The 72,089-nt window shown below is 43.4% G+C and overlaps 1 protein-coding gene across 1 annotated transcript; it reads right to left on the bottom strand.

Annotated features, from left to right (window-relative positions):
* Positions 1–31,318: 31,318 nt before the first annotated feature.
* LOC124012050 (CMP-N-acetylneuraminate-beta-galactosamide-alpha-2,3-sialyltransferase 1-like) lies at positions 31,319–50,594 on the bottom strand. Its single transcript, XM_046325420.1, has 6 exons — positions 50,298–50,594; positions 45,558–45,751; positions 44,839–45,021; positions 44,676–44,721; positions 43,801–43,920; positions 31,319–31,477 (listed from the first exon to the last, which is right to left on the bottom strand). The coding sequence occupies exons 1-6, from the start codon at positions 50,592–50,594 to the stop codon at positions 31,319–31,321; spliced, it is 999 nt and encodes a 332-aa protein (XP_046181376.1).
* Between the last annotated feature and the right edge of the window lie 21,495 nt (positions 50,595–72,089).

Here is a 72,089-nt window from a genome sequence, read left to right as displayed (position 1 = left end):
ATTAGGCACATTTAGGAGGTCGTGATACAAAATTTTGAACAGAAATTCAATGGTTCATTGGACAGGTCTGAAACTTTGCACATACACTGATGCCATCTAGTGGCCAAAATCTAAATTGCACCTGGGCTGGAATAATACATTATGGCCTTTCTCTTGCATTTCAAAGATGATGGTACAAAAAATACAAAAGAACAGTTGTTTTTTTCATTGTATTATTTTTTACCAGATCTATTGTGTCATATTCTACTACATCCCTTTCACATGTCCATAAACTGCAAAGGGTTTCCTTTCCAAGAATATGCATACCCTTGCTTTAGGGCCTGAGATACAGGCAGTTAGATTTGGGTATGTCATTTTAGGCGCAGTTTGGCGGGTCATGTTTCGGAGGACTCGACTTTTGCCTCCCGATCCTGTTGGGGAGGTGCAACGATGAGACAGGATCGAAATTGGGGAGATACGGGGAGTAAAACACAAAAAAATTAAAAATACTTTCCAAACTCTGATGCTTCAGATACAATATATATTTATTCAGGCATAAAGTGAACATTCAGGATCATGTCACTATATTTGGAATGTGTTGAATGGATTTTGCATGTTGTTCCTGCCAGACTGGCTTGTTGAATTCATTGTATTTGCCATAACATGTCCACTGCCCTTTCATTCACCAGTATGTCAGTGAGAGGTAGTTTCCTGTGTGCTTCTCCCTGAGCACGAGCTAAAGGTTTCCTTGTGTACATTCCAAATGGCACCCTATTCCCTTAACTACCAGGGCTCTGGTCAAAGGTAGTGCAGTATATAGAAAATATGAGGCCATTTGGGATTCAGCACATGTCAACCTAAGAGGATGAATTCCATTGGAAGCCAGAGAGCTACTTCTTCTCCAAGTGATAAATGTCTCAATGTCAATTAACTGTCAATGAAGGTCTTAGACTTTTTTCATGGACCAGGGCCCACACTATATAATACCCTTGTTCTCTACAACTTTGGAGTAGGGGTGTGAGAAGACATGGCTCCAGTGTTGCCCGGACGGCACATCCCATTCGTCTCCACTGTGTTTGCTCTGCAGGGGCTCGTTGGTGGTGTGCAGCTTGACTCGAGTTCTGGAGAACACGGAGCACTCTGAAATGGAGGCAGGGGGCTTCCTCCACCCTGGTAGTCAGCCTCCCTCTCCCCCCAGCCCAGACTCTCCCCCTATTCCCCCAGCCTCCCTCTCCCCCAGCCCCTCTCCCTCTTCCCCCATCCCAGTCTCGCTCTTCCCATCGCTCTTCCCAAAGCACAGATTTTCTCCCTCTCTCCCCAGCCCAGCTTCTCTCTTTCTCCCCCTGCCCCCTCTCCCCCAGCCCAGCTTCTCTCTTTCTCCCCCTGCCCCCTCTCCCCCAGCCCAGCTTCTCTCTTTCTCCCCCTGCCCCCTCTCCCCCAGCCCAGCTTCTCTCCCTCTTCCCCCAGCTCAGCCTCCCTCTCCATCCAGCCCAGCCTCTTCCTCTGCCCTAGTCCATCTTGGTGGGCATCAATCCCCCAGCAGCGAGTCGACACCGTGTCCCAGGGAAGGGTAAGAGGATCCACCTTGTTGCCTCCGACTATCACTCTGCCCCTGTAGGGACAGGTCGTGGTAAATGAATAGAGTGTTTGCAGACACTGGATATTGTTAATGTATTTGCTATTGATGGAGTGAGAAAACATGAGTAGCTTCAGCCTTACTTAACACAAAACAAATTCTCAAGGGCCATTGGTTTATGAATAGGACACAGTATAGGTGGCAGGGGAGGCTGGATGGGGAAGGATGGGTCATGATGGGGTAGGATGGGGAAGGTGAGGTAGGGTGGGGTAGTATGGGATAGGATGGGGTAGGGGGCAGGGTACGTAGGATGGGGCAACCTGGGACAGGATGTAGCTGTAAGTGGTCGGGTGGGACAGGATGGCGTAATATGGGACAGGTTGAGGTAAGATTGGGACACGGTGGGGTAATTTGGGGCAGGATGGGGATATTTGGGACAGGATGGGGTAATATGTGACATAATGGAGCAGGACAGGGTAGTGGGGTTGTTTCAGGCTTTTGGGGCACATGTTTCCTGAAGGTAGCTACCATATCAACCACAGTGAACTTTGATTTAAGATCGAAACCACTAAAAGACAAAAACACCACACATACAATAGTTTTAAATCATATCTGCCACTCTAACACCTGTCATCTTCGTAGCTTCTTCTATCTGTGTGAAATTCCCCTCATCATTGTCATCCAGAATAATGAGGCTGTAGATGATGGTATAACATTTCCTATTTGACAGATTCATACTGCAATAATTACTCCCAGCGGGCCGACTGACGCCTAATGACAATGGCTTCACACATCAAGCATGCACACACGCACACACAACAGCTACGCTTATTGACGATGACGCCTCAGAGTACCACTCAAGGACTAATGATTTACAGTACATCCAGGGTTGGGGAGTAACGGATTACATGTAAGGGATTACAAAAAACGGTAACTGTCATCCGTTATGTTACCAGCAAAAACATTGTAATCAGATTAAAGATACTTTTGAAAAACTTTTTTTTTTTTTTAACAGAAAGGATGCTTGCGAAAAATTTGGACACTTCTCTGTTTCCTCAATGACATTCAAATCAGCATTGAAAACAAGGTACACATTTAAGTTTGTTCCCCTTGAGCGAGTCTGACCACAAATCAGATACCACTATGAAGCCACACCAAATGTGTTTGATGTATCGCGGGAAAAGTGCAGGAATGGGCTTTTGTAGGCTACAGTCCAAGCTGTCTTTCAATGGTGCGACTGCTGACGGCATCCAAAGATTATCCAATTTGAATAAAAGCTTGGAGATAAGGATGACAGCAGTGGTGTAGTCTACCGCGATACGGATATCACTTATTATTGATATCTATTTAACGCTTTGACGTGAATCACACCATTGCTCTCTCATTTAGCTGTTTGCGCCTTACGGATTGTGGTTGTTGTGGATGGCTGTTCACAAATCTAAATGTGTATTGGAATCCAATAATTGTTGAATTCAAGAAGTTTAAGCTGCCTATCAATCATTGTTTTGAAACCAGCGGACAGCCAGTGTAAAATATGCTCTTGCAACTGCATAGTGTGGATCCCAGCCTATGGAATAAAAGTGGGTTTTTTATTGCTCAATCCAATTCATGCTGATAAAATATAGGCCTAATGGAAACATGCTCAAACTCGCACACTTTTGATAGACTTAAAAGGGGAAATCTCTAGTCGCTACATACATTTTTGGACTTATAAATGATATATACAGTACCAGTCAAACGTTTGGACACACATACTCATTCCAGGCTTTTTCTTAATTTTTACAACATGCTCTTCTTCCAACTCACTGTCAGACAGATATTTGGAAAATTATTGTTGAAGACGTTCCTTCCACGCTAGCCTCTCCCTCTGACAAAAAAAGCCCTCTGAGCAGATTTATTTTTGCCATACTGCAAAGCTATTTATTTGTTGTATCTCTCCCCCAATTCGCACCTGGCTGGGATAGAGTGTCGGAAAATAGTGCTTTTTTTTTTTAACAATGTATCGAAATAAGGTTTAGAAATAATGTATTGTAATAACATTGTGCAGGGTCCCGCAAGACATTGTGTATTTTCACACACTACAACGGGTAAAGAGTGTGAGAAAAGCAGAAGACAGGCAGACAGGCATTGAGACAGACAGGTTCTTGGTGCTATGTTGAAACAGCAGGCCCAGGGAGGAGGAAGACACACAGGCAGGGAGACAGACAGGTTCTTGGTGCTATGTTGAAACAGCAGGCCCAGGGAGGAGGAAGACAGACAGGCAGGGAGACAGACAGGTTCTTGGTGCGAAGTTGAAAAAGCAGGCCCAGGGAGGAGGAAGACAGACAGGCAGGGTGACAGACAGGTTCTTGGTGCTAAGTTGAAACAGCAGGCCCAGGGAGGAGGAAGACAGACAGGCAGGGAGACAGACAGGTTCTTGGGGATGTTATTCGAAAACATAATGTAAACTTTCACTGCTATGCGGATGACACACATCTGTACATTTCAATGAAACATGGTGAAGCACCAAAATTGCCCTCGCTAGAAGCATGTGTTTCAGACATAAGGAAGTGGATGGCTGCAAACTTTCTACTATTAAACTCGGACAAAACAGAGATGCTTGTTCTAGGTCCCAAGAAACAAAGAGATCTTCTGTTGAATCTGACAATTAATCTTAATGGTTGTACAGTCGTCTCAAATAAAACTGTGAAGGACCTCGGCGTTACTCTGGACCCTGATCTCTCTTTTGAAGAACATATCAAGACCATTTCGAGGACAGCTTTTTTCCATCTACGTAACATTGCAAAAATCAGAAACTTTCTGTCCAAAAATGATGCAGAAAAATTAATCCATGCTTTTGTCACTTCTAGGTTAGACTACTGCAATGCTCTATTTTCCTGCTACCCAGATAAAGCACTAAATAAACTTCAGTTAGTGCTAAATACGGCTGCTAGAATCCTGACTAGAACCAAAAAATTTGATCATATTACTCCATTGCTAGCCTCTCTACACTGGCTTCCTGTCAAAGCAAGGGCTGATTTCAAGGTTTTACTGCTAACCTACAAAGCATTACATGGGCTTGCTCCTACCTACCTCTCTGATTTGGTCCTGCCGTACATACCTACACGTACGCTACGGTCACAAGACGCAGGCCTCCTAATTGTCCCTAGAATTTCTAAGCAAACAGCTGGAGGCAGGGCTTTCTCCTATAGAGCTCCATTTTTATGGAACGGTCTGCCTACCCATGTCAGAGACGCAAACTCGGTCTCAACCTTTAAGTCTTTACTGAAGACTCATCTCTTCAGTGGGTCATATGATTGAGTGTAGTTTGGCCCAGGAGTGGGAAGGTGAACGGAAAGGCTCTGGAGCAACGAACCGCCCTTGCTGTCTCTGCCTGGCCGGTTCCCCTTTTCCACTGGGATTCTCTGCCTCTAACCCTGTTACGGGGTCTGAGTCACTGGCTTGCTGGGGCTCTCTCGTGCCGTCCCTGGGGGGTGCGTCACCTGGGTGGGTTGATTCACTGTTGTGGTCGGCCTGTCTGGGTTTCCCCCCCCTTGGGTTGTACCGTGTCAGAGATCTTTGTGGGCTATACTCGGCCTTGTCTCAGGATGGTAAGTTGGTGGTTGAAGATTTCCCTCTAGTGGTGTGGGGGCTGTGCTTTGGCAAAGTGGGTGGGGTTATATCCTTCCTGTTTGGCCCTGTCCGGGGGTGTCCTCGGATGGGGCCACAGTGTCTCCTGACCCCTCCTGTCTCAGCCTCCAGTATTTATGCTGCAGTAGTTTATGTGTCGGGGGGCTAGGGTCAGTTTGTTTATCTGGAGTACTTCTCCTGTCCTATTCGGTGTCCTGTGTAAATCTAAGTGTGCGTTCTCTAATTCTCTCCTTCTCTCTTTCTTTCTCTCTCTCGGAGGACCTGAGCCCTAGGACCATGCCCCAGGACTACCTGACATGATGACTCCTTGCTGTCCCCAGTCCACCTGGCCATGCTGCTGCTCCAGTTTCAACTGGCCTGGGCCCTAGGACCATGTCCCAGGACTACCTGACATGAGGACTCCTTGCTGTCCCCAGTCCACCTGGCCATGCTCCTGCTCCAGTTTCAACTGTTCTGCCTTATTATTATTTGACCATGCTGGTTATTTATGAACATTTGAACATCTTGGTCATGTTCTGTTATAATCTCTACCCGGCACAGCCAGAAGAGGACTGGCCACCCCACATAGCCCGGTTCCTCTCTAGGTTTCTTCCTAGGTTTTGGCCTTTCTAGGGAGTTTTTCCTAGCCACCGTGCTTTTACACCTGCATTGTTTGCTGTTTGGGGTTTTAGGCTGGGTTTCTGTACAGCACTTTGAGATATCAGCTGATGTACGAAGGGCTATATAAATAAATTTGATTTGATTTGATTTGATTTGCTAAGTTGAAACAGCAGGCCTAGGGAGGAGGAAGGCAGACAGGCAGGGAGACAGACAGGTTCTTGGTGCTATGTTGAAACAGCAGGCCCAGGGAGGAGGAAGACAGAGTGAAGGCACACAGCAAAACTTTTTTGTTTGATTTTTACTTGTTTTCACCTACACACACACTTTTACACACTTTTATTACCCTCGGTTCCGGTGGAACACCGCATATGTAATATAAATGTGTAGGGGGGTGCACAGTGCTCCCTCAATACAAATGTGTTATTTTACATGTTCTTCACAGAAAATGAGCTGAGGCCAATGAGTCTCAGGTTGAAAAAAACATTTTTATTTTAGTTAACACTGAAAATTGGACCCACAGACCTGAACACCAAACAAGGATAAATGCATTTTTAGCCAATCAGTTGTGATGTGACAAGGTAGGGGTGATAAAAAGAAGATTTAAAAAAAATGTAACTAGGCAAGTCAGTCAAGAAAAAAAATATTATTTACAATGACAGCCTACCGGGGAAAAGGGGGTTAATAGCCTTGTTTAGGGGCAGAACGACAGATTTTTACATTCTCAGCTTGGTAACCTTTCAGTTACAAGGCTACCTGCCGCCTCAAGATAGTCCATATTATGGTAAGAACAGCTCAAATAAGCAAAGAGAAGCAACAGTCCATCATTACTTTAGGACTTGAAGGTCAGTCAATACGGAACATTTCAAGAACTTTCAAACGTTTCTTCAAGTGCAGTTACAAAAACCACCAAGCGCTATGATGAAACTGACTCTCATGAGGACCATCACAAGTGTCATGCCTTGGTCTTAGTATTGTGTGTTTTCGTTATTTATTTGGTCAGGCCAGGGTGTGACATGGGTTTATTTTGTTGTGTTTTCGTATTGGGGTTTTAGTAGGCATTGGGATTGCGGCTGAGTAGGGGTGCCTGAGGCGGTTCTCAATCAGTCAGGTGATTCTCGTTGTCTCTGATTGGGAACCATATAAGTAACAGACACATCACATCAAAGGTTCAGAGAAGACCTGCTTGAATCAGGCCTTCATGGTCGAATTGCTGCAAAGAAACCGCTACTAAAGGACACCAATAAGAAAGAAGAGACTTGCTTGGGCCAATAAACACCAGCAAAGGACATTAGACTGGTGGAAGTCTGTCCTTTAGGTCTGATGAGTCTAAATTCTAGATTTTTGGTTCCAACGTCCATGTCTTTATGAGACGCAGAGTAGGTGAACACAGAGGAGGAGGTATGATGGTGTGATGGTGACACTGTCAGTGATTTATTTAGAATTCAAGGAACACTTAACCAGCATGGCCACCACAGCATTCTCTAGCGATGAGCCATCCTATCTGGTTTGTGCTTTGTGGGATCTTTTTTATCAACAGGTCAATGACCCAACACACCTCCAGGCTGTGTAAGGGCTATTTGACCAAGAAGGGGAGCGATGGAGTGCTGCATCAGATGACCTGGCCTCCACAATCACCTGACCTCAAACTAATTGAGATGGTTTGGGATGAGTTGGACAACCGTGTGATGTAAAGGCAGCCAAAAGGCAGCCATATGCTCAGCATATTTGGGAACTCATTCAAGACTGTTGGAAAAGCATTCCAGGTGAAGATGGTTGAGAGAATGCCAAGAGTGTGCAAAGCTGTCATCAAAGCAAAGGGTGCCTACTTTGAAGAATCTAAAATATAAACATATTTAGATTTGTTAAACACTTTTTTGGTTACTACATGATTCCATATGTGTTACTTCACTATTATTCTACAATGTCGAAAGAAGTTGTAATTCTTTTTTTATTTAATTGTAATAAGTAGGTGTGGCCAAACGTTTGACTGATACTCTAGATATATCCATTGATTATTGAAGAATGTAACTTATAAATGCCTCATGAGCTTAGTTCAACTGTCACACTCCATGACAACCCAAAATATAAGCTAGTTTTTCTCAGTGTTGAACACTGAGCTGTAGTCAATGAATAGCATTCTTGTCTAGGTGTTCCTTTTGTCCAGGTGGGAAAGGGCAGTGTGGAGTGCAATAGAGATTGCATCATCTGTTGATCTGTTGGGGAGGTATGCATATTCAAGTGGGTCTAGGGTTTCTGGGAGACTGGTGTTTATGTGAGCCATGACCAGTCTTTCAAAGCACTTCATGGCTAAATACTTGAGTGCTACGGGTCGATAGTCATTTAGGCAGGTTACCTTGGTGTTCTTGGGCACAGGGACTATGGTGGTCTGCTTGAAATATGTTGGTATTACAAAATCCAATCAAATCAAAAGTATTTATATAGCCCGTCTTACAGCGGCTGATATCTCAAAGTGCTGTACAGAAACCCAGCCTAAAACCCCAAACAGCAAGAAATGCAGGTGTAGAAGCACGGTGGCTAGGAAAAACTCCCTAGGAAGGCCAAAACCTAGGAAGAAACCTAGAGAGGAACCAGGCTATGAGGGGGGCCAGTCCTCTTCTGGCTGTGCCTGGTGGAGATTATAACAGAACATGACCAAGATGTTCAAATGTTCATAAATGACCAGCATGGTCAAATAATAATAATCACAGTAGTTGTCGTGGGTGCAACAAGTCAGAACCTCAGGAGTAAATGTCAGTTGGCTTTTCATAGCCGATCATTCAGAGTATCTCTACCGCTCTTGCTGTCTCTAGAGAGTTGAAGCAGGTCTGGGACAGGTAGCACGTCCAGTGAAGAAGTCAGGGTTCCATAGCTGCAGGCAGAACAGTTGAAACTGGAGCAGCAGCATGGCCAGGTGGACTGGGGACAGCAAGGAGTCATCCGGCCAGTTAGTCCTGAGGCATGGTCCTAGGGCTCAGGTCCTCCGAGAGAGAGAACAAAAGAATGAGAGAAAGAGAGAATTAGAGAGAGCATACCTTAAATTCACACAGGACACCGGATAAGACAGGAGAAGTACTCCAGATATAACAGACTGACCCTAGCCCCCCGACACACATCTGTCCAATTTCTGTGTTCTTTTGCCGATCTTAATATTTTATTTTAATTGGCCAGTCTGAGATATGGCTTTTTCTTTGCAACTCTGACTAGAAGTTCATCATCCCGGAGTCGCCTCTTCACTGTTGATGTTGAGACTGGTGTTTTGCGGGGTACTATTTAATGAAGCTGCCAGTTGAAGACTTGTGAGGCGTCTGTTTCTCAATCTAGACACTCTAATGTACTTGTCCTCTTGCTCAGTTGTGCACTGGGGCCTCCTACTCCTCTTTCTATTCTGGTTATAGCCAGTTTGCGCTGTTCTGTGAAGTGAGTAGTAATTGTTTCATCTGTGGATTTGCCCTTTAAACAATTGCATATTATCAAGATATCAAAGTGTCACCAACAAAAAGGTAAACAATAGGCCTACCGCAAATGCCGCATATGGCATTCATTTTTCACATGTAAATATAACTGTTCAGTAGTACTCAAAGCATGCCATTCCATGAGCAGAGCATTTATTTTTCAGCTCGAATCAATGTGCCCAATCCGTCCTCCATGACAACAAAATCATAAACAACAGAGTAAAGCTGGCTAATAAGTCCTTCATTTTGGGGTTATGTTTAAGTACAAAAATGGTATCTATATTTCCAAGTCCTATTCTTTTTACGATCAAAGGGGATAACATTTATTGGAATGACTGGAATTCTGATAGACTGGTTTTTAATGTAAAGATATAATTTAATCGTATTATTATTTGTAGTAGAAAGCGATGGGTTAGAAGAAGCCTACATAACCAACCCATAATGTAAAATTGAACATCCATATATGGCCAGCTATGTAAACTTTAAAATGTATTTCTCCTGCAATAGGTCTCGTTCAATTGTTTACATACAGTTTTGTTTTCTTCTAATCCATCTCAATTGGAAAGTAATCTAAAATGTATGTAATCAGATTACGTTACTGAGTTTGGGTAATCCAAAAGTTACATTACTGATTACAATTTTGGACAGGTAACTAGTAACTGTAACAGATGCCATTTAGAAAGTAACCTACCCAACCCTGAGTACAGTACATCCCCCTCTCCTTCTCATCCCCCTCTGCTCCTCATTCCTCTCTCCTGTCATTCTCATCCCATCTGTTCTCCTTTTCAGACAAACAATTGAATCAACTCAAGACTGATGGATTTAACGACCGATACATTTTTCCTCTCCTCCTTTATAGTCAAGGAGAACTGACAACATGCAGGAGGCAACCATGGTCTCCAAACGGAGGAGTAGGTGTTGTTATTGTCAAACAAACTGTAAAAAGTCACATTTATTTTGTTTATGTCCATTTTCATTAAGTTTAATGAGAAGGAAATTACACTGACAAATCACTGTAAACTTGAAATAAATTAAGGACATTAGTGTGTTGGGGCATAGTTCTCCCATTAATCTGACAGGGCTGTGAGCCGGGTTCTACATGGTGACAAATGGATAGGGTACAGGACAGAAAAAAACACTTGAGAACCAAATAGACTATGGAATGGCTGTGTCTGTGAGTTATGTCTTCAGGGCATCCCATACCAGGAAGTCCTGAATTGATGCAATTGAAAAAGGGGCTCAGTTGGGGGATTGCTTCTATGCTTGGTTTAGGGCTGTTAGCTATTGACTCTCAGGAATAACGGTGACTGATGTTTGTTCCACAACACAGCCTTGTTAGTAGAATCTTTCAGCGCCAGTTAAAGGCCATGACAACAAAGCCCTGGTTCCACCTTGCATTAACATGGGGTTTACATCATCCAATCATGATGACCCAATAGCCCCGTTTACACTCTTCCGTCTAAACTCACTCCACAGCGACCCCAGCTGTTGAGCTGACTACAACTGCGGATCCGAGTCTAACGTCACCACTGTAACATGCATCACACTGCTTTCTTTAACAGTACCTCTCCCCCCCCTCACCAGCTCACACCAAGACTGGATCTCGGGACCTCTGTCTTGCAAACACACGACTGCCCTCTTGACAAATTCTTAGGCAGCCGCACCACCGAAAAGCTAGCAATTTGAAGTCATTTCAAGCAGAGGAGTGAGGTTACCAACTCAGGCATCATGATAGCCATGGTGTTATGATAGACAGACTCATCGTGTTACACTGGGAGAGGACAGATGGGTTATATTATACTATCGTAAACATACTGTAAGTGAAGAGACACTAAGATCCTCTGGCCTCATACTGGTTCCTCTTCAATAATGCAGATACCACCACTGGAGAAATCCTCAAATTGCGTTCTGCAGACATCAGGTCATGACATGGAACTCTTTTTCCGATATGGTCCTCAAAACTGATGTCACATTGATTTTTGAGGGTTTCTGGGTGACGTTGTATTGGAACGCAGCGCTTCCTGGATGAGAGCCTTTTTATTCCCATTGATTGAGGGCCATGGGGGGACGCTTGATACAATGGAGGACCTCTACCAAAGTCAACAACATCGCTAGTTGTTTCATTATCATCCCGTGTACAGTAGATGTGTTTTATTTTTTATTTTTTGGGGGGGGTGGGTTGTCACTTGTTACACTATTTGAGCGATGAATTCCATTGTCAGTTTCTGTGTTCATCTTGTTGGTGGAATTTGGTGGTGAAACGCAGCATGATTGCCAGAAATAGTGGAGTTGCATATGTTGCCTGAAAACCAAGTAACAATAAAACACTTGCACAAGTCCTCTTTTTGTAGCACATTAATGTGTTCAATTTTGATCTCTCGATTTTTTTATACATGAAAGGCAGTTGAGGCAGAGCAGACCCGTCTCAGGTGAATAAGTAGCTACAGAATGCCTGGCATACACTGAAACATTCATCTATAGTCTCATATCAATTCATATAATAGGCATTTTACCATTCAATATAAACTAGCACTGTTGCCAAGCAACATGAGAATCCAATATCTACCAGGAGTGACTTTCTGAGGAAAATCATTTCCATATGTGTAGTTTAGTTTGTCATGTGTGTCTTTATATAGATTTCAGAAATGACTTTGTCTGTAACTGACGGTCAAAGAGAAACTGGGAAGTGATACGATCATTTTATAGCAGAGTGATTTTGATTCCCGGGAAGTTTCCAAAGGGATCTGCCAATTAAGCAAAGCCTTTCCTTCCTCAAAGAGTGTAATAAGGGAGTTATTAAAGAGGAACAGAACCCCCAAAATATGTATCTGGTTGAAAACAGCCTATGTGGCCTCGTTAGCGGTCATAAACATCAATTCAGGCACAAAATGTACTAAAATATTTTGTGAGAAGTAGGGAATTTAAGACGTATCCGATGTGCTTGGATATTTTAGGGTTGGGTTTGGATTTCAATCATGCCCACTCTCCCACTAACATGGGACAGCTAGCAGCACCCATCTAAATGACACACAAGGATAACTGTCATGCAATAAAGTTGAAAGGTGAAACAGCTGCCAGCTGCCCACCCATTTCTATGCAAACAGCAGAACTACCCAATTGAGTCATCACACTCAGCGCCTCGGCCTTGTTTTAGTGACATGAGACAATGACACATGCAAGAAACATAACATTGCCAATGTTATGTTGAAACATCGAGACTTGATCTTTATTAACTAGGCAAGTCATTTAAAGGCTTGGCTTATTTCCAACTCAAACATTCTCACATTCATGAGCATAGGTTAGCATCACAAGCACAACTGTCATTCCTTTAGCCAAAGTACCAAAGTATCTTTGGTTCTGTTGCTGTTAGGGATATCTCAACTACGGTGAGTGAAGAGGAATAAACAACAACACTGTCAGGGTAGGCTATAGCAAGCATAACACACCCACATTAAATCACACCCCCAAGACATGAATTTCATCTCCGCAGTCAAATGTCTTAATATGATGGAAAACTGAGACGAAATCAGTGAGTTCAGCCCCCCTTTAATGGTAGGGTAAAAAAAAGTTACAACTTCCCTTGTCATTGAATGATGCTCCCTAATGCTGGAATGGGGGCCTGAGTGAAAAGGTTTGGGAGCCCCTTTAGCAGACCCTCTTACACAAGGCACATCCCAACCATCAGACATGGCCATTATGTGTCTGGGTGCAGAGAGCAGGTGACACACCAGATCTAGAACCTTACTGAATAAAAGACAGACAATAATTTTATCATACGGGCAGATCTGAAATCAGATCTACATGGATGCTTCTCCTCTTCTGGTTTGCCTGGTTGATTTCCGTCACCTGCCAACTGGAGTGCACTCTATTATCTCAGTCACACAGTGAAGTGGCTCTTGGCAAGGCTTGTGAGATGAAAAGGTGATCCTGTTGTTTCAAATTACACTTAACTGTCCGTCATGCACCCGGTCCAATCACTTGACTTTCATAGTAGCTAATATATTGTAGGCCTATTGAAAGCATTCGTAAAGTACTTGTCTCAAAACAAATTGCCTCAGTAAATGTATCACATTCTCTTAACATTTTAATGATTCAAATATTAGTAATGCTATCTAAGTGTTTCCACTTTTCCTGTGCTTACAAGTCCTTGAAGAAAAAGGAGAGGAGACAAGGAGAGTAAGCCACATTAGATTATTGGTATGCTCCCCCTGGATATTTCTAGTGCAGAGACAGAGTAGACAGAGTTGAGGGTGAAAGTTGGAGTTGGACTCGAAAGACAAACAATGGCACTAAGTACAAACCTTCGTCTCCTGAATACAAGACAACTCAATTTAATCATAAATCTACTTGCTCTCTTGCGGAGCTTGGACCCCATCATTCTGCTAGCTCACTTGAGAATATCAAGATGGAGTCGGTCGACAGTAACGATTCCTATGAAATTGAGCCTGACCAGGATGAAGCACCTGCAGCGACAGGTGTGGAAGATACATCTAGCCTTTATGCTGATAATCATATCAGAGACGATTTTGGACCGGTAGGTGTGAATTTCTTTTAGAAAGTGCATCCCTGGGTAACGAACAATCTGAGAACTGTTACATCTGTCAAAGTTTTGAGAAGTGGAATTATTTGGATTCTCTGTGTATCCTCCGCCCAGAGGCAACGGGCTCTCCGTGTCACACATCTCAACCTACTTTGCTATCAGGAGTAGGGTGCTGCTCAAAGGAGTGATCAATGGGGTGGCATTAAGTGTAGAGGTGGATCAGATGCCCACCGTTTGGTGAGACGTAGACCCGGTGGCAATGGTGAGACTGAGGATACACAGTGAGCACAGTCCGATGCCGACGTCTATGGACATCTAAAAGATGTCATTTTGCTCATTGCCCAGTGCATGGACCTCTAAAAAACGTTCAACTTTGATACAGAGTTCATACCTGACAAGGTCAGTTTAGGTTGTCAGCTATTCCGTGAGAGCTTTTGTTCCAAACCCGCATCGGTGCTTTAGGTGCCAAGGATTTGGACATGTTGCAGCAGTGTGTAGAAGGGAGATCCGACAACATGACAAGTGTGGAGGAGGCCATAGTCAGAGAGAGTGTATAGTTGGGGTAGAGAAAGCCCTGTGTGTTAACTGTGAGGGCACTCAAGCAGCTGGGGATTCCAAGTGCCCTGTGCAAGAGACAGGTTGAGCCAGTGTTTGTGGGGCAGAAGGTTTTCTATGCTGAGGCAGTGAAGAGAGTAGAGGACAACCTAAGGCTGAGTGATTCTGGCTGGTTGCCCCCCAGTGAATAGGACTGAAGAGAGATCGAGAGAGGATGAGTTTGAGTAAGGTTGGATTACTTGCGTTTATTACCATGGTTATTAACTGTACTGCACTGATGGAGTGGAAATCCCAGCCTGGTCTCATAGACTGTGCAACGCTGTCATTAAGGCAAAGGGTGGCTACGTTGAAGAATCTCAAATATAACATTTATTTTGATTTGCTTAACACTTTTTTGGTTAGGACATGATTCCATATGTGTTATTTCATAGTTTTGAGGGTCTTCACTATTATTCTACAATGTAGAAAATAGTCCAAATAAAGAAAAACCCTGGAATGAGTAGGTGTTCTAAAACTTTTATTATCATAAGGAGACGAAGGAATGGAATACGGAGGAGGAATGGTGGGGAAAAGAGCACCAAAGGAGGTCTAAGAGAGAGTGGGAGGAAGAGAGTGAAATTGAGTCGGTTAAAAATGGCAGAAAAAAAGGGAGATGGTTTGTTAAAGTGTAATTAGAGTGAGATGAATACAATGAATGGAAGTGAATGAGAGTATCAGAGGTGCTAGGTGTGGTGAAGTTCTCGGAGCCTGAGACTTGCACCGAGGGTCAGGATAAAGATGAGTCTGTGACAGTAGGAGTGAAGTTTTTTGAAAAGTGGATCCTTGCCTTTTAGCTGATCCATTTGTGGTTTCAGGGTGGGTGAAAACAGAGTTGGGTGCTGTGGAATCGCTGAGGACAACCATAAGTGGTCTTCTGATCTCGGTTTGTGTTTCTGCTGGTCAGAGGGAGAAGGCGCTCCGCGTTAAATTAATAGGGGCAAGAAATGTGAATTGTTTTCCTCTCAAGAAAACGGTGCCATTCAAAGGAGTGATTACTTGGGTAGCAGTAAATGTAAAAGTTGACCAACTGAAGGGGAAGATGCCTGGTGTTTGTGATGCTCGTTGTTTGGTGGGATGCAGACAGGGTGGCGTGAGTGGTGAAACAGAAGAGTCATTGTTATATTTATTTTATTTTATTTTGATGTTGAGTCTTTGACCGACAAAGTGATGTTAGGATATATAAGTTATTGTAATGAACTTCGTCTGCTGTTAGAAGAGAGGCAGACCGAAATGCAGCGTGTAGGTTACTCATGACCTTTAATAAAGATACAGCGGTACATGAAATAATAGAAAATACAAAACAACAAACAAGTGAAACAAATTACAGCCTATCTGGTGACTAACACAAAGACAGGTACAATCACCCACGAAATACAACGCGCACTCAGGCTACCTAAATACGGTTCCCAATCCGAGACAACTAGAATCAGCTGACTCCAATTAGGAATCGCCTCAGGCAGCCAAGCCTAACTAGACACACCCCTAATAATACACACTCCCAATTAATACAAACCCTAATACGAAATACAACATATAAACCCATGTCACACCCTGGCCTACCCAAACATATAACAAAAACACAAGATACAATGACCAAGGCGTGACCCCCCCCCCCCTAAGGTGCGGACTCCGGGACGCACCTCAAGAGCATAGGGAGGGTCCGGGTGGGCGTCTGTCCATGGTGGCGGTTCTGGCTCGGGACGTGTACCCCACTCCATAAATGTCCTAGTTCCTCCCCTTCGCGTCCTAGGATAATCCACCTTCTCCGCCGACCATGGCCTAATAGTCCTCACCCTGATCCCCACATAACTGAGGGGCAGCTCGGGACAGAGGGGCAGCTTGGGACAGAGGGGCAGCTCGGGACAGAGGGGCAGCTCGGGACAGAGGGGCAGCTCGGGACAGAGGGGCAACTCGGGACAGAGGGGCAACTCAGGATAGAGGGGCAACTCAGGATAGAGGGGCAACTCAGGATAGAGGGGCAACTCAGGATAGAGGGGCAACTCAGGATAGAGGGGCAACTCGGGACAGCGGGGCAGCCCGGGACAGAGGGGCAGCCCGGGACCGAAGCAGCCCGGTACTGAGGGGAAGCCCGGTACTGAGGGGAAGCCCGGTACTGAGGGGAAGCCCGGTACTGAGGGGAAGCCCGGTACTGAGAGGAAGCTCGGTACTGAGAGGGAGCCCGGTACTGAGAGGAAGCTCGGTACTGAGAGGGAGCCCAGTACAGAGAGGGAGCCCAGTACAGAGAGGGAGCCTAGTACTGAGAGGAAGCTCAGTACTGAGAGGAAGCTCAGGCAGGTAGTAGGCTCCGGTAAATCCTGGCTGGCTGGTGGACCTGGATGATTAAGGTTGTCTGGTCGATCTAGAAGATCTTGGTAGACTGGCACTTCTGGCAGATCCTGGCAGACTGGCACTTCTGGCGGATCCTGGCAGACTGGCACTTCTGGCGGATCCTGGCAGACTGGTGACGCTGGGCCGACTGGCGGCGCTGGGCAGACAGGAGACTCCGGCAGCGCAGGAGAGGAGAAAGGCTCTGGCTGCGCTGAACAGGCGAGGCGCACTGGACGCGCTGGGCCGACTGGGAGCACTGGTGGCGCTGGACAGACAGGAGACTCCGGCAGCGCAGGAGAGGAGAACAGCACTGGTTGCGCTAAACACGCGGGAGACTCCGGCAGCGCAGGAGGGGAGAAAAGCACTGGCTGTGCTGAACAGGCAATGCGCACTGGACGCGCTGGGCCGACTGGGAGCACTGGTGGCGCTGGACAGACAGGAGACTCCGGCAGCGCAGGAGAGGAGAAAAGCTCTGGCTGCGCTAAACAGGCGAGGCGCACTGGAGGCCTGGTGCGTGGTGCTGGAACTGGTGGTACTGGCGCGAGGACACGCACAGGAAGCCTGGTGCGGGGAGCTGCTACCGGAGGACTGGTATGTAGAGGTGGCTCTGGATAGACCGGACCGCGCAGGCGCACTGGAGCTCTAGAGCACCGAGCCTGCCCAAGCTTACCTGGCTCGATGCCCAAGGGCTGGTATGTGTCGCAGCTGGCTCTGCACCCGCACTGGAAACACCGTGCGCTCCATAGCATAACACGGTGCCTGCCCGGTCTCTCTAGCCCAACGGGGAGCACAGGGAGTATGCGCAGGTTTCCTACCTGGCATAACTATTCTCCCTTTTAGCCCCCCCCAATAAATTTTTTGGGGTGACTTTCCGGTTTCCAACCGCGTCGCAGTGCTGCCTCCTCATACTCACGCCTCTCCGCTTTAGCTACTTCTATTTCCTCCTTGGGACGGCGATATTCTCCCGGCTGCACCCAGGGTCCTTTTCCGTCTAATATCATCTCCCAAGACCAGAAGTCCTCATATTGCTGCTCCTCACAATTAACAGGGAGAGTAGGCTCAGGTCTGACTCCTGACTCTGCCACTCTGTCTCTGCGCTTTCCCCGTTACCTACGGTTTTCGCTCTGTATAGCCGTGCTCTCCTTTTCGATTCCATCCATGTATAGCCCTCTTCGCATTGCTGTAGGGAATCCCAGGCGGGCTCCTGCACTCGCTCTGGGTCGGACGCCCACCTGTGGATTTCTTCCCACATCGTATAATCCCTGCTTCTGCCGTCCATATCGTCCTCCTTTAGCTCCTGCCAGTTCACACGCTGCTCGGTCTGCTGTGAATCGAGGTGGGTGATTCTGTAATGAACTTCGTCTGCTGTTAGAAGAGAGGCAGACCGAAATGCAGCGTGTAGGTTACTCATGACCTTTAATAAAGATAAAGCGGTACATGAAATAATAGAAAATACAAAACAACAAACAAGTGAAACAAATTACAGCCTATCTGGTGACTAACACAAAGACAGGTACAATCACCCACGAAATACAACGCGCACTCAGGCTACCTAAATACGGTTCCCAATCCGAGACAACTAGAATCAGCTGACTCCAATTAGGAATCGCCTCAGGCAGCCATGCCTAACTAGACACACCCCTAATAATACACACTCCCAATTAATACAAACCCTAATACGAAATACAACATATAAACCCATGTCACACCCTGGCCTACCCAAACATATAACAAAAACACAAGATACAATGACCAAAGCGTGACAGTTATCCTGTATGAACTTTTGTGCCAAATACATTACGTTGTTACAGGTGTCAAGCTTAAGGGCATGTGGCAGCAGTGTGTAGGTGTGAGAAGTGTGCAGAAGGGCATGAGACAAAGGAATGTGTAGCATTGGGGAAATTAGTGGTATGTGTTAATTTTATGCGTGCCCATGGGGCTGGGGATCAGAAATGTCCATTTGAGAGAGGCAGGTTGAGGTTTCCAGGGTTAGAGTTTGCAGAACTTGTCATATTGCCTAGTTAAATAAAGGTTCAAAAATATATATTTTTAAATCAAATAAATAAATATGCTGAGGCCATGCAGAAAGTAGAGGAAGATAGGTCAAAGGGGAGGGATCCTGAGAGGAGTAGGGTGAGTAGTAGATCTGGACCCGTACGGAGTTCATATACATTTCAGTAAGATGGGATTTTTAGCATTTATAGCAATGGTTATCAGCTGTATTTTATTTAGATATTTTTTTACTAGGCAAGTCAGTTAAGAACAAACTCTTATTTACAATGACGGCCTACCCAAACTCTAACCCGGATGGCCCTGGGCCTATTGTGCACCGCCCCATATGGGACTCCCCAATCACAGCCTGGAATCGAACCAGGTTCTGTAGTGACACCTCTAGCACAGAGAGGCAGTGCCTTAGACCGCTGCGCCACTTGGGAGCCCCTGTACTGCAGGGATGCAGAAAATAGAGGTTGTGGAGGCAGCCGAAGAGAGGTGTGCAAGTCTTGACATCAGAAGAGTTACAGGGTGTGTTAAGTGGTGGTGTCCCATCCGTTCCCATCCGTTCAGGCTGTTGAGGTAGGACTAAATAGATTGAAATAGTGGAGTAGGGTGGTGTTTTTTTTAAATTTATTATTATATAGTCATTTTTTTGTGAGTGTTTTGTTAAATGGTAGGATATTTGTTAATATTTTTTTTGAGCAAAGTATAAGAGAAGCCCCTGACCGCAGTGTGCAGTTCGGGGCCAGGCTCAATGTGGGCTGAGTCAAACGTGTTTAACCCGAACCCTTCCGGTCTCCTTCAAGGTCACACAAGTTGAGGTTCACGTCGAAGGTATCAATGTCAACGAGAGCTAATCTTAATCGAACCTAACCTACATGGATAAAAATATAAACCATGGAAGTAAGTGAGACTGTCATTATGCATAATGTACTTTGTAAAATTAATGTTAAAGTAGTGCAGTGGTATATTTTTATATAACCAACTACCGCACCGATGTTAGCATAGCGTTAATTTGCACCCGCATTTGCACGTGAGCTAGCTAATTGCTTACAAAGAGGGAATCTTATTTGAACAAATTTGCCTACTTGAGCAGCAAGCCTAGGTTTACATGTACAGTTATGTAATCAATTTGATCGTTGATTTTCTGTGTTTCCTCAATGTATGCCTTGTTGTGTTTGGCTGGCTCTAAACGTATATCGCTGATGCGGACGGCCATTCCCTAAGTTACACATAACGAGTCTACACAGCCTACACATAGTGTATATACAGTGATGAAATAATATGCCTATTGCTTAATTTATGATCTTGTAATTATCATGACTTTTATGTCTATGCTTATTTTCTTTGATGTATAGAGACACGTTAGTGTGTTATTGGAGTGTGAGAGTCCCCAAATAAAAAAACCCAGCAGCAGTCAACTTCATCACTGCCCGTTCTGCACATATAAGGATGAACAATATATGGTCAACAACCACATCAAAGGTCAACACCCACATCAAAGGTCAACAACCACATCAAAGGTCAACAACCACATCAAAGGTCAACAACCACATCAAAGGTCAACAACCACATCAAAGGTCAACACCCACATCAAAGGTCAACAACCACATCAAAGGTCAACAACCACATCAAAGGTCAACAACCACATCAAAGGTCAACAACCACATCAAAGGTCATGCTTCAGTGAGACACAGAGGTACTTTTTATTTCTTTATTGAATATATTTGACATTCACTTTTTTTTTTTTTTGCCCTATTTTTTCAGTTACCTCAGTGTATTTAATTGAATTGTATAACTTGTTACTTTACTGTCATCCTTCTCTTTCAGAGTTCACAATCATAAAGTGTGGCTTCAGTTGTAGAAATGCGACACACTTTCATTGTTGCTGTTGCACGGCAACGATAATCAACAGAGCACAGTTTCTAAAGCACCTGACATACCATCAGAATACCAGTGACCCCTCAAGAGCACCCAGAGGCCCTTAAACAGTCTCCAGAGGCCCCTCAATAACGTCGCCCCTCAAGATCTTGTCCCCTGGACCTTGGAGGACTTTCGGTGTGGATGATGTGCAGGTTAGATATTTCTTTCAATTATTCCAATGAACTGTGCCATTTGATCGTCAATTAAAAATTGTACCTTGTTCACACCACAGGGTCTACCAAAGCAAGGTTTCTCAAACAACTGTGGGGTGTTTGTTTTGATGGTAAGATGCTGGCTATTCAGTATATGATATTAGTCGTATTTTCTGTTGTTATAACATATGAAAAGTGATTATTATTTCTGTGCTGGCAGCCTGCAAAACACACTATTGTTTTTGCTCGTACCTTTTCTTGTTTATTATTCTTGACACTTTTTGGTACCTATTTCCTACAGTTTTTACATACACAATTCATACATCAAACTCCTGCAGAGCTGGACGCTGATGTGACATGCCGTAACGTCTTGGGGGAGGATGTTTTCTACATCCTGAAATATATTCCTGGGGGAGGTATTATTATTTGTTATTATCATTATTATTGTTGTTATCATAAGTATCAAACTTAACAACCTACTCTTTCTTAACCTACAGTATGCTCTGTATATTGCAATGGAAGCACAGTGTGATTTCACTGAGGTATGTATAAATTATGAAATTCTCATCACTAGTGGATATACGTTTTCTTTTGGGGATACCCATCCGATTGTGTGATTTTCTTTTTCAAAGGAAAACATGCAGCAAATTAGGCGATGGTGGTGCCTAGTGCTCCTGCAGAACGTTCCCATTCCGTAAGCCTTGAACATTATAAAGACCTTTCATTTGCATCCTTTAAATCACTTGTTTCACTGTAGCCAGACTGACCTGAATATATTTTCTTATTGAATGTATGTCATTCACTCACTAAGGTCTGAAGAAGAGAGACAAAACACACTACGGGTAGAAGGTGTCATATGATGAGTGGTATAGTCTTAATCCAATGTTTAAAGACTTACCTACCCCCCTAAAGTAAGGTGCATTCTTGTACACACATTCCTAGAGCTTGTTGTACATTACTTAATGACCACAATCTGTTTTCTTTCTAGACGATACTGGGAAAAAAATGCACGGCGAACTCAGAGCTGTGAACTGGGTATGTAGTCTACTGTGTGTAATGCGGAAGGCTTGATGATTGGCAAGATATAATGGTGACTTGTTGAGTAGTTTAGTAATAGTGGCTTTTGTTTGCATGATGGTATTGTGTAAGTGGGGTGTAAATTTGACTTGTTCATCCAATGAGGCACTACTCTTAATATCTATTATTATTTTTCTTCGAGGAAGCAGATGTTCTTCTAAGGGACACCCCAGAGGCAGCAAGGTGGTGCGAACGCCAAAACATTTAAAGGCAGCGTTTCCCTCCCTAGTGTAATTGGGATGGACGGGGAAGACCGCATTACAACCCTTCAAGAACTACGGTTGCATGATGGCCTGGACAAAGAGGAAAATATTCTCCTCAAGGAAACATTCATGTTCTCGTTCCAGTTACAGAGAGATTGTGAGATGTTCTATGTGGAGGCAGTTTACAAGGAAATGACTGTCTTTGCCTCTTACGAGGAGCAGGAGTGAAGCCATTTTTGAGGAGTGGCCAAACCTTGTTTTAGTCTGCTGTGTAAATTGTTCCAATTGTTAATTGTGTTAGATCTCTGTACTGGAGCTGGTATAACTCAATGTACAAAGCACATTCAGCTTGTCAGTATGTCTATATGGTGTAGTCTGTCTCCATTCTCATGAAGAAAGTAAATAGCTTTATACATCACGATAGGTAGTAACTGTATATACAGCGGCTTGCGAAAGTATTCACCCCCCTTGGCATTTTTCCTATTTCTTACAACCTGGAATTAAAAACAATTAAAAAATTGGGTATCATTTGATTTACACAACATGCCTACCACTTTGAAGATGCAAAATATATATTTTTGTGAAACAAACAAGAAATAACAAAAAAAAACAGAACTTGAGCGAGCAAAACTATTCACCCGCTCAGTGTCAATACTTTTTAGAGCCACCTTTTGCCGCAATTACAGCTACAAGTCTCTTGGGGTATGTCTCTATAAGCTTGGCACATCTAGCCACTGGGATTTTTGCCCATTCTACAAGGCAAAACTGCTCCACCTCCTTCAAGTTGGATGGGTTCCACTGGTGTACAGCAATCTTTAAGTCATACAACAGATTCTCAAATGGATTGAGGTCTGGGCTTTGACTATGCCATTCCAAGACATTTAAATGTTTCCCTTTAAACCACTCGAGTGTTGCTTTAGCAGTATGCTTAGGGTCATGGTCCTGCTGGAAGGTGAACCTCCATCCAAGTCTCAAATCGCTGAAAGACTGAAACAAGTTTTCCTCAAGAATGTCCCTGTACTTAGCGCAATCCATCATTCCAGTTTCCCAGTCCCTGCGGATGACAAACATCCCCACAACATGATGCTGCCACCACCATGCTTCATTGTGGGGATGATGTCCTCGGGGTGATGAGAGGTGTTGGGTTTGTGCCAGATAGCGTTTTTCTTGATGGCCAAAAAGCTCAATTTTAGTCTCATTTTACCAGAGTACCACCTTCTTCCATATGTTTGCGGAGTTTCCCACCTGCCTTTTGGTGAACACCAAACGCATTTGCTTATTTTTTTCTTTAAGCAATGGCTTTTTTTCTGGCCACTCTTCCGTAAAGCCCAACTCTGTGGAATGTACAGCTTAAAGTGGTCCTATGGACAGATACTCCAATCTCCACTGTGGAGCTTTGCAACTCCTTCAGGATTACCTTTGGTCTTTTTGTTGCCTCTCTGTTTGCCTTCCTTGCCTGGTCCGTGAGTTTTGGTGAGTGGCCCTCTCTTGGCAGGTTTGTTGTGGTGCCATATTCTTTCAATTTTTTAATAATGGATTTTTTTGGTGCTCCGTGGGATGTTCAAAGTTACGGATATTTTATAACCCAACCCTGATCTGTACTTCTCCACAACTTTGTCCCTGACCTGTTTTGAGAGCTCCTTGGTCTTCATTGCTTGGTGGTGCCCCTTGCTTAGAGGTGTTGCAGACTCTGGGGCCTTTCAGAACAGGTGTCAAGGGGGATGAATGCCAAGGGGGATGAATACCTTTGCAAGGCACTGTATATGCCCAATGAAATAATTGATCAACACAATTTGAAATGTACATGATATACATGACAAGTCTGTTGTTCACTGCAACAATATCAGTAGCTTGTCTCAAAAAACGTATGAAGCATGAAGCAAAAAGTGTTACTGCTGGTACCATTTTATATAATATTTCTTATGATCTTCAAATAGGAAATATGTTTGTATTCAACGTGTGTATTTTTTATTTTTTTTATTTTATTTCACCTTTATTTAACCAGGTTGGCTAGTTGAGAACAAGTTCTCATTTACAACTGCGACCTGGCCAAGATAAAGCATAGCAGTGTGAACAGACAACAACACAGAGTTACACATGGAGTAAACAATAAACAAGTCAATAACACAGTAGGGGAAAAAAAGAAAAAAAGAGTCTATATACATTGTGTGCAAAAGGCATGAGGAGGTAGGCAAATAATTACAATTTAGCAGATTAACACTGGAGTGATAAATGATCAGATGGTCATGTGCAGGTAGAGATACTGGTGTGCAAAGAGCAGAAAAGTAAATAAATAAAAACAGTATGGGGATGAGGTAGGTAAATTGGATGGGCTATTTACCGATGGAATATGTACAGCTGCAACGTTTGGTTAGCTGCTCAGACAGCAGATGTTAAAAGTTGGTGAGGGAGATAAAAGTCTCTAACTTCAACGATTTTTGCAATTCGTTCCAGTCACAGGCAGCAGAGAACTGGAAGGAAAGGCGGCCAAATGAGGTGTTGGCTTTAGGGATGATCAGTGAGATACACCTGCTGGAGCGCGTGCTACGGGTGGGTGTTGCCATCGTGACCAGTGAACTGAGATAAGGCAGAGCTTTACCTAGCATGGACTTGTAGATGACCAGGAACCAGTGGGTCTGGCGACGAATATGTAGCGAGGGCCATCCGACTAGAGCATACAGGTCGCAGTGGTGGGTGGTATAAGGTGCTTTAGTAACAAAACGGATGGCACTGTGATAAACTGCATCCAGTTTGCTGAGTAGAGTATTGGAAGCTATTTTGTAGTCGAGGATTGGTAGGGTAGTCAGTTTTACTAGGGTAAGTTTGGCGGCGTGAGTGAAGGAGGCTTTGTTGCGAAATAGAAAGCCGACTCTAGATTTGATTTTAGATTGGAGATGTTTGATATGAGTCTGGAAGGAGAGTTTACAGTCTAGCCAGACATCTAGGTACTTATAGATGTCCACATATTCAAGGTCGGAACCATCCAGGGTGGTGATGCTAGTCAGGTCCTTCTGTAGCTCAGTTGGTAGAGCATGGCGCTTGTAACGCCAGGGTAGTGGGTTCGATCCCCGGGACCACCCATACGTAGAATGTATGCACATATGACTGTAAGTCGCTTTGGATAAAAGCGTCTGCTAAATGGCATATATTATTTATATATATTAGGTGCCCAGGTGCAGGCAGCGAACGGTTGAAAAGCATGCATTTAGTTTTACTAGCGTTTAAGAGCAGTTGGAGGCCACGGAAGGAGTGTTGTATGGCATTGAAGCTCGTTTGGAGGTTAGATAGCACAGTGTCCAAGGAAGGGCCAGAAGTATACAGAATGGTGTCGTCTGTGTAGAGGTGGATCACGGAATCACCCTCAGCAAGAGCAACATCATTGATATATACAGAGAAAAGAGTCAGCCGAGAATTGAACCCTGTGGCACCCCCATAGAAACTGCCAGAGGACCGGACAACATGCCCTCGGATTTGACACACTGAACTCTGTCTGCAAAGTAGTTGGTGAACCAGGCAAGGCAGTCATTAGAAAAACCGAGTCTATTGAGTCTGCCGATAAGAATATGGTGTTTGACAGAGTCAAAAGCCTTGGCCAGGTCGATGAAGACTGCTGCACAGCACTGTCTTTTATCCATGGCGGTTATGGTATTGTTTAGTACCTTGAGCGTGGCTGAGGTGCACCCGTGACCGGTTCGGAAACCAGATTGCACAGTGGAGAAGGTACGGTGGGATTTGAGATGGTCAGTGATCTGTTTGTTGACATGGCTTTCGAAGACCTTAGATAGGCAGGGCAGGATGGATATAGGTCTGTAACAGTTTGGGTCCAGGGTGTCTCCCCCTTTGAAGAGGGAGATGACCGCGGCAGCTTTCCAATCCTTGGGGATCTCAGATGATATGAAAGAGAGGTTGAACAGGCTGGTAAGAAATGCTTGTTGAAGTTTTCGATTATCATGGATTTATCGGAGGTGACCGTGTTACCTAGCCTCAGTGCAGTGGGCAGCTGGGAGGAGGTGCTCTTGTTCTCCATGGACTTTACAGTGTCCCAGAACTTTTTGGAGTTAGAGCTACAGGATGCAAATGTCTGCCTTTGCTTTCCTGACTGACTGTGTGTATTGGTTCCTGACTTCCCTGAACAGTTGCATATCGCGGGGACTATTCTATGCTATTGCTGTCCACCACAGGATGTTTTTGTGCTGGTCGGGGGCAGTCAGGTCTGGAGTGAACCAAGGGCTATATCTGTTCTTAGTTCTACATTTTTTGAGCGGAGCATGCTTATCTAAGATGGTGAGGAAGTTACTTTTAAAGAATGACCAGGCCTTGCACAAACGTGTGTGTTTGTATTCAACGTGTGACTGTCAAACCTCAGATGGAAGGGAAAAAAAACGGTGGGCATGGTCAAACGTGGGCTGAGTAAAACGTTTGACTCCGCCCACATTGAGCCGGGGTGAACTGCAGTCAAGGGTACTTGGGGAATAAGGGAGTTGTACTCCAGTCTAGTAGGTGGCGGTAATGCAACATGGATGCCAACCGCCGTTAAACCTCATCGAAGAAGAAGAAGTAGGCGGAGCTCTGTTTCCATGACAATGACGTCAATATCAGTGTCGGGTAACCAAAGGTCAAAATAAATAGAAGTGAGTGAAACGGAAGCAAACCGGAGAAAGGAGTTTTAAACTGTTGAAGAAGCAAAAGTAACATTTAGTGAAGTGGTTTGTTGTGAAGGATACCGCCTTTTAATTGTCTGGGAATAGGCGGAGAAGCTGGTGGTAAGGAGTTGTCAAGTCAGTTGAAACCCGTTAGCTAGCTAATGTTAGCTAGCCAGCAAAGTTAGCTAGCTAATCCTCAAAGGCTGACTTTACAGCCACTGTGATATACACAGCTAACTACTCTGTTGGCTGGTGTTTTTACATACAGCTGAAGGAAGACTGGTAGCAAGAGAGAATAGCTAATTTACACCTCATTCACTGAATAGCTTAGCTAGCTAACATTTGCCATTTTAGCTAGCTAACGTAGGCTAGAAAAGTAGATAACTGGCACAAAGTAGACCACTTGCTGTTCAAGAACCTTGTCAAACAACAACAAAAGAAAAGTATGTTCTTGCTCATTTTGAGCTTGTCAGCCACCTTTAGGTAACAACGGGCATCGGCAGGCATAGAACGCATGTGTACCTGTGCCGTCTGACTCCTTACTTGTTTATGGAAGGACACCTAATTCTTGGCTATTGTAGCTGTGTCAGCTGTACGTTGATGTCTATTAGTTAGTTAGTGCAAATTAGTATCAGTGATAGCGTTCCTTTATCTCAAAGATGTATGCACTTTTCTGTTTCTAGAATTATGAGGATTGTCTCGTGATGTTAGCAGTGTAAACACTCCAAGTTCAAACCCTCCAATGTCAAACAATGCATGTAATTTGGAATATCTTTATTACATTTGTTTCATGTCCTCAATTATGCCATTGTATTAATTCAATGTATTGTATATTGATGTTTATGTGCTCTTAGTCATGTGTATATCAACATAAAATGTAAAAAGGGAGAACTAGTAATTGGCTTGGGAGATGAAGGGAGGATGTTCCTCAAGTGATTAAGAATGGACCCCTGGTCAAAAGTAGTACACTATATAGGGAATAGGGTGCCATTTGGCTATCACCTGAGCAACATCCTCCCTCCAGCCATCCTCCTTAGCCTCATGTCAGTGTTTTCCAGCATTGTTTCTCACCTGTCCAGAATGTGTTAGATTTGGTTGGGAGAACAAGGGGTCAGGAGTTGATTCTTGGTGGTGCACAATGTCACTGCTGTCCTGACCCAGGCCCATTGTTGGGTCAACCAGTGGCCTGGGCCTCTTTGCTGGGAATCATTTCTACCCCATCTGCTCTGGGGTAGTGGTGTGCATTCCAAAGGGGCACCATATTCCCTATATAGTGAACTACTTTTGACCAAAGTAATGCACTATATAGGGAATAAGGTGCCATTTCGGATTCAACCCTGGGAGCTGGGAAGGAATGGCTTTGGAGACCCCTCTGACCCTAAACATATCCACAATGCCTCTCCCCAAACACACCCATTTCTGAACAAAGCTTTTTGATAAATGTGATCGAGCTCTGTCATGTGTGGATAGCTATGCCCAATTGTAGGCTATACTTTATAATATATTGCGTTGTGAGCCGTGTAACTGTTCATTGGGATTTTTTTTACATTTGAGTAATTTAGCAGACGCTCTTGTCCAGAGCAACTTAAAGTATTGAGTGCATACTTTTTAAAATTTGTACTTTTTTGAAGATGCAAGTGAACTGCATTTTTTTTGTTGATTGTGCAAGCTGTCAAATAAGATGCATGAATGTTATCCAGTGGTGTAAAAATACTTTAAAGTATTACTTAAATAGTATTATGGGGTATCTGATCCAGTACTTTACTATTTATATTTTCGACTACTTTTACTTCACTACATTCCTAAAGAAAATGATGTACTTTTTACTCCATACATTTTCCCTGACACTCAAAAGTACTCGTTACATTTTGAATGCTTAGCAGAACAGAAAATTGTCTATTTCACCACCGTATCAAGAAAACATCCTGGTCATCCCTACTGCCTCTGATCTGGCAGACTCACTGAACACATGCTCCATTTGTAAATTACGTCTAAGTGTTGGAGGTGCCCCTGGCTATCCTAAAGTATACAAGAAAGGTTGCTGTCTGGTTTGCTTAAGTATGAATCATTTCAAATTTCTTATATTAAGTATTAAAAGTAAATGTAATTGTTAAAATATACTTAAGTATATTTAAAACCAAATACTTTAAAACTTATACTGAAGTAGGATTTTACTGGGTGACTTACTTGTCATTATCTATTAAGTTATCTTTACATTTACTAAAGTATGACAATTGGGTACTTTTTCCACCACTGATGTTATCCCACCTGGTTTGTGCCAAACGAGGGCTGTTTGGGGCTGTAAACATCCCCGACTGGAATCTGTTCTCTATCATCAGAGCTTTCAGTCAGGTGTTTGCTGCTGCTGGCTGCCTCCATCTCCTACTGGGAAGCAGATCAGTGCCATGTGTTGCTTGACCTGCTAAAGACACTTACTACCACAGTCTGCATCCTTACCAATGCTGAAGTTCAGTGTCCTTCAATTCTGGTCAAGGGGACCCACAAGATGTGGACGCTTTTGTGCCACTCCAGCACGACTAATAAACCGGATGCGGGATGGCTAATGGACAAGCCCACCGTGCTCAGCTCTGTGGGTCTCCATTGAATAACATTTCTCTCCTGATTTCAATGGAATGCTTCAATTAATTTTATGATGACTGTTCTACATAAACTCTTAATCTGTGTATCTCAGTTGTAATATCCACTCCTTAACTCTAACATACTCTGGAGGACACCATACAGACAGTCTATACCGTACTAAGACTACAGTTAATGTAAACATCCTACACTCAGCTGTGAGTTGGCAGCAGAGGCTGGGAGAAGGCTGTTTACTTTAACTGGCTTGGATAGACGACCAACCAAGCAGGAAGACAGACAGCAGGTCCATGCTAGGGATGGAGGATTGTCGTCTACCTGGTGCAGCCCGGTATGGCCAGCACCGAGCTACCTCAACTCTGGGTCCTTCTGTAGCTCAGTTGGTAGAGCATGGCGCTTGTAACGCCAGGGTAGTGGGTTCGATCCCCGGGACCACCCATACGTAGAATGTATGCACACATGACTGTAAGTCGCTTTGGATAAAAGCGTCTGCTAAATGGCATATATTATTATTATTATATTATTATATATATTATAACAGGGTGATATCTCAGGAAACAAGGATAGAAAAAGACCAGGATTTTAATTAAGTTTAATCCATAGACTGGTCCTTTGGAAGAAAGATTGTTGATATATATTTTACGTTTGTATTTTAAAGCATAATTGAGAAAACATTTATTGAAGTTGAAATGTTTGACATTTTGGCCTTACGCAGGCCTTTAAAACACTTGCTCTGTCGTGAGTTGTATTTTTTATTTTTTTGTCTCATTCATTTATTAACTTTTTTATTTTGGGCAAATTTTCAATTGTTGAACATAATACACTCTACAACGTGGCTATCTAACCCAGTTCCTGGAGAGCAACTGTCCTGTAGGTTTTTACTCCAACCCTAATCTAGTGCACCTGATTCTAATAATTAGGTGGTTGAGTGAAACCTACACGTGGGTAGTGCTACATGAACAGGGTTGGAGAGCCCTGCTCTGCAGGCATATCAAAGTTCCAGAGTAGGATGTCTGCTACCTTTTTAAAATTATTTTTTTTAGAGTTGTGATCCAATTTGTAAGCATTACCTACAGAGTGAGTAATTAAAAGAAAATTTAAAAATCATGGCCGCCATCTGTTGGTGGATGTGCAATGATACAAGTAAAGGAGAGCTGTGATAGGTTACATTGCCTACTATGCCAATTTCTCTGTATAAAATTGTCCGTAACTTTAAAACTAGCAGGGATCCAACCTGAGACGTTGATATGTCTGTAGAGTATATTATATTCAACAATGTATGAAGTTTTGTGTTTCTTGGTATGTGACTTGTCCTGTTGTTGCTGTTTGACATTATTTGTTATGATTAACTGACAAGCTGGCCATAAGCTCCTTGCCACTTCTCATTCACTCAGTCGTGTTTTATGAGGATGATAAAACATTTAAATGTATAAATGAATATGTAAGTGATCATTTTGAATAAAGTCATCTTTCATAGCAATGAGATGTCACGTCTAACAATGTAACACGTTATACCACTGTTTGGCCTCTAGATGTCAGTGTTGTACTTATGGTCATACATCGATGTGATAAATCCATACAGACCGAAGGGCATGAAAGCCTAACTGATGCAGGTGGTGTATATTATTTTAATCAGTAATCCGTAATCAGTAATAGTAGCATTTACAGTAACAGTCCTTTCATTCAGGTAAGTAACCAAATGAGTTTCAGAAAGTATAAAACTAGTTGTCCATGGCATCAAAAACAACCACCCTCACTCATGTACAACTCTAAATATCTTACTACAAGGGAGTCATTTGATTTAATGGCTAATAACTGCTGATTAATTTAAGTTAAAACGGAAACAATCGGTTCAAGTTCATGCAAAACCAAAATTGGTAGTGTAGATAAAAGGTTAAACTGTTAAAATAAGATGTAAATGCTGTGCAATGTAGACAATAAGCTAACACCTATTTGATGATGACTTTGTTCAAAAGATTATTGCAGCATACAGCTGTGAATTAAATAATCTTGATGAATCATCAAAATCACTTAATATATCTGTAGTTTGAATTTTTCTGAGAGCTTCATGACAACGCTGTACTCATAGTTTCCATCATGTATTCCAGTTTTGAGCCATTTATTGGTTAGTGCTTCCCAGTAGTGGTGCCAGTGGCCATCTTTGTCTTTACCAAATCCATACACATTCACCTGCATTGGAATTAAATGTTTAGAGTTAGTTTAATAATAAGGTTTATGAAAGGTTGTATTTATGGCAATGTGATATTTTGTTTATGCAACCTATAGGTAGGGTTGAGCAATTCATTAGTTTGTTTTAGCACCAAATGCATGTATCACACAAATCAAGTGGTATTTTTAAATCTAATTTATGTCCGCTTCTTCTCATGTATTTTTGGTCTCTTCTCCTTCTGCTGAGACTGTGCACTTTAACATTTACACAAACACACAGCTCCTCGCCCTCCTACCATTCACAACAAAGATCAAATGTCACTTCTTCCTCTCTGACAAGTGGGTTTTAACAGGCAATTTGCATTTTTTGTTTGGTCCAACAAAATGGATCATATGGGCACCGAAATACATTGAGACATTATTTGACTGTAATAGAGGAGAATTTAACCTTTCAAATGATGCTCTTTTTATGTATCAACTCCTCAAATTGCGCAAAGAGCAGAAAATACTCAAATGAAAGTAGCCTGTCAATGAACATTCATTCTGTCATGCACGGGTACTGCTAGCAGCATTTTAGCCACAGACTGTTATACTTGCTGTCTAGTCTGCGTTTTATAAATGTGCAATGAGCATTGAAACTAAGTAATTGGCCACTCGTTCTCATTCTGAGAAATAAGGTGGCCACTTGATTTCAACATCTGAACAAAGTGGACAGACTAGCATGCTGTTCAAACAGTTGGAGATGGAAAGAAGTGTGTGTTTATAACAATTCAACTGTTCTACACTAAACAAAAATATAAATGCAACAATTTCAAAGATTCTACTGAGTTACAGTTCATATAAGGAAATCAGTCACTTGAAATAAATAAATTAGGCTCTAATCTATGGGTTTCACATGACTGGGAATACAGAAAAAAAGTGTATGTACGTGGATCAGAAAACCAGTCAGTATCTGGTGTGACCACCATTTGCCTTATGCTCGACACATCTCCTTCACATTGAGTTGTGCATGCTGTTGATTGTGGCCTGTGGAATGTTGTCAGTCCAGGGCTGTCCCCGAAAATAAAAATAATCTTTGTCCACCTACAGTTGTCTATTCTTTCGACCAATCAATTGGTCAAAATGTTTTAACTTGTACTTTTCCCCATATAGACACACCCTATGTGTTTTAATAAAATCAACTACATGTAGGCTACTGAGCTTGTCTGATGCTTTAAGCACAGTTATCACACTCTTCGCTGGTCTGGACCTCTGGCAGTCTCTGTGGGGGTACCACATGGTTCAATTCTCAGGCCGGCCCTTTTCTCTGTATATATCAATGATGTCGCTCTTGCTGCGGGTGATTCCTTGATCCGCTTCTACGCAGACGACACCATTCTGTATACTTCTGGCCCTTCTTTGGACACTGTGTTAACAAACCTCCAAACGAGCTTCAATGCCATACACCACTCTTTCCGTGGGCTCCAACTGCTCTTAAACGCAAGTTAAACTAAATGCATGCTCTTCAACAGATCGCTGCCCGCACCGACCCGCCGAACCAGCATCACTACTCTGGACGGTTCTGACTCAGAATATGTGGACAACTACAAATACCTAGATGTCTGGTTAGACTGGAAACTCCCCTTCCAGACTCATTAAGAATCTCCAATCCAAAATTAAATCTAGAATTGGCTTCCTATATCGCAAACAAAGCCTCCTTCACTCATGCTGCCAAACATACCCTTGTAAAACTGACTATCCTACCGATCCTTGACTTCGGGGATGTCATTTACAAAATAGCCTCCAATACTCTACTCAGCAAACTGGATGCAGTCTATCGCAGTTCCATCCATTTTGTCACCAAAGCCCCATATACCAACCACCACTGCGACCTGTATGCTCTCGTTGGCTGGCCCTCGCTACATATTCGCCGCCAGACCCACTGGCTCCAGGTCATCTAAGTCTTTGCTAGGTAAAGCCCCACCTTATCTCACCATAACACCCACCCGTAGCACGCGCTCCAGCAGGTATATCTCACTGGTCATCCCCAAAGCCAACACCTCCTTTGGCCAACTTTCCTTCCAGTTCTCTGCTGCCAATGACTGGAACGAATTGCAAAGACCGCTGAAGTTGGAGATTTATATCTCCCTCTCAAACCTTAAGCATCAGCTGTTTGAGCAGCTCACCGATCGCTGCAGCTGTACACAGCCCATCTGTTTATAGCCCGTCCAACTTCCTACCTCATCCCCATATTGTTTTTATTTACTTTTTGCAACACCAGTATTTCTAATTGCACATCATCATCTGCACATCTATCACTCCAGTGTTAATTTACTACTATGGCCCATTGATTGCCTTTACCTCCTTACTCCATTTGCACACACTATATATATATATATATATATATATATATATATATATATATATTACTTTTTTTCCCATTATGTTATTGACTGTACTTTTGTTTATCCCATGTGTAACTCTGTTTTTTGTCACACTGCTTTGCTTTATCTTGGCCAGGTCCCAGGTGTAAATGAGAACTTGTTTTCAACTGGCCTAAATAAAGGTGAAATACAACAAAAGAAAAATGGCTGTGCGAAGTTGCTGGATATTGATGCGAACTGGAACACGCTGTCCTATATGTCGATCCAGAGCATCCAAAAATGCTCATCGGGTGACATTTTTGGTGAGTATGCAGGCCATGGAAGAACTGTGACATTTTCAGCTTCCAGTAATTATGTACAGATCCTTGCGACATTGGGGCGTGCATTATCATGCTGAAACATGAGGTGATGGTGACGGATGAATGGCACAACCATGGGCCTCAGGATCTTGTCACGGCATCTCTGTGCATTCACAATGCAATTGTGTTCATTGTCCGTAGCTTATACCATAACCAAACCACTACTATGAGGCACTCTGTTCACAACGTTGATATCTCAAACCGCTCGCCCTCACACGATGCCATACACACTGTCTGCCATCTGCCTGGTAGAGTTGAAACCGCGATTCCTCCATGAAGAGCACACTTCTTCAGCATGCCAGTGGCCATCGAAGGTGAGTATTTGCCCACTAAATTGTAAACGGCGCAGAACTGTAGTCAGGTCAAGACCCCGGTGAGGATGACGACAACGCAGATGAGCTTCCCTGAGACGGTTTATGACAGTTTGTGCAGAAATTCTTCAGTTGTGCAGATCCACAGTTTTATCGGCTGTTCGGTGGCTGGTCTTAGACGATCCTGCAGGTGAGTAAGCACAAGGTGAATCTGTGTAATGATCATGCTGTTTTATAATCAGCTTCTTGATATGCCACACCTGTCAGGTGGATGGATTATCTTGGCAAATGCGAAATGGTCACTAACAGGGATGTAAACACATTTGTGTACACAATTTGAGAGAAATAGGCTTTTTGTGCATATTAACAATTTCTGGGATATTGTCTTTCAACTCATCAAACCAACATTTTGCATTTATATTTGTGTTCAGTATACCTTGTTAGCTAGCAAATAGATCCGTGTTGGCTAGACATTAAAGTGGAACTGACAGCGTTTGAGCAACATTAAATATGATTTAAATCCGCTAATATACACCCCCAGGAGGAATATGATGCCTTTTTGTTTGACATTTTCTGACAAGCGGACACTTCGATATGCCCATTTTTACATTTCATACAGTCATAGAATGTTAGGGAATGAGGTAGAGTAAGGCATTTGTGAAAATTCTTTAGCAATTAGAGTGGGAGAGCGGCCATACGTTTTGGAAAATGAATACACACTTCAGCAAATAAAATCTTTAATAAAAACATATCTTGTCCAACACTGGAATCTTACACAGACCAATACGCTATAGCAAATCAGAGCTACTGTAGGCCTATATGCAAATAAGCCATTTGCCACATGGGCCTGCCATTATTTACTTTGAACTGGAATGTGTTTACATGCAGTAGCAACAGCAGGACTTTAGTGCAATAGAAAGCATTCACCAAAAGCCACAAAATACACCTGAATGGATTTGTGCCAATATGTAAATACCACGGGAGTCGTCTTACATTTGGGAAATGTACAGTCCTATTGATCAAGCAACCATGAAAAGGTAGGCTCTCTCTCAGTTGCCTATGCACATCATCAAGATCAACAACTGTTAGCCAGAGTGAGATGAGCTCAAATCTAACGTGGAAACGGTAGACAAACTGAAACTTTTTCAGCTTGTAGTTGGGGGTCAAAATTGCGTTGATAAAAAATGGAGAATAGGCGCCTGCTCGCCCAATGCATGCGTGTCCCAACCCACGTTTTGACAACTGAATGGAAATGTGCCTGCCTGCCCATTCGATCAATGCCAAATAAATTTGGTTAACTGTAACAGTCGTTCAAGTTCAGTATAGTAAGCGAAGTGATTTACATTTCCAAATAACACCTGCATCTCTAGCTGTAGCCACAGATAAATGATATGGGGGAAAAGTCGGCCTTTCACCAACTCTTCCAATGACAACATCTTCCCAGCAGCTAGCTAACGTTATTACTCAGTGTTTTTAGCTTGTTAAATAAATGGATAAACTAGCATACAGTTTCTGACACGTTATGACAGACTTGTGATTCTATTGACATTCCAAGCCTTAGCGACATTCGTCTGTTTTTGTCCAAAATATTGAGTCATTGAAACTGAAACAGTGCATCCCGAATGGAAGCAGCAAACAATGTACCTGGCCAGCTGTAATTTACAACCATATATATTTGTTGGACTAGTAAAACATTTATTGGTGAATTATATTTGTCATGTTTGTCATTTATTGTCATGTCTTGTCCCTGTGCTCCCCATGCTATTCGTTTCCCTCTGCTGGTCTTGTTTGGTTCTATCCCTCTCTCTCCCCCTCCCCCTTTCACTCTCTCGCTCTCTCTTCTCTCTGTCGTTCCGTTCCTGCTCCCAGCTGTTCCTATTCCCCTAATCATCATTTAGTCTTCCCACACCTGTTCCCGATCCTTTCCCCTGATTAGACTCCCTATTTATTCCTTTGTGATCCGTTCCTGTTCCATCGGTTCCTTGTTTTGTATTCCATGCTGTAATTGCGTTTCGCCCTGTCCTGTCGTGTTTTTGCCGTGATTGTGTATCACCCTGTCCTGTCGTGTTTTGTGCCTTCTTCAGACGCTGCGTGTGAGCAGGTGTCTCAGTTGACTACGGCCTACGCCTACCCGGGCGACCTGCAGTCTGTGGCCGCTTCTCCAGTTGTTTTCCCCTCTACTATCTAGAGGATTTCAGTTATTCGGTTTTGAGCATTAATAAACTCTGTTTCTGTTAAGTCGCGTTTGGGTCCTCCTTCACCTGCATAACAGAAGGAACCGAACAAAGAATGGACCCAGCGACTTCTGACGCTCGTTACACTGCCGTCGAGATCCAAGGAGCCATGCTCGGCAGACACGAGCAGGAATTGTCCGCTGCTCGCCAGGCCGTGGAAAACCTGGCTGCTCAGGTTTCCGACCTCTCTGGACAGTTCCAGAGTCTACGTCTCGTGCCACCTGTTACTTCCTGGCCTGCCGAGCCTCCAGAACCTAGGGTTAATAACCCACCTTGCTACTCCGGGCAGCCCACTGAGTGCCGCTCCTTTCTCACGCAGTGTGAGATTGTGTTCTCTCTCCAACCCAACACATACTCTAGAGAGAGAGCTCGGGTTGCTTACGTCATCTCACTCCTCACTGGCCGGGCTCGAGAATGGGGCACAGCTATCTGGGAGGCAAGGGCTGTTTGCTCTAACGATTTCCAGAACTTTAAAGAGGAGATGATTCGGGTTTTTGACCGTTCAGTTTTTGGTGGGGAGGCTTCTAGGGCCCTGGCTTCCTTATGCCAAGGTGAACGGTCCATAACGGATTATTCCATTGAGTTTCGCACTCTTGCTGCCTCTAGTGAGTGGAACGAGCCGGCGCTGCTCGCTCGTTTTCTGGAGGGACTCCACGCTGTGGTTAAGGATGAGATTCTCTCCCGGGAGGTTCCTTCAGATGTGGACTTTGATTGCTCTCGCCATCCGCATAGAACGACGGGTAGATCTTCGTCACCGGGCTCGTGGAAGAGAGCTCGCATCAACGGTGTTTCCCTGCTCCGCATCGCAGCCATCTCCCCCTCTGGCTTTGAGACTGAGCCCATGCAGCTGGGAGGATTCGCATCTCGAATAAGGAGAGGGAACGGAGGATCACCAACCGCCTGTGCCTCTATTGTGGAGTTGCTGGACATTTTGTTAATTCATGTCCAGTAAAAGCCAGAGCTCATCTGTAAGCGGAGGGCTACAGGTGAGCGCAACTACTCAAGTCTCTCCATCAAAGTCCTGTACTACTTTGTCGGTCCACCTACGCTGGACCGGTTTGCTACATGTAGTGCCTTGATAGACTCTGGGGCTGAGGGTTGTTTCATGGACGAAGCATGGGTTCGGAAACATGACATTCCTTTCAGAGAGTTAGATAAGCCTACGCCCATGTTCGCCTTAGATGGTAGTCATCTTCCCAGTATCAGATTTGAGACACTACCTTTAACCCTCACAGTATCTGGTAACCACAGTGAGACTATTTCTTTTTTGATTTTCCGTTCACCGTTTACACCTGTTGTTTTGGGTCATCCCTGGCTAGTATGTCATAATCCTTCTATTAATTGGTCTAGTAATTCTATCCTATCCTGGAACGTTTCTTGTCATGTGAAGTGTTTAATGTCTGCCATCCCTCCCGTTTCTTCTGTCCCTACTTCTCAGGAGGAACCTGGCGATTTGACAGGAGTGCCGGAGGAATATCATGATCTGCGCACGGTCTTCAGTCGGTCCCGAGCCAACTCCCTTCCTCCTCACCGGTCGTATGATTGTAGTATTGATCTCCTTCCGGGGACCACTCCTCCTCGAGGTAGACTATACTCTGTCGGCTCCCGAACGTAAGGCTCTCGAGGATTATTTGTCTGTGTCTCTTGACGCCGGTACCATAGTGCCTTCTTCCTCTCCGGCCGGGCGGGGTTCTTTTTTGTTAAGAAGAAGGACGGTACTCTGCGCCCCTGCGTGGATTATCGAGGGCTGAATGACATAACGGTTAAGAATCGTTATCCGATTCCCCTTATGTCATCAGCCTTCGAGATTCTGCAGGGAGCCAGGTGCTTTACTAAGTTGGACCTTCGTAACGCTTACCATCTCGTGCGCATCAGAGAGGGGGACGAGTGGAAAACGGCGTTTAATACTCCGTTAGGGCATTTTGAGTACCGGGTTCTGCCGTTCGGTCTCGCCAATGCGCCAGCTGTTTTTCAGGCATTAGTTAATGATGTTCTGAGAGACATGCTGAACATTTTCGTTTTTGTCTATCTTGACGATATCCTGATTTTTTCTCCGTCACTCGAGATTCATGTTCAGCACGTTCGACGTGTTCTACAGCGCCTTTTAGAGAATTGTCTCTATGTAAAGGCTGATAAGTGCTCTTTTCATGTCTCCTCCGTTACTTTTCTCGGTTCCGTTATTTCCGCTGAAGGCATTCAGATGGATTCCGCTAAGGTCCAAGCTGTCAGTGATTGGCCCGTTCCAAGGTCACGTGTCGAGTTGCAGCGCTTTTTAGGTTTCGCTAATTTCTATCGGCGTTTCATTCGTAATTTCGGTCAAGTTGCTGCCCCTCTCACAGCTCTTACTTCTGTCAAGACGTGTTTTAAGTGGTCCGGTTCCGCCCAGGGAGCTTTTGATCTTCTAAAAGAACGCTTTACGTCCGCTCCTATCCTCGTTACTCCTGACGTCACTAGACAATTCATTGTCGAGGTTGACGCTTCAGAGGTAGGCGTGGGAGCCATTCTATCCCAGCTTCCAGTCTGACGATAAGGTTCATCCTTGCGCTTATTTTTCTCATCGCCTGTCGCCATCTGAGCGCAACTATGATGTGGGTAATCGTGAACTGCTCGCCATCCGCTTAGCCCTAGGCGAATGGCGACAGTGGTTGGAGGGGGCGAACGTTCCTTTTGTCGTTTGGACAGACCATAAGAACCTTGAGTACATCCGTTCTGCCAAACGACTTAATGCCCGTCAAGCTCGTTGGGCGTTGTTTTTCGCTTCGTTTCGAGTTTGTGATTTCTTACCGTCCGGGTAGCAAGAACACCAAGCCTGATGCCTTATCCCGTCTGTTTAGTTCTTCTGTGGCTTCTACTGATCCCGAGGGGATTCTTCCTTATGGGCGTGTTGTCGGGTTAACAGTCTGGGGAATTGAAAGACAGGTTAAGCAAGCACTCACGCACACTGCGTCGCCGCGCGCTTGTCCTAGTAACCTCCTTTTCGTTCCTGTTTCCACTCGTCTGGCTGTTCTTCAGTGGGCTCACTCTGCCAAGTTAGCGGGTCATCCCGGTGTTCGAGGCACTCTTGCGTCTATTCGCCAGCGCTTTGGTGGCCGACTCAGGAGCGTGACACGCGCCGTTTCGTGGCTGCCTGTTCGGACTGCGCGCAGACTAAGTCGGGTAACTCTCCTCCTGCCGGTCGTCTCAGACCGCTCCCCATTCCTTCTCGACCATGGTCTCACATTGCCTTAGACTTCATTACCGGTCTGCCTTTGTCTGCGGGGAAGACTGTGATTCTGACGGTTGTCGATAGGTTCTCTAAGGCGGCACATTTCATTCCCTCGCTAAACTTCCTTCCGCTAAGGAGACGGCACAAATCATTATTGAGAATGTATTCAGAATTCATGGCCTCCCGTTAGACGCCGTTTCAGACAGAGGTCCGCAATTCACGTCACAGTTTTGGAGGGAGTTCTGTCGTTTGATTGGTGCGTCCGTCAGTCTCTCTTCCGGGTTTCATCCCCAGTCTAACGGTCAAGCAGAGAGGGCCAATCAGACGATTGGTCGCATACTACGCAGTCTTTCTTTCAGGAACCCTGCGTCTTGGGCAGAACAGCTCCCCTGGGCAGAATACGCCACAATTCGCTTCCTTCGTCTGCTACCGGGTTATCTCCGTTTCAGAGTAGTCTGGGTTACCAGCCTCCTCTGTTCTCATCCCAGCTTGCCGAGTCCAGCGTTCCCCTCCGCTCAAGCGTTTGTCCAACGTTGTGAGCGCACCTGGAGGAGGGTGAGGTCTGCACTTTGCCGTTACAGGGCACAGACGGTGAGAGCCGCCAATAAACGCAGGATTAAGAGTCCAAGGTATTGTTGCGGCCAGAGAGTGTGGCTTTCCACTCGCAACCTTCCTCTTACGACAGCTTCTCGTAAGTTGACTCCGCGGTTCATTGGTCCGTTCCGTGTCTCCCAGGTCGTCAATCCAGTCGCTGTGCGACTGCTTCTTCCGCGACATCTTCGTCGCGTCCATCCTGTCTTCCATGTCTCCTGTGTTAAGCCCTTTCTTCGCACCCCCGTTCGTCTTCCCTCCCCCTCCCGTCCTTGTCGAGAGCGCACCTATTTACAAGGTACATAAAATTATGGACATGCGTTCGGGACGGGGTCACCAATACCTAGTGGATTGGGAGGGTTACGGTCCTGAGGAGAGGAGTTGGGTTCCGTCTCGGGACGTGCTGGACCGTTCGCTCATCGATGATTTCCTCCGTTGCCGCCAGGATTCCTCCTCGAGTGCGCCAGGAGGCGCTCGGTGAGTGGGGGGTACTGTCATGTTTGTCATTTATTGTCATGTCTTGTCCCTGTGCTCCCCATGCTATTCGTTTCCCTCTGCTGGTCTTGTTTGGTTCTATCCCTCTCTCTCCCCTCCCCTTTCACTCTCTCGCTCTCTCTTCTCTCTGTCGTTCCGTTCCTGCTCCCAGCTGTTCCTATTCCCCTAATCATCATTTAGTCTTCCCACACCTGTTCCCGATCCTTTCCCCTGATTAGACTCCCTATTTATTCCTTTGTGATCCGTTCCTGTTCCATCGGTTCCTTGTTTTGTATTCCATGCTGTAATTGCGTTTCGCCCTGTCCTGTCGTGTTTTTTGCCGTGATTGTGTATCACCCTGTCCTGTCGTGTTTTGTGCCTTCTTCAGACGCTGCGTGTGAGCAGGTGTCTCAGTTGACTACGGCCTACGCCTACCCGAAGCGACCTGCAGTCTGTGGCCGCTTCTCCAGTTGTTTTCCCCTCTACTATCTAGAGGATTTCAGTTATTCGGTTTTGAGCATTAATAAACTCTGTTTCTGTTAAGTCGCGTTTGGGTCCTCCTTCACCTGCATAACAATATTAGTCATGCATTGAACTGCCAACAATGCCTTACTCTGCACATGGGATTTTTAGTTAAGTATGACCTATTTTTAAACCTCTTACAAAGTTGTTTTTCTAGTATAAACTGGGAATTGTATATTTGACTGTTTGTTTCATATCTGCAAAGTAGTTAACACTGTCAGTTCCACTTTAAATATGTAGCTGGCTACAACTAGCACGTGGGCTTGTGGTTGAGAGATTGTTTAGGAGACCTGTGTTCATTTTCTATAATGCCTGCTACAGGAAGTGTGTCATTATTAGTGAATGTGCAGTATGCATGGATCTGGTTCAATTTGAAACAAAAAGGTCATTTTGATAGACAGTCTTGAAAGCGAGATAGGAAAAAAAATAGGTTAAACTATTTTCATGAAATAATTAAATGATTAGTGGGTCTCATGTTATGGGAGGCTTATATTTAGCCTATATTTAGCCTTATTGCTGTTTGTTTGAAATGCAGTGTATTTTAGCTTTAATTGTACAAAATAGCTTATTTAGAGAAGAACAAAAAAAATTGCACACTCTTGGCATTCTCTTAACCACCTTAATGAGGTAGTCACCTTGAATGCTTTTCCAACAGTCTTGAAGGAGTTCCCACATATGCTGAGCACTTGTTGACTGCTTTTCCTTCACTCTGCAGTCCAACTCACCCCAAACCATCTCAATTGGCTTGAGGTCGGGTGATTGTGGAGGCCAGGTCATATGATGCAGCACTCCATCACACCCCTCCTTGGTTAAATAGCCCTTACACAGCCTGGAGGTGTGTTGGGTCATTGTCCTGTTGAAAAACAAATGATAGTCCCACCAAGCCCAAACCAGATGGGACAGCGTATCGCTGTGGTAGCCATGCTGGTTATGTGTGCCTTGAATTCTAAAAAAAAAATGCTTCATGGTGGGAACCACACATGTGGAGATAATCTGTTCACCTACTCTGCGTCTCATAAAGACATTGGGGTTGGAACCAAAAATCTCTAATTTTGACTCATCATTCCAAAGGACAGATTTCCACCGGTCTAATGTCCATTGCTCATGTTTCTTGGCCCAAGCAAGTCTCTTCTTCTTATTAGTGTACTTTTGTAGTGGTTTCTTTGCAGCAATTCGATCATGAAGGCCTGATTCATGTCAATCTCCTCTGAACAGTTGATGTTGAGATGTGTTTGTTACTTGAACTCTGTGAAGCATTTATTTGGGATGCAATCTGAGGCTGGCAACTCTAATGAACTTATCCTTTGCAGCAGAGGTAACTCTGGGTCTTCCTTTCCTGTGGCGGTCTTCATGAGAGCCACTTTAATCATAGCTCTTGATGGTGTTTGCGACTGCATTTGATGAAACTTGCAATGTTCTTGACATTTTCCAGATTGACTTACCTTCATATCTTAAAGTAATGATGGACTGTCATTTCTCTTTGCTTATTTGAGCTGTTCTTGACATAATATGGACTTAGCCCTATTTTGTAAAAGACCATCTTCTGAATATCAATCCTACCTTGTCACAACACAACTGATTGGCTCAAATGCATTAAGAGGGAAAGAACTTCCACAAATGAACTTTTAACAAGGCTAACCTGTTAATTAAAATGTGTTCTGGGTGACTAACTCATGAAGCTGGTTGACAGAATGCCAAGTGTGTGTAAAGCTGTTATCCATGCAAAGGGGGGCTACTTTGAAGAATCTGAAATATAAAATATATTTTTATTTGTTTTGCACTTTTAGTACATGATTCCATATGTGCTATTTCATACTTGTGATGTCTTCACTATTATTCTACAATGTATAAAATAGTAAAAATAACAAAAAAATTGAATGAGGTGTGTCCAAACTTTTGAGTGTGTGTGTGTGTGTGTGTGTGTGTGTGTGTGTGTGTGTGTGTGTGTGTGTGTGTGTGTGTGTGTGTGTGTGTGTGTGTGTGTGTGTGTGTGTGTGTGTGTGTGTGTGTGTGTGTGTGTGTGTGTGTGTGTGTGTGTGTGTGTGTGTGTGTGTGTGTGTGTGAATGTGTGAATCACCCATACATTTGAAATTGTTAGGCCATATCACCCAGCTCTACTTAAAGCCATTAAATGTCAGTGTTGTTCCTCTATACTCCCATTGTGTGTAGTATACAGTGTGTATTGTGTGTCATTTCTTTATTATCCAGTGTGTCTTGCTGAGAAAGTACACTCATATCCACATTCCTAGCAGTGCATGTATTTGGATATGTATAAGAAGTCTTACCTCGTCACAAATGTGTATGGCTAATATTAAAGCCATGAATCCAGTAGAGGGGTATTTGCCTTCATAGTCAAGCCAGACTTGATGAACATATTTCATAAATGCAGGATTAAGAACCAAGACCTGTGGGGAATATAATATACATAACATGTATATATCAATGTGATTCAATTAGAAAAAGAGGAATGATGACTTGTGATACATCAAATTTGAGAACTTACACTGTCAGATTTGATATTGTCGGAGAGTAGATGGCATGATGCACTGTTCGTACATTCTGATGCAGTCTCAAACTATGAGCCAGGTCATGACTATTAATGACACATTTGCCTTTAGGCAAATACCAATCCAAATCATTTCTGACCTCACTGCCTTTTTTGTTAGGAAACCACCCATACCACGAACCATATTAGATTTATTTAAATGTATGTATATATGTAGAGTTATTTATCGTAGTAGATGGCTCTGCCCATACCTAACACAGATCCTCAATTACAAGCATTACAAGTGTATCATAGTGTCCAAAATATAAAAATATAATTTATTAGATATCATTGACTCTGTAGATGTTTTGTAGTAAAGTAAGTAGGCTGACACTGGAATGGCTATAGGAGCAGGAGCCTATATCCTGTTTCTGTAAGGTGCGGCAGCTTGATGTACAAGTATCACCCCTTGACATGATGCTAGTCTATCGCAGGGCCTTATCCTCAATCTATCTCGTTAAAGCTGAGTGCCAAGCAGAGACGCACTGGGTCCCATTTTTTTTGTCTTCGGTATGACTCTGCCGAGGTTTGAACTTCCAACCTTCCAATCTGAGGGCGGACACTAACCACAAGGCCACTAGATGATGATAATAATATGATCAACAAGGTACTCACCAAGTCTTTGTTGGCCTTTATCTTTGGTCTAAGAGGTAAATATGAGCTGTTGAATAAAATAAGACAGATTTCATCCCGAGGTGCTACGTAATCTTATTAAAATGCATGGTGTAACAAACTGCTAGACTAATCCAAATTGAATCTATAATAAGTGGTTACTCACTAAGTGATGTTCGATCCATCGGTGATGGCGCCGGGTAGCCACTGAAGGTCCAGAGTCTTGAAAGGGATCAGCAGGAACCTGGTGGTGTTGTCCAGATCTATAGCACTCTCTGGGTACATGACTTGATGTGTGGTCCGGCTTCCTACATCCTCCTCATAGCTAAAGGTAGGAGCCATGTTCATTCTGGATAACGCAGTAAAAAAAAAAGCAGTGACCCATATCATGACAACAATATTGCAAAGCACTTGAATTCAAAACACATAGTGACAGCATTGGTAGCGTCTTTGAGGGCTATCTCTGTTTTAAAGTAGTTGATTTCTTCTTATTCTACTTCTAATGGTTTATTGGCAGTCAGTAAACAAACTGAAATGGTGCTTACCTTGAGTGTTGCGGTCTGAACAGGCATAAAGCCAAGGTTGGTGGTTTATTGCCACCCCCAGCTAAAGAATGTTTTCTCCTTTTTCCTGGAGTGTGCACTTGTTCACTACTTCTCACAAATCCAAAAGCATTGGATTGGTGGAGGCATGGGCTAGTGGGAATTTCCACCATATTTCCTATCTAGTCATTTCCTTTCAAATCATTAAAGGGAAGTGAACAAGTACACATTTGGAGGTAGGAGGGATAGCGAACCCCTCCTGCTGAGTCCTCAATGGCACTGCCCATGCTGAAACAAACGTTGTGGAAGGTCTATCAACACCCCACCCTTCGTTGGCCTATACCTTATGATGACATCATCGGAGTCTATGAGGGCTCCGTAGTGGGAGCCCTTGAGGTTCCCAGAGTTCCCCACCACAGCACAGGTCCTACAGCTCTCAGGGCCTGCGTCCATGTAGAGGTCGTCATCAGGGATGACCTGGAACAAGTGTTCCACCACCTCTCCGAAGGTGGCTGTGCTACGGTCATCCTGCAATTTCTGGTGATAAGGTAAGATAGTACTTTATTTGATTCCACCAGCCAATAGCCTACATAAAACACACAACAGACACCAAAAACTGCACAATGCAAATCACACACCATAGCATCAGAGAAAACCCTCACACTGAAGTGATATCTGATTGTATTTCATGGTTTCATGTTTACGTTTTCAACTGGCCAGGGACTGCAAATGGAAATGAGCTGTTGGCTAAATCTGGTGCAATGGATCAGGATAATGAGACTGTTTTTGTTCAACATTGTCTCTGTCCAAATTAACGTAATATGTCAATAAAAACACATAAGTATTGAATCCAGCCACCTGCTCTTTACACTGAAGTTATTGTTGATGACAATAGCAAACAGTTGTCCGTGACCGTGCTTTTAAACTGCAGCCTAAAACATCCAATAAGAGTTCATTCTGAAAACAACTCCCACATATGAACACCTCAATATGAAAATACAAATAAAAACACGCGACTACATTAAGCTATTGGAGGTTCTTTAACCTGAGAAAACAATAGGCATGTTTTGACATTTGAATGTATTGTAGTGATCCACACTATATGAGCTACGTTACAACTGGGTTAACCCAATTGTTGCGATGAGTATATGTGTGTTTGTCTTTCACATCAGCGACCTGGGTTCGCCTCCCTGCCCTGCCCTGCCATTCACGACAGTATAGTGGTAGTTTGGCGCATTCATTGACCAACAGGAACGTTAATTGGCTAATCTTACAAAGGACACTACTGTTTCTGCACAGTTGACCAGTTGTTTGTTAGAAATGGGGTAGGATACTGTAATGAAGTTTTGAATAATAAATTACCCACCACAGGTCACTTTTCCAATTTGTTTTTGTTTTATTTTATGACATAGGATAGTATATATTGTTGCTTTGTAGGTCTGTGTATCTAGGTTAGGGTGTCTTGGGGTTAAACAACCCCCTCCAGTAATTTTCACAGAAACCTCTCTGTCACCCCCCAAAAATGTACACTTTCCCTGGATATCACTAGTCTTGCTATATATACATACATATACACACACACACACACACACACACAAACACACAAACACAAACACACATGTGTGTACACTACCGGTCAAAAGTTTTTAGAACACCTACTCATTCAAGGGTTTTAATTTATTTTTGCTTTTTTCTCAATTGTAGAATAATAGTGACGATGTTAAAAGTATTAAATAATCTAGAAGAAAAAGAAACGCACACCTATTAAGACGAGGTGCTGGCTAGCGGAGTAGAAACTTGAAAATAAAAGAGAGCCGCACACTCTAGGAGCTCAGATGCAAACATTTAATTACCAACGTTTCGACAGCCACGCTGTCTTCATCAAACTATGAAATAACACATATGGAATCATGCAGTAACCAAAAAAGTGTTAAACAAATCAAAATATGTTTTTATATTTGAGATTCTTCAAATAGCTACCCTTTGCCTTGATGACAGCTTTGCACACTCTTGGCATTCTCTCAACCAGCTTTACCTGTAATGCTTTTCCAACAGTCTTGAAGGAGTTCCCACATATGCTGAGCTCTTGTTGGCTACTTTTCCTTCGCTCAAACCCATTAAGAAGGAAAGAAATTCCACAAATTAACTTTTAACAAGGCACACCTGTTAATTTAAATTATTCCAGGTGACTACCTCATGAAGCTGGTTGAGAGAATTCCAAGAGTGTGCAAAGCTACTCCTGCGTTGTCTTGGCTGTGTGCTTATGGCCGTTGTCCTGTTGGAAGGTGAACCTTCACCCCAGTCTGAGGTCCTTAATCCTCTGGAGCAGGTTTTCATCAAGGATCTCTCCTGTACTTTGCTGTGTTCATCTTTCCCTCGATCTTGACTAGTCTCCCAGTCCCTGCCACTGAAAACCATCCCCACAGCATGATGCTGCCAACACCATGCTTCACCGTAGGGATGGTGCAAGGTTTCCTCCAGATGTGACGACTGGCATTCAGGCAACAGAGTTTAATCTTGGTTTCATGAGACCAGATAATTTTGTTTCTCATGGTTTGAGAGTCCTTTAGGTGCTATTTGGCAAACTCAAAGCAGGCTGTCATGTGCCTTTTACTGATGAGTGGCTTCCGTCTGGCTACTCTACCATAAAGGCTTGATTGGTTGTGTGCTACAGAGATGGTTGTCCTTCTGGAAGTTTCTCCCATCTCCACAGGGGAGCTCTAGAGCTCTGTCTTAGTGACCATCTGGTTTTTGGTCACCTCCCTGACCAAGGCCCTTCTCCCCCGATTGCTCAATTTTGCCAGGCGGCCAGCTCTGGGAAGAGTCTTGGTGGTTCTGAACTTCTTCCATTTAAGAATGATGGAGGCCACTGTGTTCTTGAGGACCTTCAATGCTGAAGAAATGTTGTGGTTCCCTTCCCCAGATCGGTGCATTAACACAATCCTGTCTCTGAGCTCTACGAACAATTCCTTCGACCTCATGGCTTGGTTTTGCTTCTGACATGCACTGTAAACTGTAGTACCTTTTATATAGACAGGTGTGTGCCTTTCCAAATCATGTCCAATCAATTGCATTTTCCACAGGTGGACTCCAATCAAGTTATAGAAACATCTCAAGGATGATTCATGGAAACAGGATGCACCTGTTTTCGCTTTGTCATTATGAGGTATTGTGTGTACATTGATGAGGAATATGTTTTATGTAATCCATTTTAGATTAAGGCTGAAACGTAACAAAATGTGTAAAAAGTCAAGGGGTCTGAATATTTATCCCCGAATGCACTGTATGTGTGGACACCCCTTTAAATTAGTGGATTTGGCTATTTCGCCACACCCGTTGCTGACAGGTGTATAAAGTCAAGTACACAGCCATGCAATATCCATAGACAAACAGTGGCAGTAGAATGGCCTTCCTGAAGATTTCAGTGCCTTTCAACGTGGCCCTGTCGTAGGGTCAGTTCGTCAAATTCGTCAAATCAGTTCGCCAAATTTCTGCCCTGCTAGAACTTCCTCGGTCAACTGTAAGTGCTGTTATTTTGATGTGGAAATGTCTAGGAGCAACAACAGCTCAGCCGCAAAGTGGTAGGCCAAGCTCACAGAATGGGACTTCTTCTGTCCTTGGTTGCAACACTCACTACAAACTTTCTCTGGAAGTAACGTCAGCGCAAGAACTGTTCTTTCGGGAGCTTCATGAATTGCATTTCCTTAGCCGAGCAGCTGAACACGAGCCTAAGATCCCTATGCACAATGCCAAGCGTCGGCTGGATTAGTGTAAAGCTTGCCGTCATTGGACTCTGGAGTAGTGGAAATGCGTTCTCTGGAGTGAGGAATCGTGGACCACCATCTGGCAGTCCGACTGACGAATCTGGGTTTGGCGGATGCCAGAATGCTACCTCCGCGACTTCATAGTGCCAACTGTAAAGTTTGGTGGCGGAGGAATAATGGTCTGGGGCTGTTTTTCATGGTTCAGACCTCTTACTTCCAGTGAAGGGAAATCTTAACACTACAGCATACAATGACATTCTAGACAATTCTGTGCTTCCACGTTTGTGGCAACAGTTTGGGTAAGGCCCTTTCCTGTTTCAGCATGACAATGCCCACATGCACAAAGTGAGGTCCGTACAGAAATGGTTTGTCAAGATCAGTGTGAAAGAACTTGACTGCCTGCACATAGCCCTGACCTCAACCCCATCGAACACCTTTGGGATGAATTGGAACGCTGATTGCGAGCCAGGCCTAATTGCCTAACACCAGATCCTGACCTCACTAATGCTGTTGTGGCTGAATGAAAGCAAGTTCCCGCACAATCTTCCAAACCGGACATTCTATGCTACATTAGTTCTAGCACTAGCTGAGGAAAGATTGCTGTACTACAGAAACCACAATATGAATGAGCTAATAGCAATTACTATTTATAATTTGTCACATCACAGGCGAGCTCACCATTGATCAAAATAATTGAGTAAAACACTTTCTAGAAATCGAAAGTAATCCGACGATGTGTAGTTTATGCATGCCGCCATGTTTGTTTTTTCACATCAACCAAAGATAATAAGAGGAGACTAGATGAGTTTGTTCTGTTTGCAGTATGCATGTTGAAGGGGGTGTGTCATCTACTATCCTTCACTTCCCTTCATTCGCTTCTGGAAGTTTACTCAAAAGATGAGTGAATCATTCCTTCACCTCATTATAACATCTATGATCTGACAGAATGCATAGAACCATAGCATTATAGCATTAGCTCATTATAATCGGTACAACCTTTAGTACAAGTATTTTACTTGAAACAGCCTATAGATAATTAGCAGGCAGTGCGTGTTAACAGTCCTGTCACGTAACAGTCACATTTTGGAACAGTGAGTGCATTCTGACATCACATGCATAAAACAACTCACGCTGTGCTGACCATTAGAGACATTTGGAACTCACAGGGGAAAAGGTTAAGGGGTTGTTTCCCCTCAAGGTACCCTTCTATGGACGTGCGGTGACAATGCTTTTATTTGTCCAATTCTGTTAATTCTGCCATTTTGGTAAGGTATCATTTTAAAGAACAGTTGATCTAACAAAATATATATAATAATTACCCGCCACCATGCTCTGGTATCTTCATTAAGTTTCTTGTTCTCTCTGGTCAGAAATGGTTTGATAGACCTGATGAAGCGCTTCTGAAACCAGAGGTCATCATCCGGCTGAGTCATACATTTGATACATGCACAATGACTTGGAAAGATTTTCCCGCCCAGCAGCTGAAGGGCAATTTTTGCCAAATCAACAAGTGACTTGGAGAATAGCTGCCCAGTGTGTCCAGTATGTAACACAAAGATAGTGAGGCAGAGTAGAACGGTGATAAGACGGCCTTTTCTATGCCTGAAGATAATCATTTTGGGGGATAGCAGGGGTATCTGTTGGGTGTCACAGAATCCTCAACACCTGTGAAGAGATCAATAATAAACTAATAATAGCGTGCCATGTAGAATAGGTCTTAATAAAACAGCTGTGAGTGTATAGGCATGAGCTCATTATAATCAGTACAACCTTTAGTACAAGTACATTTTTCCTGACGCCTTGCATTGTAATTGCACAATGCTGCACAGTAGCCTAATGAAGGCTTTGTTCTGGTTTCGTCAACAAAGGTGATTTCATGACCATCGAATACCCACTGGTCTGCCGTTGAAATATATAGCCCTATGCCTATAGGCTTAATACAATTATTCAAAGATAACATTTGAATCCAGGAAAATGCCTCCGTGAGTTCTGATATCTTTTTGCCAAATCCAAGGAGGGCCAAATGTGGGGGAAAATTCATCATCATTTGTCTGCAATAAATCAGTAGGCTTTTTGAATATTCTTACCTTAAACTTGCTCCTTGTTTTATCTTCCACAAAATCAGATTCACTTTGAGAGCTATCTTCTCTCATGCTGCTTCCTACAAATTCAAATGATGGGTGTGCGCGGGGTTTCAATGATTTTATCCGTGGGCTGGAGGTGTAGGCTGCACTTAATTCAGGATTTATAGCATGCCGGGTGATTACAGTTTAGTTGTTTGGCAGGTGAGTACAGTTTAGTTGTTTGGCAGGTGAGTACAGTTTAGTTGTTTGGCAGGTGAGTACAGTTTAGTTGTTTGGGACCATTCCGCTTAGTCCTAAACCAAGTGCAACTCAACCCACCCATTGCACCAGTCTGGCGAGGTAGTCTGTATCACGTGTCACGCCATGATCACACCGACGGCATCATTACACAAAATGGTTTGCAGCATCATCTGGATATGTGTGCAACAAAAGTTCAACATTCACCTTCTGCTACCATTTCTGTCAAGCCGTCTACACATACAGTTTGAAGCATACGTTGGATAAATCCAATGCATGCACCACCCAGAATGCACTGCAACTACCTCTGCAACGCAGTGCTGCAAGGCAAACGCTGCATACGATTGGAAATGAATGTACTTTTGGTGTACCAAAAAATGCTGTCGGTGTGATCAAGGCGTCACCCTACTTGTAGAGAAACGCCAATGCCATCCTCCTCTCTTTCATGTTGTCGAAACGGTCTATCACTCTTTCATACAGCACAAGCTTTTATTTTCGGTTGTCCTAGCCTAATTGGCTAAAATGCTTGCTTGGAAGCCTAACTTACATTCATGGGCAACGTTAGGTAGTAAACATTAGCCTTCTACAACAATGTATGAATAAATCATAAAAATCATTGGCCAGTATGGAGAATTAAGTAAAACCAGAAGTCCAAATCCCTATCTGTCAATGACATATGCAGGTCAATGGGATTTGACAGGAGTGACTCCAAAATTCAAGCTGGCTTCCCTTGACAATTTTCTTTTTGTGTGCCAGGGCCATTCACAGTTGAGCTCGCTCAGTTTAGCGCAACGCTGATTGGTACATGTTTTAAAACTTTTTTTTGTTGTCAAGGGAGGCCTGACGCTTGCTGGCTTCTCTTCAATGCTATGGGCGGCAACAATGTCATACTCCTTTGGACCAGATATATGGAGCCAGATATCTGCCAAAAGGTTGAACATACGTCTCGTTAGGATCGTAATCAAATCCATACGTAAATTGTTAGGATCGTAGGAAAAGCCATGTGTGAAACATGAAACGTAACCGTTCAATTAGATCTGTAAACTTACAAACCCCTATGTTACTACTATGAATGAACATTTACACGTTCAATTAGATCTGTAAACTTACAAACCCCTATGTTACTACTATGAATGAACATTTACACGTTCAATTAGATCTGTAAACTTACAAACCCCTATGTTACTACTATGAATGAACATTTACACGTTCAATTAGATCTGTAAACTTACAAACCCCTATGTTACTACTATGAATGAACATTTACACGTTCAATTAGATCTGTAAACTTACAAACCCCTATGTTACTACTATGAATGAACATTTACACGTTCAATTAGATCTGTAAACTTACAAACCCCTATGTTACTACTATGAATTAACATTTACACGTTCAATTAGATCTGTAAACTTACAAACCCCTATGTTACTACTGTGAATGAACATTTACACGTTCAATTAGATCTGTAAACTTACAAACCCCTATGTTACCACTATGAATGAACATTTACACGTTCAATTAGATCTGTAAACTTACAAACCCCTATGTTACTACTATGAATTAACATTTACACGTTCAATTAGATCTGTAAACTTACAAACCCCTATGTTACTACTGTGAATGAACATTTACACGTTCAATTAGATCTGTAAACTTACAAACCCCTATGTTACCACTATGAATGAACATTTACACGTTCAATTCTTACTTTACGTCTCCCTTTACTCGGTTACAGATCTTTTTTAAACGTACAAACCTTTGTCAGGAATGTGGCATCTGCAAAGGACATGAACCGAATGTAGCTCGTCGAAACGTAGCTAGTCGATCAAGCAACTCTAGCTCTGATGTTAGAGATGCTTTGCAGATTCCGGTTGAATTTCCAAAATAAGTCTAAAACATTATTCCAGTAGATGCCATTGTATAGGCTTGGCCTTTCAGAAAATGACCACCTGAACTGCAAAATAGAAAGTAAATATGATTTAGGCCTATTCCACTATCTAAATATGCCATGCTGTTGTGTGTTATTTAATGGCCATATAATTGCATAATGTATTTGTATAGCTGTGTGGGGCTACTGTGGTGATCATGTAATTTAATAAATTGCACTTTTCAGTATTTGGGAGCACGGACTGAAGGCCTTATATTAGACATTTTGACTGTTGTATTTGCAAATTACACTCTGTATGTAGGCTTATTATAGCCATTTGCTTTGTCCAACTATAAATCAAATCAAATGTATTTATAAAGCCCTTCTTACATCAGCTGATATCTCAAAGTGCTGTTCAGAAACCCAGCCTAAAACCCCAAACAATGCAGGTGTAGAAATACGGTGGCTAGGAAAAACTCCAGAACCTAGGAAGAAGACAGGCTCTGAGGGGTAGCCAGTCCTCTTCTGGCTGTGCCAGGTGGAGATTATAACAGAACTTGGCCAAGATGTTCAAATGTTCATAGATGACCAGCAGGGTCAAATCATTATTTTATCTATTTTATTTTACCAGGTAAGTTCACTGAGAACACATTCTCATTTGCAGCAACAACCTGGGGAATAGTTACAGGGGAGAGGAGGGGGATGAATGATCCAATTGTAAACTGGGGATTATTAGGTGACTGTGACAGTTTGAGGGCCAGATTGGGAATTTAGCCAGGACACCAGGGTTAACACCCCTACTCTTACGAAAAGTGCCATGGGATCTTTAATGACCTCAGAGAGTCAGGACACCCGTTTAACGTCCCATCCAAAAGACAGCACCCTACACAGGGGAATCACTGCCCTAGGGAATTGGGATATTTATTAGACCAGAGGAAAGAGTGCCTCCTACTGGCCCTCCAACACCACTTCCAGCAGCATCTGGTCTCCCATCCAGGGACTGACCAGGACCAATCCTGCTTAGCTTCAGAAGCAAGCCAGCAGTGGTATGCAGGGTGGTAATAATCACAGTGGTTGTTGAGGGTGCAACAGGTCAGCACCTCAGGAGTAAATGTCAGTTGGCTTTTCATAGCTGATCATTCAATGTATCTCTACTGCTCCTGCTGTCTCTAGAGAGTTGAAAACAGCAGGTCTGGAACAGGTAGAACATCCGGTGAACAGGTCAGGGTTCCATAGCCACAGGCAGAACAGTTGAAACTGGAGCAGCAGCACGGCCAGGTGGAGTGGGGACAGCAAGGAGTCATCATGCCAGGTAGTCTTGAGGCATGGTCCAGGGCTCAGGTCATCCGAGAGAGAGAACGAAAGAATTAGAGAGAGCATACTTAAATTCACACAGGACACTGGATAAGACAGGAGAAATACTCCAGATATAACAGACTGACCCTAGCCCCCCGACACAAACTACTGCAGCATAAATCCTGGAGGCTGAGACAGGAGGGGTCAGGAGACACCGTGGCCCCATCCGACGATACCCCTGGATACCCCTGGACCCTATCACGCAAAGGCTATATCAATAAATGAGACAAAACAAAATATTTATTAAGGCTTAGCTCTAACCTGTCCTGAGCGAAATAGCGCCTTCAACTTGAGACATCTGTGCATTGTGTTGTGTGACAAAACTGCCCATTTTAGAGTTTCCTTTTATTGTCCCCAGCACATGCTGCACCTGTGTAATGATCATGCTGTTTAATTAGCTTCTTGATATGCCACACCTGTCAGGTGGATGGATTATCTTGCTCACTAACAGAGATGTAAACAAATTTGTTCACAAAATTTGAGAGAAATAATATTTGTTTGCGTATTTCTTGGATCTTTTATTTCAGCTCATGAAACATGGGACTTTACATGTTGCATTTTATATTTCTGTTCTGCCTATTCAGGAGGACGTTTGTATTCATAAATAAAATGTGACATTTTTTTAAACAAATTTGAATTTTTTTTTTATCTCAGACTTCACCATGGCATGGAGCTAAAAAATGATGTAATCAGTCTGCAGTCTGGTATACTTTGGGTGCGTTCGTTAACATAAGCAGCACAATTCTGATATTTTTTCCAAGAATGTATCTTTTCATATCAGATCTTTTTCAGAGCTGATCTGATTGGTCAAAAGACTGTGTAGGCCTAAACACTGCCTCTGGGACACACTGAGAAACACTTTAATTTAACCAGAAATTAAACTGTGCTGTTCTGTGACATTGTCAATCGAAGAGGGTATTTATCCTCCAACACTTTGCTCTATACCAATCACAAACCAGGTTTCCATCCAACCTTTTTAATGATGTTGGATAAAAAATGTAATGACAGGCTTGATGGGGAAAAAAGTATGTGTGCAAAGTATAGTGCATATAAAATTGACTTTTGCAGTTAATTCCCATGTCCCAAATTTAAAATTCAAGTTTTAATGGGTTTCCATCGCATTTTCAAATCTACTGATGGTTTTGTCACAAAAACTGTCGCGTTAAATACCAAATGCGCCCACTCTGGTCTTGGCACGTGTGCTCCAGCCAACAGCTGGCGATACAGTGCGGGTAGGCTACCAACATTATGAGATTATTATGGATAATAGTGATATTATTTGTATTTGTCAAACAGCAGCCAAGCATCAATCATAATGTCACCAGAATAAGACCCTCAATGTTTATTGGAAAGCAGCAGCAAGCTTATCACCTTTCACGTTTACCACCTTGTGAAGATCATCATAAATGATTTAATCTGTAGCTTAATAAACTGAATGCTTTCCCAAGTTGTAGTGAGAGGACCACACATCATCGCGTGACTCCAAGTTTTGCCTACTTCGATATGATGGTTATCATAAAATGTATGATTTCTCACATCATACATTTTACAGACACAAAAAGATCCCACCATGTTAAACAAACCAATTGTCAGCATTTATAGAATTGTACCAACCTGGTCTCCGAGCATTTCATATTATTATTTACGTAAATTCGAGACACTCAATTTAGTATGATATGTTCCATTTTGTCACACTCTGATCTGTTTCACCTGTCTTTGTCTCCACCCACCTCCAGGTGTCACCTGTCTTCCCCATTATTCCCAAGGTATCTATTCCTGTGTTCTCTGTTTGTCTGTTGCCAGTTCATCTTGTCAAGCTTACCAGCGTGTTTTCCGAGTCCCGGTCTTTCCTAGTCTCTGTTTTTCTAGTCCTCCCGGTTTTGACCTCTTGCCTGCCCTGACACTAAGCCCAGCTGCCTACTCTGATCTTGAGCTGGTCTGCCGCCCTGTACCGTTTGTACTCTGACCTGGTTTATGAACTTTTGCCTGACCTCGACCTGCCTCTTGCCTGCCCCTTGTTGTTCAATAAATATCAGAGACTCGAAGCATCTGCCTCCTGTGTCTCCATCTGGGTCTCGCCCTGCGTCGTTATCGATGTTGTATGTATGTATTCATTTGTAAATGTCATCATCCATGTCTTATGATATGTTCTACCTTGCTTGGTCTTTGGGGTTTTGTGCTGGCTTTCTGTATAAGCACTTTGTGACATCTGCTGGTGTATAAAGGGCTTTATAAATGCATTTTGTTACGAATTGCATTTCATATGATATGTTACAAATTTGCAAAAGGTACAATGTTACAAATTTTCCATATGTATAATATATTACAAATTCCAATTTATTGTGGCTAACCTTTAGCTAAGGTGAGGGGAAGTGTTAGCTAACATTAGGTAATTCATCTGCATGAAATGATTGGATGGAAACATAAGTAGTTGCAAAGTAGCTAAAATGCTAAAGTTGTCTGTGATGAGATTCAAACACACAACCTTTGGGTTGCTAGACCATACCAAACGTAACCTATAATACTAATTTACTACTGTATGTTACGTCTATGAGACCAGGCTAATCAGTACAGTTTATTACTTTTTTCATGCTTTAGGTAATTCATCTACATGAAATGATTGGATGGAAACATGATTACAGACAGGTATTTATCCTCCAACACTACCCTACCAATCACAGATGGGGCATTACCTCCAACAGTTTGAATGATTAATTAACATATAAATCCTCATGTCTCTGTACTGCAACCACTCTGTAGGCTACTGCAGCTGGAGCCAAGTTTTTAATTTCAGTGGAGAGGAGAAAAAAATGAAAATAATTCATCAGGAACCATCCATTAGGGAAATTGCTCTAGGTTAACACTGTGGCTGAGACATCTATATCATTATAAGGCAGGAGCTGCTGAGACCGAGCTAAATGTCACTGCCAATGGCTATAGATCTACACATATCAGTTGCCTCCGAAATGGCACCCTATTCCCTATAGAGTGCACTACTTTTGAGCAGAGCTCTGGCTGTATAGGGTGCCATTTGGTATTACTCCCTGATGAATAGGCTGGTTTCCTCACCAATGGGATCCCAGAATTCTCAATTCTCATCTAACTCAAACTATAACATGCTGATCCCAGTATTGCAGTTTTCCTTTCTCTTTCAACTCAATATATAACATTTCATAGATCAATTTCTCTCAATGTTGTATATGAATAACACTTCAACCTCAGCTAAAACAAATATTGTGTATCTTCGCCAAGTACATTTACACATACCTAGAATTTTCCTTAGCAATAGACAATATACAAACAGAATACAGACATAGTCCACATAGACATCATACAGAACATACAATATCGGAACAGTAAACATAAATCTTTGGAGTATAGGCTGATTACAGTGGGGATATACAATTTACAGAGTGGATATATCTATATAAGCCATGTTAAATATATAAAGTGCATATACAGTGTTGTGCAGTCATTGATGTCATTGATGACAAGCTGCAGTAATTGGCCCAATGCAAAGTCAATCAATCCCTATGAGCCCGATGTCCGGTTGATGAGGGCCACAGCATGGGTGACGATACTGTTCAAGTGGCGGGTGGTTTTGGTCATGATTGCCCTAAACCTTCTTTCAGAGCGGAGTTTTTTAAATATGGGGTGTCCAGAGTGGGCAAGGTCGGCGACGATCTTACCTGCACACTTCCTTAATGGAGGGCAGGTGACCAGACGATGCGCTGCAGTTTACCCTTGCAACAGGCAGACGCAGACCCAAACCAGACTGTGATAGAAGAGGTGAGGATGGACTCAATGATGGCCATGTAGAACAGAACTAGAAATGTCAAAGAGAATTTGAGTTTCCTCAGCTGAATAGATAGTAATCCTCTGTTGAGCCTTCTTAGTCATCACTGTGATGTCCTCCCACTTGAGGTTGTGGGAGATGATGGTCCCCAGGAATTTGAATGACTTGGCCATGCTGATGGTTGAGCTAACAATCTCGAGGGGTTGAGAGAGTGGGGTGCATTTACTGTAGTCAACCACCAACTCCACAGTTTGGACTGTGTTGATTTCCAGGTTGTTGCGTCTGCACCAAGCGGTCAACCTCTCCACTGTGCTTTTACTCGTCACAGTCGGAGATGAGACCAAACAGGGTGTTTCATCAGCAAACTTGAGTAGTTTGACAGATGTGTTGTTGGAGGTGCAGTCATTGGTGTAGAGTTAGTAGAGGATGGGGAAGAGCACACAACCCTGCGGTGCCCCCGTGCTGAAAGATGGGGAGTCTGAAAGATGTTTTCCCATCTTAACGTGCTCTGTCCTGTTCGTGAGGAAGTTGGTGATCCACCGGAAGATGGGGTACATTCAGCTCGGTGAGTTTGTGCTGTAGCAGGTCCGGAATGATTATGTTGAAGGCTGAGCTAAAGTCCACAAACAATATCCTTGTGTATGTCCTTGGGTTGTTGAGGTGTTGGAGGATGTAGTGAAGGCCCATGTTGATGACTTTGTACATAGATCTATTGGCTCTGTAGTGGCCCCGGCTCCTCGAGGGGGAAAAAGTGAGCCTAGCCCCCTCAGTTCAAACTTGCGCCACCTCAGTTTTAGCTTTATGCCCCTAATATATATATAACAATAACAAAATAAATTCAAATGATTGTGACAGGTTGGCGCAAAACCTGCACAATGGGCAGAGAGCGCTGCGGTGTGTATTGGGGCTATGGAAATCCACTGGGGTATGTATGATTCCTTTGGGTTTCCATAGAAAGCAGGGGAATAGTCTTCTCATCTGTGGTAGGCTAGGTAATTAACGTGATTTGCTCTAACAGTAATATTTTATATTGATTTATATGGGCGGGTCAAGTTTACCGTTGGAACTGCTTCACTCAATTCTGCATCACGCTCCACCACTGCAGAGTTTAGTTAGCTTCTTGGCTAGCTCTAAAAAGTGTTAGTGGTATAAGCCTTAGCCTATTTAGCTAGCTCGAACCAGCTAATCTGCCACTGCTTTTCCAAAGTATACAAACAAAGCCAAAGGAAAAGGAGAGCTATGAGCAGCAGCAGTGTCAAACCACCGAGGCCGCCACCAAGCGCAGAGCAATGATGCCGCCGGGCTCCAGCTATCTCCGCATGCAGAGCCTACCCACCCTCCCACAAGCACCACCAGTATAATGGCTCCACGGCCCTATCCACCTCAGACTGTTCCTGAAGATCTTGGAACAGAAGAGCTAGCCCAGGTTAGCCTAGAATTCTACTGTAGCCGCAGGTTTTCTGTCCAAAAACAACTAACATGCTGGTAGAAATTTGGTAAAAACCAATTTAAGTTTCCCTGCATTAAAGTCCCCGGCCACTAGGAGCGCTGCCTCAGGATGAGAGTTTTCAAATCAAATCAAATAAAAGTTTATTTGTCACGTGCGCCGAATACAACAGGTGTAAACCTTACAGTGAAATACTTACTTACAGGCTCTAACCAATGGTGCCAAAAAAGGTGTGTGTGTGTGTGTGTGTGTGTAGGTAAGTAAAGAAATAAAACAACAGTAGAAAGACATTTGAAAAAAGAGTAGGAAGGCTATATACAGACACCTGTTAGTCAGGCTTATTGAGGTAGTATGTACATGTGGGTATCGTTAAAGTGACTGCATATATGATGAACAGAGAGTAGCAGCAGCGTAAAAGAGGGGTTGGGGGAGGCATGCCATGCTGTAGTAGAGAGAACAGTCTATGAGGGTGGCTGGGGTATTTGACAATTTTTAGGGCCTTCCTCTGACACCGCCTAGTGTAGAGGTCCTGGATGGCAGGCAGCTTTGCCCCAGTGATGTACTGGGCCGTACGCACTACCCTCTGAAGTGCCTTGCGGTCGGAGTCCGAGCAATTGCCGTACCAGGCAGTGATGCAACCGGTCAGGATGCTCTCGATGTTGCAGCTGTAGAAACTTTTGAGTATCTCAGGACCCATGCCAAATCATTTTAGTTTCCTGAGGGGGAATAGGCTTTGTCGTGCCCTCTTCACGACTGTCTTGGTGTGTTTGGTCCAATCTAGTTTGTTGTTGATGTGGACACCAAGGAATTTGAAGCTCTCAACCTGCTCCACTACAGCCCTGTCGATGAGAATGGGGACGTGCTCGGTGCTCCTTTTCCTGTAGTCCACAATCATCTCCTTAGTCTTGGTTACATTGAGGGATAGGCTGTTATTCTGGCACCACCCGGCCAGGTCTCTGACCTCCTCCCTATAGGCTGTCTCGTCATTGTCGGTGATCAGGCCTACCACTGTTGTGTTGTCAGCAAACTTAATGATGGTGTTGGAGTCGTGCCGGGCCATGCAGTGGTGGGTGAACAGGGAGTACAGGGGGGGACTGAGCACGCACCCCTGGGGAGCTCCAGTGTTGAGGATCAGTGTGGCAGATGTGTTTTTACCTACCCTCACCACCTGGGGGCAGCCTGTCAGGAAGTCCAGGATCCAGTTCCAGAGGGAGGTGTTTAGTCCCAGGATCCTTAGCTTGGTGATGAGCTTTGAGGGTACTATAGTGTTGAACGCTGAGCTGTAGTCAATGAACAGCATTCTCACATAGGTGTTCTTTTTGTCCAGGTGGGAAAGGGCAGTGTGGAGTGCAATAGAGATTGCGTCATCTGTGGATCTGGTTGGGTGCAAATTGGAGTGGGTCTAGGGTTTCTGGGATAATGGTGTTGATGTGAGCCATTACCAGCCTTTCAAAGCACTTCATGGCTACGGCCGTGAGTGCAACGGGTCTGTAGTCATTTAGGTAGGTTGCCTTTGTGTTCTTGGGCACAGAGACTATGGTGGTCTGCTTGAATTATGACCACCATGCTGTTTGCTTATGGGGGTATACAGCTCATCAAGTGGGTCTTAGACGACACTATCTACCTAGGCACTAACAGCCAGATAATTATTTTCTATTTACCTCTATTTAACTAGGCAAGTCAGTTAAGAATACATTCTTATTTACAATAACGGCCTACCAAAAGGCCTCCTGCAGGGACGGGGGGCCTGGGATTAAAATAAATAAATATAAAAATAAATATAGGACAAAACACATATCACCACAAGAGAGACAACACTACATAAATATAGGACAAAACACATATCACCACAAGAGAGACAACACTACATAAATATAGGACAAAACACATATCACCACAAGAGAGACAACACTACATAAGAGAGACCTACAACAACATAGCAAGGCAGCATCACATGAGAACACAGCAACACACCATAACAACAACATGGTACAAACATGTTACAAACATTATTCAACAGCACAAAGGTCAAGAAGGTAGAGACAACAATACATCACACAAAGCAGCCACAACTGTCAGTAAGAGTGTACTTGATTGAGTCATTGAATGAAGAGATTGAGATTGAGGAATGTCCAGTTTGAGTGTTTGTTGCTGCTCGTTCCAGTCGCTAGTTGCAGGGAACTGAAAAGTGGAGCGACCCAGGGATGTGTGTGTTTGGGGACCTTTAACAGAATGTGATTGGCGGGTGGAGGATGAGGGCTACGAAAAATACAGTTGAAAATGCTCTAGGTAGATAATGTGGTCTAACAGCCAGTGAATTATTTTTTATTTAACCTTTATTTATCTCGGCAAGTCACTCCCCTGGGAGTGAGGCCTAAGAGGGTTTTATAAATAAGCATCAACCAGTGGGTCTTGCGATGGGTATACAGAGATTACCAGTTTACAGAGGAGCATTGATGTGTCCTATAAGGAGCAGTGGTGGGAAATCGGATGGCCGAATGGTAAAGAACATCTAGCCGCTCGAGAGCACCCTTACCTGCCGATCTATTAATTAAGTCTCTGTAATCTAGCATGGGTAGGATGGTCATCTGAATCAGGGCTAGTTTGGTAGCTGGGGTGAAAGAGGAGAGATTACAATAGAGGAAACCATGTCTAGATTTAACTTTAGCCTGCAGTTTGATATGTGCTGAGAGAAGGACAGTGCACCGTCTAGCCATACTCCCAAGTACTTGTATAAGGTGACACTCAGAGGTAGTAATAACACCTGTGGGAAGAGGGGCATTCTTCTTACCAAACCACAGGACCTTTGATTTGGAGGTGTTCGGATCAGGGTTAAGCGTAGAGAAAGCTTGTTGGACACTAAGAAAGCTTTGTTGTAGAGCATTTAACACAAAATCCAGGGAAGTTGGATGTTTACATACACTTAGGTTGGCGTCATTAAAACTCGTTTTTCAACCACTCCACAAATTTCTCGTTAACAAACTATAGTGAAGTCGGTTCGGTAAGTCGGTTAGGACATCTACTTTGTGCATGACACAAGTAATTTTTTTCAACAATTGTTTACAGACAGGTTATTTCACTCATAATTCACTGTATCACAATTCCAGTGGGTCAGAAGTTTACATACAACTAAGTTGACTGTGGGAGCAATTTCCAACGCCTGAAGGTACCACGTTCATCTGTACAAACGATAGTACCAAGTATATACACCATGGAATCACGCAGCCATCATGCCATTCAGGAAGGAGACGCGTTCTGTCTCCTAGAGATTAATGTACTTTGGTGAAAATGCTGGAGGAACCAGGTACAAAAGTATCAATATCCACAGTAAAACGAGTCCTATATTGACATAACCTGAAAGGACGCTCAGCAAGGAAGAAGCCCCTGCTCCAAAACCGCCATAAATAAAGCCAGACTACAGTTTGTAACTGCACATGGGGACAAAGATCATACTTTTTGGAGGAATGTTCTTTGGTCTGATGAAACAAATATAGAACTGTTTGGCCATAATGACAATCGTTATGTTTGGAGGAAAAGGGGGAGGCTTGCAAGCCGAAGAACACCATCCCAACCGTGAACCACAGGGGTGGCAGCATCATGTTGTGGGGATGCTTTGCTGCAGGAAGGACTGGTGCACTTCACAAAATAGATGGCATTCATGAGGCAGGAAAATTATGTGGATATATTGAAGCAACATCTCAAGACATGAGTCAGAAAGTTAAAGCTTAGTCGTAAATGGGTCTTCCAAATGGACAATGACCCCAAGCATACTTCCAAAGTTGTGGCAAAATGACTTAAGGACAACTAAGTCAAGGTATTGGAGTGGCCATCCTAAAGCCCTGACCTCAATCCCATAGAAAATTTGGGAGCAGAACTGAAAAAAGCCTGTGTGAGCAAGGAGGCCTACAAACCTGACTCAGTTACACCAGCTTTGTCAGGAGTAATAGGCCAAAATTCACCCAACTTATTATGGGAAGCTTGTGAAAGGCTACCCAAAACTTTTCACCCAATTTAAACCATTTAAAGGCAATGCTACCAAATACTAATTGAGTGTATGTAAACTTCTCACCCACTGGGAATGTGTTGAAAGAAATAAAAGCTGAAATAAATCATTCTCTCTACTATTATTCTGACATTTCACATTCTTACAATTAAGTGGTGATCCTAACTGACCTAAAACAGGGAATTGTTACTGTGGTTAAATGTCAGGAATTATGAAACTGAGTTTAAATGTATTTGGCTAAGGTGTATGTAAACTTCCGACTTCAACTGTAAATGGATGAGTGAGCTTCCTACTGCCTGAGCTATGTTGTTGATGTAAATTGAGAAGAGCTTGGGGCCTACGATTGACCTTGGGGTACTCCCTTGGTGACAAGCAGTGGCTGAGACAGCAGATTTTCTGACTTTATACACTGCACTCTTTTAGAGAGGTGGTTAGCAAACCAGGCCAAAGACCCCTCAGAGACACTAATACTCCTTAGCCGGCCCACAAGAATGGAATGGTCTACTGTATCAAAAGCTTTGGCCAATATTGCTTAGAATCAAGGGCAATGGTGACATCATTGAGGACCTTTTAAGGTTGCAGTGACACATCCATAAAATGAGTGGAAACCAGATTGCATACCTGAGAGAATACTATAGACATCAAGAAAGACAGTCAGTTGATTATTGACAAGTCTTTCCAACACTTTTGATAAACAGGGTAAAATAGAAAAAGAGGACAAACTGTGGCTACCTTCCAAGTGTAACAGTTGTTAAATTACTGTGTGCATTTCACCAGGTTCATATATTAATATGTCATGTTGATTTGTTATTATGCATGCCTGAATCCTGGGAGTATTGGAGTGTGAACTTACGTTTTGCCCTGCGTGCTCGTGCTCAATTAATTTTGATGCACTATGAGAGGTAGGCACGCTTTTTCTGTCTTCAGAAAAGTTTGATTCTTTTAAGTACAAAGTCATACACACAGTGTTTTGTTCATGAATAATGATGTATATTTAGAGGTTACTCATAAGTGGATGGTATTGTTAAGATGCACTTGTAACTGTACTCTTTGGGATGATATTAACATTCTGAATTCAACATGTGGTTAATAGCTAGCTAAGGTATGAGCAGGCTATTGTATGTGTGAACGATGGATTGCTCCTCCTCCCTCCTATTGTGCATCTGTTGTAGAAAGAGGCGACGATTCTCAGAACATATGTGGCTCTACAAATGTTTTATTTCCTTTTGGATGCAGGATGCAGAGTGAATGCTGCTTAATTAAAACTACCTGATCTCCAAAGTCCACGTCTATAGTCTCAATCAACCACACACACAACGTAGAGTTACAGAGGTGCAGTACAGCACCGGTTACACTAGTGATGGGAACTAGTAAATGATGTTGTTTTCGCGTCATCCTTTTTGTAATCATATCATTTGAGAGCATCGTCTTTGACCCCATTTGCACGTAGTCTCACAGCTACTTTGGTGCATTGCATCATGATGTGCCATGAGTTCCTCCTAATCCCAACAACACAGTAGGTTGTTGTCTCTGTCCTAACTAACCCTCGGGTGTGTCATGTCTGTCACAGCAAAACTTCTGGATCCCACAAGTCATCAGCCCTCTCCTCTCCTCTCCTTATCCTCTCTTCATTTCATTTACATTTACATTTAAGTCATTTAGCAGACGCTCTTATCCAGAGCGACCTTCCTCTCTTACTCTCCTTTCCTCTCTAGGTCAGGGACATAGAGCAACATTGCTTACTGCAAGGTGGTAGCCATGGCACCTGTGGTTGACTGTGACAGTGTCGGATGGCACATGGAGTGTCACTGTTGGTCTACGATGAGGAATGTAAATTGTCCTGATGAGCTGTAATGTAACTGCTTAGCAAAGATGAATGACAATGTAATAGGCCCATACTGATGGTGGGACAGATGAAGTTGTCACTGCGGCTTACTGAACAGAGCCCCCCTTAACAGATCTCATTCCTCACAGCGGGAACCATGTACAGCATGAAAAACAAGCCTTTATAGAAAATGCATTGTTCTCATTGCATTGTTCTGGGGAGGAAGAGAGTTATTCTCTCTCAGGAGGTTCCCTTTTAGCCTGATCCCAGATCTGTTTGTGTTGTCTTTGCCATCTGACCATATATTTCTTTACATGTTTTATTTTTTTTATTTCACCTTTATTTAACAAGGTTTGAACAAGTTCTCATCTACAACTGTGACCTGGCTAAGTTAAAGCAAAGCAGTGCGACACAAACAACAACACAGAGTTGCAAATGGAATAAACAAACATACAGTCAATAATACAATAGAAAAAGTATATGTGCAAATGAGGTAGGATAAGGGAGGTAAGGCAATAAATAGGCCATAGTGGCAAAATAATTACAATATAGCAATTAAACACTGGAGTGATAGATGTGCAGAAGATGAGTGTGCAAGAAGAGGTATTTGGGTGTAAAGGAGCAAAATAAATAACAGTATGGGGATGAGGTAGTTGGATGGGCTATGTACAGGTGCAGTGATCTGTGAGCTGCTCTGACAGCTGGTGCTTAAAGTTAGTGAGGGAGATATGAGTCCCAAGCTTCAGTGATTTCTGCAGTTCGTTCCAATCACTGGCAGCAGAAAACTGTAAGGAAAGGTGGACAAAGGAGGAATTGTCAAATTTTTTAAAAAATCGCTACCGTCCCACCTGCACATAAGAAGTTAACTTGGCTTTCGAAGACCTTAGAAGGGCAGGGTACGATAGATATAAGTTTGTCGCAGTTTGGGTCTAGAGTGTCTCCCCCTTTGAAGAGGGGGATGACCGTGGCAGCTTTCCAATCTTTGGGGATCTCAGACGATACGAAATAGAGGTTGAACAGGCTAGTAATGGGGGATACAACAATTTTGGTGGATAATTTTAGAAAGAGAGGGTCCAGATTGTCTAGCTTGGCTGATTTGTAGGGGTCCAGATTTGCAGCTCTTTCAGAACATCCGCTATCTGGATTTGGGTGAATGAGAAATGGGGGAGGCTTGGGCAAGTTGTTGTGGGTGGTGCAGGGCTGTTGACCGGGGTAGGGGTAGCAAGGTGGAAAGCTAGACCATCCGTAGAAAAATGCTTATTGAAATTCTCAATTATCGTGGATTTATCGGTGGTGACAGCGTTTCCTAGCCTCAGTGCAGTGGGCAAATGGGAGGAGTATATACGGTACATATGAGATGAGTAATGTAGGGTATGTAAACATTATATAAAGTGGCATTGTTTAAAGTGGCTAGTAATACATTTATTACATACATTTTTCATTATTAAAGTGGCTAGAGATGAGTCAGTATGTTGGCAGTAGCCACTCAATGCTAGTGATGGCTGTTTAACAGTCTGATGGCCTTGAGATAGAAGCTGTTTTTCAGTCTCTCGGTCACTGCTTTGATGCACCTGTACTGACCTCGCCTCCTGGATGATAGCGGGTTGAACAGGCAGTGGCTAGGGTGGTTGTTGTCCTTGATTATCATTTGGCCTTCCTATGACATCGGGTGGTGTAGGTTTCCTGGAAGGCAGGTAGTTTGTCCCCGGTGATGCGTTGTGCAGACCTCGCTACCCTCTGGAGAGCCTTGCGAATTGTTGGCGGAGCAGTTTCCGTACCAGGTGGTGATACAGCCTGACATGATGCTCTCGATTGTGCACCTGTAAAAGTTTGTGTGTGTTTTTGGTGACAAGCCAAATTTCTGTGTGGGTGAACCATTTCAATTTGTCAGTCATGTGTAGGCCGAGGAACTTAAAATGTTCCACCTGCTCCATTACTGTCAGGTCGATGTGGATAGGGGGCTGCTCCCAATGCTGTTTCCTGAAGTACACGATCATCTCCTTTGTTTTGTTGACATTGAGTGTGAGGTTATTTTTCTGATACCACACACCGAGGGCCCTCACCTCCTCCCTGTAGGCCATCTCGTTGTTGTTGGTAATCAAGTCTACCACTGTAGTGTCATCTGCAAACTTGATGATTGAGTTGGAGGCGTGCATAGCCACGCAGTCATGGGTGAACAGGGAGTACAGGAGAGGGCTGAAAACGCACCCTTATGGGGCCCCAGTGTTGAGGATCAGCGGGGTGGAGATGTTGTTGTTACCTACCCTCACCACCTGGGGGGCGGCCCGTCAGGAAGTCTCGGACCCAGCTGCACAGGGCGGGGTCGACACCCAGGGTCTCGAGCTTAATGACGAGTTTGGACGGTACTATGGTGTTAAATGCTGAGCTGTAGTTGATGAACAGCATTCTTACATAGGTATTCCTCTTGTCCAGATTGTTAGGGCAGTGTGCAGTGTGATTGCGTCATCTGTGGAACTATTGGGGCGGTAAGCAAATTGGAGTGGGTCATGGGTCGCAGGTAGGGTGGAGGTGATATGGTCCTTGACTAGTCTCTCAAAGCACTTCATGATGACGGAAGTGAGTGCTACAGGGCGATATTCATTTAGCTCAGTTACCTTCGCTTTCTTGGAAACAGGAAAAATGGTGGCCCTCTTGAAGCATGTGGGAACAGCAGACTGGGAAAATGATTGATTGAATATGTCCGTAAACACACCAGCCAGCTGATCTGTGCATGCTCTGAGGACATGGCTGGGGATGCAGTCTGAGCCGGCAACCTTGTGAGGCTTAACACGTTTAAATGTTTTACTCATGTTGGCTGCAGTGAAGGAGAGCCCGCAGGTTTTGTTAGCGGGCCGTGTAAGTGGCACTGTAGTGTCCTCAAAGCATTGAAGAAGTTGTTTAGTTTGACTAGGAGCAAGACATCATGGTCCGCGACCGGGTGTGTTTTCCCTTTGTTGTCCGTGATTGACTGTAGACGCTGCCACATACCTCTCGTGTCTGAGCCGTTTAATTGCGACTCTACTTTGTCTCTATACTGATGCTTAGCTTGTTTGATTGCCTTGCGGAGGGAATAGCTACACTGTTTGTATTCGGTCATGATTCTGGTCACCTTGCCCTGGTTAAAAGTAGTGGTTAGCACTTTCAGTTTTGCGCGAATGCTGCCATCAATCCACGGTTTCTGGTTGGGGAATGTTTTAATAGATGCTGTGGGTACAACCTCACCGATGCACTTGCTAATAAACTCGCTCACCGAATCAGCGTATTCATCAATGTTATTGTCCTACGCTGTGCGGAACATATCCCAGTCCCCGTGATCGAAGCAATCTTGAAGTGTGGAATCCTATTGGTCTAACCAGCCTTGAACAGACCTGAACATGGGTGGTTCCTGTTTTAGTTTCTTTCTATAGGCTGGGAGCAACAAAATGGAGTCGTGGTCAGATTTTCCGAAAGGAGGGCGGGGGAGGGCTTTATATGCGTTGTGGAAGTTAGAATAACAATGATCCAGGGTGGCAGTGATGGCAGTGATGAGGGGTGTTCATTTGACCGAAGACCCATTACAGACGCAGGCAGTGATCGCTGAGATCCTGGTTGAAGACAGCAGAGGTGTATTTGGAGGGCAGGTTGGTTAGGATGATACCTATGAGCGTGCCCGTGTTTACGGATTTGGGGCTGTACCTGGTAGGTTCATTGATCATTTGTGTGAGATTGATAGGAGTTATGGTACACAAACAGATCTGGGACCATGCTAGTTTCCCTCACCTATATCTTCAGATTAAAAAGAAGATGGAGCACAGTACAAATGTAGGATATTAATTTGATCAACCTGTTGCAGGAGAACTTTCGTGTAATGCAGGACATTTTAAACTTGTAGTGTATTTGAGGTTTAAAAAGGCTTCTGAAGTTTGTAATTTCCATTTAGAAATTTTGGGCTTGATTTTCCCTTATGAAACATGTGCCAACACATGTAATTAAAATGTGTATATATATATATATATATATATATATAATATATAATCCACATAATAATTTGCATAATTAGCAAACTGGCTCAAATTAAGAACCTACTCCTGTAAAGCTACTGGGAATGAGGATCATATATTTTCTAATTCAAATAGCCAGAAAACATTGCATCTCCACAGATTGAAATATGCTAAATCAATACATTGTACAACTGCATTGATTGTCAGCCCAGCCTCTAACTCTTGTGTTAATGCACAGATGTACATTGAGTTCCTTTATAGAAAGTCTGTGTACTTGCAGGATCTAAAGGACGAGTCTGTGCACCTCTGCAGGATATGCATAGTGCATATAGTACCAAGGGAATACCTGCCAGGTCCAATAAGGGACCAGATGCTATATTAAGTAATTAAAGATGCTATATTATATTAGTATGTCAGTAGTGAAGCACCTTCATGTGAATTTAATAAGAGGTCCCTGCTGGGACTGCTAGCCAGCCGGCTGGAGAGACAGGAGAATAACCTAATGCGCCTGTGTGTGTGTGTGTTTTGTAAGTGCATTATCAGTACAATGCTTAAAAGGTGCTTCGATGTCAAATTTTAGTAATTTAGCAGACGCTCTGCTTACAGAAGCAATTAAGGTTAAGTGCCTTGCTCAAGGACACATTGTCAGATTTTAATTATTTATTTTATATATATATATATTCCACCTAGTCGGCTCAGGGATTTGAACCAGCAAGCTTTTGATTACTGGCCCAACACTCTCAACTGCTAGGCTACATGCCGCCCTTTTTGTGTGTACAGAACAAAGTAATAGACATCCTTTCAGACTGGCAACATCTCTATGCTGATTCTGAATGCTTTTCTCCCAGTAACAACAATTATATCAGTGGTTCGATAGCTACATATTTCTCCAAAATGACAAACACGATTTTCCTTTTAGGGCGTCATTAATGGTTAGATAAGACGTCTTATCTGCCTCCCACATATGCCAGCTGGGAATCACTTTCCTCTGTTCTCCCATGCTGAGTATCACAGCAAATGTCAATTAATTTTAACTAAAGGATGTTGAAAAACTTGTTTGCTGCGATGTTAGCTTTTTATATAAGAAGGGGAATTGGGTTCCAATGTTGATTTAAACATTAAAGGAGAGAGATTTCCCTCAACCCCCCCCCATCACTTCTTATATCACCCGGTCCTGATTTTCTCTCTCCAAGCTGGCTTCCTCGCCTTTCAAAATATTTATAGAGATGATGGAACATGAATTTAATAAGTAATTAGATGTGTGCTTGTATTGCAGTTTGTAAGCATGTCATGGGGGTGAGGAATACCATTAGTATATTAATACCATGCAGTACTATCATTACTGGCTGTGTTTTGTACTGTCTGTTCTGCTCTGGGACCTGTGGGAGGCTCCTACTGCTATTGTCTGTACTGATCATGAGAGTTAGGTCTCGTTGACAGAATAGATATACAGTAGCCTAATATAGATGAACAGTAACATCTAAGTAATGACTCCCATCAGATAGCTGCAATCCTGTAAACCTGTTTAGCCACGTGTGCAGGTTGCCAGGAACATGTGCACACCACCTGTTCTGAGCCTGATAAAATCACTTTAGTGTTTCCCAATCCTGGTCCTTATCAGCCTTCTCAATGGCCCCAGTCGGTATTAGAATAGAACGTCCCGGCCCCGCCCGCATGTGGGGGTAAACAACCTGTGGTTACCTAGGTTACCCCATTTAACTCAGTTTTGTTTGTAGCTACTAGTTTGGCCAGCTTTGTTTCAAGTATCTCCGGTTCACACTGACAATGTGTGTGCAGAAAGTAGCCCATCCCTTTTTCTTACTGGTCTGTCCATAGTGCCTGCTAAATTCGGGCCAGTCGCATAAAAGTAGCAAAACTTTTGTAGTTCTCGATGGCTAATGTTAAATCTTTCAAAAACATTGCTGTAGAAAGGACTGTCAACACATATTGAACAGATCACATTATAGACAGAAGCGCGCTACATGGCAGATCAATCCAAACTCATCTCCCGGCATGTCCAGCCCATACATTATCTCAGCCAATCATGGCTAGTGGGAAGGTTCCTGCCTATTTCCATGGCTAAACCAACTAGGCTTGTAATTTAACAATTTTATTCATGTTTATGGATGGAATACAAGTTTGTTATAAGGCACATGAAAGCTGACATGTTCCAGAAGACTTTTCTGCCCCCCCAAAAAATGCATTTTGATTTTAAAAAATGTATGTTTACGTTGAAATGCTGCTCCTGTGAAGTAGTTTCCTGAAATGAGTTACGTATCACAGCACAACAACTCTGACCTAAATAGCTGAAGCATCTCCATCCTGAGCAAATCTGGTGTTTGGGTTAAAGTTAAAGATAAGATGTGCCCTTGGCATCAGGATTTCAAAGCCTGCTCAGAGAAAGCAATTATTAGCAAAGCCACGGTAGAGTAAGGACGTACTGCTCCGTATGATGTGATAGTCTGGTCAGCTTACTTATACTAGTCAGTAGAGCAAAGTTTCATAGAAGTGTATG

The sequence above is a fragment of the Oncorhynchus gorbuscha genome, linkage group LG24, assembly GCF_021184085.1.
Source record: "Oncorhynchus gorbuscha isolate QuinsamMale2020 ecotype Even-year linkage group LG24, OgorEven_v1.0, whole genome shotgun sequence".
Classification (NCBI taxonomy): Eukaryota; Metazoa; Chordata; class Actinopteri; order Salmoniformes; family Salmonidae; genus Oncorhynchus; species Oncorhynchus gorbuscha.
The sequence above is the reverse complement of the archived record's forward strand: the minus strand, read 5'-3'. Positions and strand labels throughout refer to the sequence as shown.

What these genes read in the sequence shown, in the direction of transcription:
- LOC124012050 (XM_046325420.1), bottom strand. Translation starts at nt 50,594, where the DNA reads ATGATTATCTTCAGGCATAGAAAAGGCCGTCTTATCACCGTTCTACTC. An exon ending in ATACCAGAGCATGGTGGCGG is followed by an intron (nt 45,752 to 50,297) that starts GTAATTATTATA and finishes CCTTATCACCAG; the next exon opens with AAATTGCAGGATGACCGTAG. An exon ending in TAAAGGCCAACAAAGACTTG is followed by an intron (nt 43,921 to 44,675) that starts GTGAGTACCTTG and finishes TATTCCCCACAG; the next exon opens with GTCTTGGTTCTTAATCCTGC.